At 36.0% G+C, this 72,089-nt stretch overlaps 1 pseudogene; it reads left to right on the forward strand.

Moving 5' to 3' along the window:
• The first annotated feature begins 27,599 nt into the window (after positions 1–27,599).
• Positions 27,600–28,699, forward strand: LOC122890265 (annotated as a pseudogene).
• Positions 28,700–72,089: the final 43,390 nt, after the last annotated feature.

Consider the following 72,089-nt stretch of genomic DNA (forward strand, 5'->3'; position numbering starts at 1 on the left):
GGTTAAATGTCTGTCTTTGGCTCAGGTCATGATATCAGGATCCTGGGATAGAGCCCCACATTGGGCTTCCATCTCAGTGGTGAGAATGCTTCTCCCTTTCCTTCTGCCCCTCCCCCCTTGCTCATGCTCACTCTCTCTCGAATGAAAATAAATAAATAAATAAATAAATAAATAAGACAGATAATCACTGTTTTTATTTCATGTACCACCAGTCAGGATGTGGTTAACTCACTTATCTGCATTTATAAAATATAAAATCTTGGGTTTTTAAACATTTTTTTAAAGATTTCATTTATTTGTTTGAGAGACAGAGAGAGCATGAGCAAGAGCATGAATGGCGAGGAGGGACAGAGGGAGGGGGAGAAATATGTTCTCCTCATAGCAGGGAGCCCACCACTGGGTTCTATCCAAGGACCCCAGGATTATGATCTGAGCCACTGCCACCTCAGGTCTTTGGATATTTTTAATAAATATAAATTTAAGTGAAGTCATTATATAGAAAAGATTAAACTGAAATGGCAAAAAATATCTTGTGTAAATTTTGCATTAGCATGAACATTTTTGCATATAATTACTATTTAACTCTATGCTTTTGTATTTCTAAAACATAACATAGAATTTTTAAAATAGTTAATGTTATAAATATAACAGATGTTGCTTATTTTATACAATCTCAAAGTAATAAATAATATTTATTAATGTTGTATATTGGTATTATTACTATAAATTTATTTTATTTTATTATTTTTAAAAAATTGAGTATAGTTGACACATGATGTTACATCAGTTTCAGCTATACAACAAAGTGATCTCACTGTTCTACATGTTATGCTATGCCCACCATAAGTATAGCTATAAAATCTGTAACCATACAGTACCAGTATGTTATCATTGACTGTATCCCCTGTATTGTGACTTTTATTCCAATGACAGATTCATTTCATAACCAGAAGTCTGGATCTCTCATTTCCCTTCACACATTTTTCCCATACCCCCAACCCTCTCCATTTTGGCAACCAACAGTTTGTTTTCTGTATTTATATGTCTGACTCTGCTTGTTGTTTGTTCATTTGTTTTGTTGCTTTCAATTCCAAATATGAGTGTAATCATGTGGTATGTATCTTTCTGTCTGACTTATTTCACTTAGCATTATACTTTCTAGGTCCATCCATCTAGGTCACAAATGGCAAAAACTCATTGTTTTTTCTGGATGAGCATTATTCAGCTGTATATACTACATCTTCTTCATCCATTCATCTATTGATGTTCACTTAGGTTGCCTCCATAACGTGGCTATTGTAAATAATGCTATAATAAACATAGTGCCGCATATATCTTTTCCAATTTGTGTTTCCATTTTCTTTGGGTAAAAACCCAGTAGTGGAATTATTAGACCATATTTTATTTCTATTTTTAATTTTTTGGGGAAACGCCATACTTCTTTCCACAATGGTTGTACCAATTTATATTCCCACCAACATGTAGGAGAGCTCTTTTTTCTTCACATCCTCTTTATCAACAAAACAAAAGACAACATACTTAATGAAAGAAGACATTTTAAAATGATATATATGATAAGGAGTTAATATCCAAAATATATAAAGAACTTATGGAACTCAACATCAAAAAATAATTAAAAAAAAACAATTAAAGAATTTATACAATTCAACATCAAAAAAACCAAATAATCTAATTCAAAAATAGAAGACTGAACAGACATTTCTCCAAAGAAGACAGAGATGGTTAACATACACATGAAAAGATTCTCAATATCACTAATCATCAGGGAAATACAAATCAAAACTACAATGAGATGTCACCTTATATGTGTCAGAATGGCTAAGATTATATACAATTATTTTAAAGTATTGTCTAATGGCATTGAAATTTCAATTGGATATTATCAAAATAAGTCTAACATAATTCTTTCATGTAGAAAATTATATATTTTTAAATTATTTTGACTTTTTTTACATTAAATTACATAGGCATAGATAAAGATTTGTAATACTAAAATTAAGTGAGATATAGAATTGGAATGAAACCTAGAAAACTTGACTATTTAAGTTGACATTGGTTTTTAACTTTTATTATTACTATTTTTATTTGACAGGACATCTATAATTCAAACTTTACTAACCTTGAAGATACTGTCTATTTTTCAAAGAAAAAACATCAGTTAGAAAAAAAAAAAAAGAATGAAGGCAGTGTCAGTGTACACATTAAAAGATTTTAGATTGACTCTGTTCTTACTGCTTTCTGAACTTTGCTCCTCTGTCTTCTAATCCTCAGGTGAAAATATGTCCGGTGCCAGTGCAAACACTTGAAATGTCAAATGCTCATATTCTAGCACAGTGGCCATGCCATATTTTTGTAATTATATAGACCCTTTCTAATTCAATGTTAGTGTGTTTGGTGGCTTCTAAGTTGAGCTTAAGATCTACCACAAAATTTTATACTTTGTCCAGAGATTTCTTAGCTCTGTTGGAATCATAATTTGTTAGTAACATTAATAAAATTGTAAATTTTAATGCTGCTTTCAAGTGACAAAAAGAAAATTAATTCTGAACACAAAAGAAAATAACACAATATAATGAAGACAAATTGTTAAGATAGTTCAATTCAGTATACTTAAGTATTCTTAGGATTTCTAGAATACAATTTTCTTTCAATTTTACTATTGAATGTCAATTATTTTTATAGTACTTATACTGTGCTTCATTTTAAAGGAAAAGTTTTTTAGTGTTTTCTCTTTGGACATAAAGATATATAACAAGAGGTACCTCACTCTGAGAAAGGAGACCCTATCCCTGATTCATTTTCTCCTGAGTAATATGAATTCTCAAGTATATTCTGAGCATGTAAGCTTAATTTTTTAAAAATTTAGGTGAGGCTTCTGGGTGGCTCAGTAGGTTGAGCATCTGCTTTCAGCTTGGGTCATGATCCCAGAGTCCTGAGATCAAGCCCTGTGTTGGCCTTCCTGCTCATCAGGCGAGTCTGCTTCTCCCTCTACCTCTGTCCATGCACCTGTACTCTCTCTCCTTCATTCTGTCTTTCAAATAAATAAAATCTTAAAAAAAATAGTTAATTAAAAATAAATAAATAGGCTTCCTGAAGATTGTGGGGAAGTAAGAGGAGGTACCCTTTCAACCTGTACCTTAAAGTGAGCTGATTACCTTCCAAAGAACTCCAATCACCCACAAAATCAGCCTGAAATCAGAATTATACATGTCTGGATCTCTACTGGAGCAGAAAACGCCAGTGGGCAGGTAAAGCGGAGTGGGAAAGTCAGACTGATATAGGAAGATAAACAAAAGGGGAGGGACCCACCAGAGGTGACCCATTGGAAAGTAATATCCCAATACAAGAGTGCCCTGCTTCTGGGGACCAGCATTAACTCAGGAGTCTGGAAGAAAGCTCTCAAAAAGAGCAAAGGATCACTGGGGGGGGGGGGGATCACTGGGGGGGGGATTGTGCAATCGGGGTGTTAGGGACAGGGGCTTAAGTCCCCAGACCCAGGACAGCCACCCCTGGTGCAGAGCCAGAAAGAGTGCAGCGGAGAAACTAGGTCTTGGTCCCCAGCCACCAGTGCACCTGAGAGCGTGTGGGGCCTGGCTCCCATGAGGGGCTGAGCCTTGCCAGCCAACAGAAGCACAATCTTTTTATAGTCCCCATGCGAGAGCCCTGCCGTGCTATCAGAGTCCAAGTCGTGCCCCGCGCCCTCCCCTGAGAGAGGTGTGCACAGGCGCCAGCCTGGTGCTCTGGACCCCGAAAGACCAGGCACTCTCAGCCCCCAGCTGGGGCCAGTGGGAGAATCTCAGTGTGTGATCACTGCTTGGAACGTCTCTGGCAGTCTGGAGCTGCCCAATAGCCACCTCTGCCGTGGTTTTGGGTACAAGCAAAAAATCCCGAGTCCCCAGGGACCGCGACTGGGAACCTGCTCTGCCAGCAGCCAAGGGGGGATTTATTTGGGCTCTACAGGCAGACTGAGGCTTTTCTCTGAGAAGGAGGTCAGGATACAGTTTGCTTTCCTCTAAACCTACAAAAACCATCAAATGCGGTCAAGGTGAGAGAGAAAAACAAAAGTGAACAAACATAAAAACCTCCAAAGAACAAAAGCCTGAAAAAACCAGTTTCATCAGAGCCCACCCCCTTGAGGGGGCGGGAAGACTTAACTCAGAGAACGTCATTGACTGAAAACCCAAGTGGCAGGCCCCTCACCCAGGAAACCAATCAGGAAAGGAAAAAAAAAAAAAAAAAAAAAAGACAAGAGAACAACCACCACTACTTCATAGGACAACTTTTACTTTTAATTTGTTCCTACTATTCTGGCTCATTTTTTTTAATATAGATAACTTTTTAACCTATTTGCCATCACAGTGAGATGTCCAGTACATCAAATTCCATAATACCTTCTAACCTAAACTTTTTGATACATACACCTGTGTTTTTGTTCTGCATTTCTATTTTGTAAATTTCTTTTTTTTTTAAATTTTAGTTTAGTTTAGTTTATTCCTTTTTTAATTTTTATTTTCTAATATTAATACAGAGTTAAACTTTAAGGTGATCCCCTTTCCCCAATCAATGCTACCCCTATAGGTAAACAAATTTTTAATCCCCTTTTATCTTAGGGTAGTTGAGTCCTTTAACAAAGATATCAAGATACATCCAGGAAGAATCAAAACAACCTTCCTCACCCACACTGAGAATTTATAACCACTCTCCCATCTTTTTCTTCCACCAGTGTTTCTGTGTTTTTGTGTTTGTCCTGATAGTATATAAATCTTACACTTGGGGTTCTTTTTGACGAGGTTCTTCCTTTATTTGCATATATATATATATATATATATATATATATAATTTTTTTCTCTTGTCATATACTTTTATCAGTCTTTTTGTTTATCTGTTTTTGTTTGTATACTCCATAAATATTACCTTGGGCCCCATTTGGGCTGAATCTTCTCTTTCATCTTCTCTTTCTTTCCTGTCTCTCTCTCTCTTTTTTTTCTTTTTCTTTTCTTTTTTCTCTCATTTGGGTGGGGAATCCTGATTGATCAGAAGCGTTCCAGGGTGCACCTTGACTGCACCACGGTCGATACATCTAGTTACATCCATTCAGTCATCTCTCACCAAAAGGACTAGGAGGAGGAATGCCCAACAGAAAAAAAAAAAAAAAAAAAAAAAAAACACAGAGGATGGGCCTTCTGCAACAGAGCTAATGGCTATCAACATAGACAATATGTTGGAAAGAGAATTCAGGCTAACAATTATCCAGGCAATAGCTAGGTTGGAGAAAGCCATGAGTGACCAAACGGAATTGATTAAAGCCGAACTGAAAGCGACCAGAGATCATGTTTTCAATGTTAGGGAAGAGCTGAAAGCTACCAGGGATGAGCTTCACAATACTCTCAATGAGTTCCAATCTCATCTAAATTCTCTCAAAGCTAAGGTAACTGAGACAGAAGATAGAATTAGTGATCTGGAGGACAAACAGATAGAGAGAAAGGATCAGGAGAAACTCTGGAACAAATAGCTTAGAAACCACGAAAACAGGATCAGGGAAACAAATGATGCCATGAAACATTCCAACATCAGAATTATTAGAATCCCTGAAGAGGAGGAGAAAGAAAGAAGTCTAGAAGATATAGTGGAACAAGTTCTTCATGAAAATTTTCCCAATCTCACAAATGGAACCAGCGTTCATATACTAGAGGCCGAATGGTCTCCACCCAAGATTATAGATTCCAGAAAAACATCAAGGCACCTGATAGTCAAATTGAGGAATCATAATTGTAGATATAATCTCTTGAAAGCTGCTAGGAAAAAGAGGCTCCTTACTTACAGAGGAAAGCCCATCAGAATAACGTCAGACCTGTCCACAAAGACCTGGAAAACCAGAAAACCGCACAGGGTTGCAGGTTGTATAAAATGACAGGAGCCATCTGTGTGTTGTCTGCAAGAGACCCATTTTGAACCTAAAGATACACCCAGCCTGAAAGTGAAAGGTTGGAGAAGCATCTTTCATGCCAATGAGCCTCAAAAAAAAGGCTGGGGTAGCGATTATCATATCAGACAAATTAGATTTTAAACTAAAGACTGTAGTCAGAGTTACAGAAGGACACTACATCATTCTTAAAGGGACTATCCACCAAGATGATCTAACAATTGTAAATATCTATGCCCCCAATATGGGAGCAGCCAATTACATAAGAAAACTGTTAATCAAGATAAAGAGTCATATTGATATGAATACACTAATAGTAAGAGATCTTAACATGCCTCTTTCAGAAATAGATAGATCATTGAAGCAGAAAATCAATAAAGAAGAGCATTGAATGACACATTGGACCAGATAGACCTCATAGATATATACAGAACATTCCACCCTAAAACAACAGAATACTCATTCTTCTCTAGTGCATATGGAACCTTCTGACCACATACTGGGTCACAAATCAGGACTCAACTGATACCAAAAGACTGAGATTATTCCCTGCACATTCTCAGATCACAATGCTTTGAAACTGGAGCTCAATCACAAGGAAAAGTTCAGAAGGAATTCAAACACCTGGAAGCTAAAGACCACCTTGCTTAAGAATGCTTGGATCAACCAGGAGATCAAAGAAGAACTCACAATTCATGGAAACCAATGAGAATGAAGACACTTTGGTCCAAAATCTATGGAATAGAGCAAAAGCGGTCCTAAGGGGGAAATACATAGCCATCCAAGCATCACTCAAAAAAATTGAAAAATCCAGGGCGCCTGGGTGGCTCAGTGGGTTAAGCCGCTGCCTTCGGCTCAGGTCATGATCTCAGGGTCCTGGGATCGAGTCCCACATTGGGCTCTCTGCTCAGCGGGGGGCCTGCTTCCCTTCCTCTCTCTCTGTCTGCCTCTCTGCCTACTTGTGATCTCTCTCTGTCAAATAAATAAATAAAATCTTTAAAAAAATTGAAAAATCTAGAACACACCAGCTGGCTGGAGAACTGGAGAATCAACACCTTAAAGAACTGGAGAATCAACAACAAATCAAACCAACTCCACATATAAGAAGGGAAATAATCAAGATTAGAGCTGAGATCAATGAGGTAGAAACCAGAGATACAGTAGAACGTATCAATGAAACTAGAAGCTGGTTTTTTGGAAAGAATCAATAAGATCGATAAACCATTGGCCACACTAATCCAAAAGAAAAGAGAGAAAGCCCAAATTCATAAAATTATGAATGAAAAGGGAGAGATCACAACTAACACCAAGGAAGTAGAAATAATATCAGAAGTTATTATCAACAGTTATATGCCAATAAGCTAAACAACCTAGATAAAATGGATGCATTCCTGGAAAACTATAAACTCCCAAAATTGAACCAGGAAGAAATTGACAACCTGAATAGACCAATATCTAGTAACGAGATTTAAGCAGTGATCAAAAATCTCCCAAAAAACAAGAGCCCAGGATCTGAAGGATACCCTGGGGAATTCTACCAAACTTTCAAAGAAGAAATAACACCTATTCTGAAGCTGTTTCAAAAAATTGAAGCAGAAGGAAAATTTCCAGACTCTTTCTATGAAGCCAGCATTACCTTGATCCCCAAACCAGGCAAAAACCCTACCAAAAAGGAGAATTTCAGACCAATATCACTGATGAATATGGATGCTAACATTCTCAACAAGATCCTAGCAAACAGGATCCAACAGCACATTAAAAAGATTATCCACCATGATCAGGTGGGATTCATCCCTGGGCCACAAGGATGGTTCTATATTCTCAAATCAATCAATGTGATACAACAAATTAATAAGAGAAGAGAGAAGAATCACATGGTCCTCTCAATTGATGCAGAAAAAGCATTTGACAAAATCCAGCATCCATTCCTGATTAAAACGCTTCAAAGTATAGGGATAGAGGGAACATTGCTGAACTTCATACAATTTATCTATGAAAGACTGACAGCAAATATCATCCTCAATGGGAAAAAGCTTACAGCCTTCCCACTGAGATCAGGAACACAACAAGGATGCCCACTCTTACCACTCTTGTTCAACATAGTATTAGAAGTCCTAGCAACAGCAATCAGAAACAAAGAGAAATAAAATGTATCCAAATTGACAATGAAGAAGTCAAACTCTCTCTCTTCGCAGATGACCTGATTCTTTATTTCATGTTTTGGGAAAACCCAAAAGACTCCATCCCCAAACTACTAGAACTCATACAACAATTCAGCAACGTGGCAGGATACAAAGTCAATGTACAGAAATCAGTGGCTTTCTTATACACTAACAATGAAAATACAGAAAGGGAAATTAGAGAATCAATTCCATTTACTATAGCACCGAGAACCATAAGATACCTGGGAATAAACCTAACCAAAGAGGTAAAGGATCTGTACTCGAGGAACTATAGAACACTCATGAAAGAAACTGAAGAAGACACAAAAAGATGGAAGACCATTCCATGCTCTTGGATCGGAAGAATAAACATTGTTAAAATGTCTATACTGCCTAGAGCAATCTATACTTTTAGTGCCATTCCAATCAAAGTTCCACCAGTATTTTTCAAAGAGCTGGAGCAAATAATTCAAAAATTTGTGTGGAATCAGAAGAGACCCCGAATCGCTAAGGAAATGTTGAAAAACAAAAATAAAACTGGGGGCATCACGTTACCTGATTTCAAGCTTTACTACAAAGCTGTGATCACCAAGACAGCATGGTACTGGCATAAAAACAGACACATAGACCAGTGGAACAGAGTGGGAGCCCAGATATGGACCCTCAACTCTATGGTCAAATAATCTTTGACAAAACAGGAAAAAATATACAGTGGAAAAAAGACAGTCTCTTCAATAAATCGTGCTGGGAAAACTAGATAGCTATATGTAGAAGAATGAAACTTGACCATTCTCTTACACCATACACAAAGATAAACTCGAAGTGGATAAAAGACCTCAATGTGAGACAGGAATCCATCAGAACCCTAGAGGAGAATATAGGCAATAACCTCTTCGATATTGGCCACAGCAACTTCTTTCAAGATATGTCTCCAAAGGCAAAGAAACCAAAAGCGAAGATGAACTTTGGGGACTTCATCAAAATCAAAAGCTTCTGCACAGCAAAGGAAACAGTCAAAAAAACAAAGAGGCAACCCACGGAATGGGAGAAGATATTTGCAAATGACAGTACAGAAAAAAGGTTGATATCCAGGATCTATAAAGAACTCCTCAAACTCAACACACACAAAACAGACAATCATATGAAAAATAGGTAGAAGATATGAACAGACACTTTTCCAATGAAGACATACAAATGGCTATCAGACACATGAAAAAAATGTTCATCATCACTAGCCATCAGGGAGATTCAAATTAAAACCACATTAAGATACCACCTTACACCAGTTAGAATGGCCAAAATTAACAAGACAGGAAACAACATGTGTTGGAGAGGATGTAGAGAAAGGGGAACCCTCCTACTCTGTTGGTGGGAATGCAAGTTGGTGCAGCCACTTTGGAAAACAGTATGGGGATTCCTCAAGAAATTAAAAATAGAGCTTCCTTATGACCCTGCAATTGCACTACTGGGTATTTACCCCAACGATACAGATGTAGTGAAAGAAGGGCTATCTGTACCCCAATGTTTATAGCAGCAATGACCACGGTCGCCAAACTGTGGAAAGAACCAAGATGCCCTTCAATGGACAAATGGATAAAGAAGATGTGGTCTATTACACTATGGAGTATTATGCCTCCACCAGAAAGGATGAATACCCAAATTTTGTATCAACATGGACGGGACTGGAAGAGATTATGCTGAGTGAAATAAGTCAAGCAGAGAGAGTCAATTATCATATGGTTTCACTTATTTGTGGAGCATAACAAATAGCATGGAGGAAAAGGGGAGATGGAGAAGAGAAGGGAGTTGAGGAAAATTGGAAGGGGAGGTGAACCATGAGAGACTCTGAAAAACAATCTGAGGGTTTTGAAGGGGTGGGGGGTGGGAGGTTGCGGGAACCAGGTGGCATGTATTAAAGAGGGCACGGATTGCATGGAGCACTGGGTGTGATGCAAAAACAATGAATACTGTTACAATGAAAAGAATAAATAAATTACAAAAAACCACACAGGAAAAAATAAAATAAAACAAAAATTTTGCATATATATTAAGAATGTCATTATGCTTATTAAGAACCATTTCGCTTAATTTCTACTTTGTCAGTTTTATGCTTGAAAGATCTAAATCTATGTAAAAAGTGATACAGCATACAATAATATTTGATATGGTATAGGATCTGAATGTCTACGAAAATGGAGAGCATAGTATGAAATGGTCTTACGTTTACTTTAATGGTTAATCAATTCAGAATTTTAATTGCTAGTTTTAATTAAGGTAGGGCAAGATGAGGCATAGGAGACATTCTACTACAATAAATAAGTAGATGATGATATAAGTAAATAGCAGAACAATATATTTGCAAAGAAGTCTCAAAAAGAAAGAATTATAGACATCTGTCAAAGGAAACATCAACCTTTTTAAAGATGTGTTTGATCAATCCTGATAAATAGTAATTTCAATCTAGAAAGCTATAAACATGGAGCCAAGATGGAGTAAAAATAGATTGCTGACATGTCAATAAATATGTTTTACTCTTTGCTTAATACTCTCACCTTATTCCTGGTCCCTCCTTTCCTAGACAGTTTTGGCTCTTAAACTCAGTGGATAATGACTAGAATATAGTTAGACCATCATTTTATTCCATTCCAGTAGAAAATAAGTGTTTGGCTAGTTGGGTTGGATTCTCTAGGAAGTTATTACACTGTACATGGGTCCCCACTAATACAGTGAAAATTCTGTATGCAGAAAACTAAAAGACACTAGTGAGATATTTAAGTGGACACAAATAAGTGCAAACATATCCATGTTCATGAATTAGAAGAATTAATATTATTAAAATATTTATACTACTCAAAGTGATCTATAGATTCAATGCAATCCCTATTAAAATTACAATAGCATTGTGTTCTCACAGAAATAGAAAAAACAACCCTAAAGTTCATATGGAACCACAGGACCTTGAGAGCCAAACTCATTAAGTTCTATACTTGAAATATGCACAGCTTTCTGCGTATCAGTCACACATCAATAAAGTGGTTAAAAAATGAGGTTGAAGTGTTCAACCACAATTTTAGATAAGTTTAGAAGAAAGTAGAGTTGGGAACCAGTCTATATATACTGATTGCAAACAATACAGTCTGTTGTCTCTATGAAGTTTAAGTTTACATATGGTGGAAATAAGGAAAAAATAACAAGAAAAAAATGGTTAACATACAGGCTAAATTTTAAAATTTCAAACATTAAGTGATTTAGATTTAAGACATAGATGGACAGGGGTGCCTGGGTGGTTCAGTCGGTTAAGCATCTGACTTTGGCTCAGTTCATGATCTCAGGGTCCTGGAATCGAGCTCCATGCTCAGTGGGAAGGCCGCTTCTCCCTCTCCCTCTACCCCTCCCTTTGCTCATGTTCTCTCTCTCTCAAATAAGTAAATAAAATCTAAAAAAAATAAAAATAAAAATAAAAAAAGACACAGGGGGCACCTGGATGGCTCACTAGATGTCTTGATTTCAGCTCAGGTCATGATCTGAGATTGTGGGATCAAGCCAAGCCTCTGGCTCCATGCTCAGCATGGAATCTGCTTGTTCCTCTCACTCTGCTCCTCCACTGGGGCGCTCGCTCTCTCTCTCTCAGATAAATAAATAAAATTCTTAAAAACAGAAGACACTGTAAAATAAGCTGAAGTAGAATTGAAGTGAGATCCTTTAAGTATCAAGGAATGTTTAATTTAGTGTTAGCAAAATTATCTAAAGTCTTAGAAAAGGCCTAAGAAATTATCAGACAATAAAGTTCTGAGCAGGATATTTTTTTAAAAATAGGCAATTTAAAACTCAGGCAGAAGTTAACTTACAAATTTTTGTCTGGTAGAGATTGGAATAATAATGGAACATATAGCAAACTATATTGTGGCTTATTGCCCTACTGAACATTAAGCAGGTTTGTACTCAACTCAGTAGATCTTTCTTAAAATTTATTTATTAAATTGCCTTTATATACTAAACTTTTTAAAAAGCTTTTAAAATTTTAACATTTACTGATGTCCTGTTGGAGAGATTATGTACTATGGAGAGTGCTGTGAACTGTGTAAGACTGATGAATCATAGACCTGTACCCCTGACACAAATAATACGGTGTATATTAATAAACAATAATGATAATGAAATAGCTTCATGCAAAGGCAAAAAAAATTGCTGGTGTCCTCATTATTCATGAGTTAAATAAAATCTCTGACACATGCTCATTTTATATTTGTTTGCGACAAAATTTCCATAACCACTTGGTCTCATTATAAAAATTTAACCTAGAAAACAGAGTAATCAGAGGAACATGATAATGATTGTCAATCTCTTTTGGAAGTGAGATTAGATATATCTGTGAGTATTTATGTGATACACAAATTCTAATGATTGGATTATATGGACATATATGTAAACTAAAATTAAGGGCACATTTTTCTTGCAGTCAGCTATTACAAAATTGAGCTTAGAGTTGTCTCTGATACTGTGATTTTATTTGACTGAGCAGGTATATGCAGTAATATCTTAGTAAAGAAGATGGCATTTTAACAAATAATAATTTTGATATATGAAAATAAATATTTTTTATGACTGGATTACTATGTAATTACTATGCCAGCTAATTTATTTTTAGAAATGTTTTATGTCTTAATAAAATAGCAAATGATTAATTTATTAATTACACAGTTATAATATTGTTGAAAAACAGATTGGAGCTTATTTCTTAATTCTGACACTTAAATTTTCTTAACCTGAACCAGTTACATATTTTTTTTTTAAAGATTTTTATTTACTTATTTATTTGACAGAGAGAAATCACAAGTAGATGGAAAGGCAGGCAGAGAGAGAGAGGGAAGCAGGCTCCCTGCCGAGCAGAGAGCCCGATGCGGGCCTCGATCCCAGGACCCTGAGATCATGACCTGAGCCGAAGGCAGCGGCTTAACCCACTGAGCCACCCAGGCGCCCGAACCAGTTACATATTTAATACTTTTTATTTTAAATTTTGGATTATATAACTGGGTTATTAATGGTTTTCCTCATGGAATTATTATAAATTTAATTTGGTTAATATGTGTAAAGACTTTAGGATGATACATAGCACAAAATAAAACCTCAAAATTTGTTCTAAACTATTATCACTTTAATTGTTATTTAATAGAATATATTTCAAGATGACATAACACTCTCATCAGGATTCAATATGCATTAGCTATTGGCATGAAATACTGGAAGCCTTAAGTATAAAATTTTCAGACATGCAGATGGTCAAACAACAGAGATAAAAATCAGGAAAACATTTTCTTATCAACTTTTTTTCATAATTAGACTCCTTTTTTCTAAAGATTTTATTTATTTATTTGACAGGCAGAGATCACAAATAGGCAGAGAGGCAGTCAGAGAGAGAGGAGGGACCAGGCTTCCTGCTGAGCAGAGAGCCTTATGCTGGGCTCCATCCCAGGACCCTGAGATCATGACCTGAGCCAAAGGCAGAGGCTTTAAGCCACTGAGCCACTCATGTGACCCATAACTAAACTCTTTTTTCCTTAAAAAAAAAAAAAAAAAAAAAAAAAAAAAAAAAAAAAAACTGGAGACGCCTGGGTGGCTCAGTCGATTAAGCCACTGTCTTCGACTCAGGTCATGATCCCCGGGTTCTGGGATCGAGTCCCATATCGGGCTCTTTGCTCGGCAGGAAGCCTGCTTCTCTCTCCGCCTCTGCCTGTTTGTGTGTGCTCTCTCTTGATCTCTTTCTCTCTCTCTCTCTGACAAATAAATAAATAAATAAAATCTTAAAAAAAAAAAAAAACCTTTCCAGAAATTCATTCTCTAAGTTTTAATACACATAGAAAGTTTAATGATAAGCATATTGTTTATAAATATTTTTTAAATCAAGTACACAAATAAGGTTTTATTATTTCTGTTGGTTCGGAGAAAAGAAAACATCAAGTATTAAAAACCTATGTCTTAAATTATATTGTCCTATAATTTAGAGATGCTACTTAATAAATTGTCTTCAGATATAGTCTAATATTTTGTTAACATACTTTTGCAGTAAGAAAATGGTCCCCTAAAAATTGTTCCTTTAAAATTGTACAGAACTAAGATTACCAGTGGTTAATTCTAGAAGAATCAATAATACTTTGTCCATTCTCCAGGTACTATGAAAAGAAATCCTTTTTTCAATGAATAATTATATCAGCCTTCCCAATTTGTTTTAGCTCATAGGTATATTCTTATCCAATGAATTCAAGTAGTGTCAGCACAAGATAACTGCAGTCTGAGCCTGACTGTCCTACTGTTTTTTCTTAACAATGCCTTTTCTTAAGTAAGGGGGAAAATAAAAGAAACAAAAAAAAAAGGAATGTAAATTTTATGAAAACCTACATCTAGCTTTTTTTTTGTTACCTTCATGAACTATGATTTTTAACTCACCGCTTTGTGGTGCATTAAGGCTTAAATTACTGGATCCATTTTAAACAGATTACTTCAAGAACCTCTGTTATTAGCCCAATTTTTGACGCTGACTAAATATTTATTCATAGATATTTATGCTATTATATACTATTATAATCTTTTTTTTTAAGATTTTATTTATTTATTTGACAGACAGAGATCACAAGCAGGCAGAGAGGTAGGCAGAGAGAGAGGAAGGGAAGCAGGCCCCCTGCTGAACAGAGACCCCGATATGGGACTCAATCCCAGGACCCTGAGACCATGACCCGAGCGGAAGGCAGTGGCTCAACCCACTGAGCCACCCAGGCGCCCCGCTATTATAATCTTTTATAAAGGCCACCAACATCAATGATCCTTATATTAATTTGCCTAATTTCAACCACTTTATAATATTACTTTAATTATATACTACTACTAATTTTGTGTTTACATTTGATGCTCATGTATGAATAAGATCATTTAAATTTAGTATATAAATTAAATGTGCATTTGGAAACATAATAATTTAACTGTAAATTTACTACCTGAATTAGCAGCATGTGGTCTAGCTTACCACTTCTGTTGAAAAGAAATAAGGTCTCATTTAGCTTTACTATCTCTTTTAAAGATGGAAGAATAAGGCAGTGATATATGCATATCTTTCATGTGGTCGAGTGAATTGATATTAGATACATCATGTGTGGATTTATGTCTAGTAAGTGGGGTCTGTGTGACTTGTTTGAGTACACAAAAGAATAGTAAGATGTAGATAGATAGCAAGATGACCATTGGGGGAAAAATGAGAGAAAATAAATAGACATTGAGAGCAGGGCATAGAGAAAGTTAGTAAGCTTGGCTGAAGAAGCCAGAAAATATGAGCAGTTAATATAAACATTGAAAGATAGTCATAGAAGTTTCAACTCGATATTGCATTGTTGGAAAACTCTAAGGTAGAGGAGTAATATACTGAAAATGACATTTTAGTGAAGAAATATCTTACCTTAAATTGGAGGAAATGAAAAGAGAACTTTACAGAATATAAATTGTGATGCATTAGATGCAAGTGAAAACAAATTAAAAGTAACTTAAAAAGCAAAGTAGCTATGCAACTGTTATTTTTTTGTATAATGGGATATACCAATATTTTTATGTTTTGCCTTCTCACCAAATAATTTAGGCAAACTTGAAAAGATTGGTTACATACAGTACAATGAAAATATGTGGTGGATTGTCTGAGACAGAACTCATTTCTAGAGTTTTTTCATAGGAAAGACAAATATTTCCCAATTTGAACTAAATAAATACCACCCTATCTATAGAGGATATTTGTGTAACATCATTAGCATATGGTTTAGATTCCACTAGCGAGATTAATTGACAGAGGTAGTCTAACCCAGTCTCAAAGCAAACTGTGGTACACTTGTGTATTAGGCTTTTCATTCCAGAACAAATACTAACGTACAATTGGACACTTGCAATATTCATGATTGGTTTCACTTCATATAATTTCCTTGACTTTTCTTATCATTAGCAAATTCAAGGAACTTAATAATATCTTTGTTTTTGTAACACAGTTGTAAAAACTATCAACTTCAACCTATTTCTAGCCTTCATGGGACAAAAATTGTAAGAAAAACATAATAATACAGAGTGAAAATATGTTTTCACTGTATCTTGTTCTAATGTGTTTTACCATATATATGATTTTAAGGTATCTAAATTAAAATGTTTTATTATATGCAGGACAGTATTTATTGAATCTATAAACAATTTTTATCTTTAAATATGCTGAATAATAGTCCAACTAGGTATTGTTCTCCTCTTTGCCTCCTGTACACTACTCTTTCCCTCTTACTAACTAATCTTTTTTTTTAAAATTACAGTTTGGTCTCCAACTTTAATAAGACAAAATCATATTGTATCCTATATATCATAATATATAGTATATGATGATATAATTATGAAATATAATACATATATGCACATATACAAGCATATTTATGTACATATACATATTTATATAACATCTCTCTCACAGTGTTAAATGTAAACACTTCTATCCACTTTGCTGTTTTCAATCACTAATACACTATGAAGATCATTACATAATGTTACCTAGCACTATTCTTATATTATTTTTGTTTGTAATAGTTTACAGTATTCTGTTTTCTTAATGCACACTTGTTTTAGTGTGTCAGTCTTCTATTAATGGTCATTTATTTTGATTTCAGTCTTTTCTTCTTAACAGGCATCTTATGCTTACTGAGATTTTATGTTTTTGCCTGTGGATCTTTGAGACAAGTTCATGGAATGGAATTGTTGGGTCAAAGAGTAAGAAGATGTTCATCTTTAGAAATTCTCCTTTATAGAGACTATATAAATTTTGATTATTTTTTAAAAGATTTTTATTTCTTTATTTGACAGAGAGAGAGAGAGAGCAAGAGAGACAGCACAAGCAGGGGAAGCTGCAGAGAGAGAGGGAGAAGCAGGCTCCCTGATGAGCAGGTAGCCCATCACAGAGATTGATCCCAGGACACTGGGATCATGACCTGAACAGAAGGCAGATGTGTAACTGACTGAGCCACTCAGATGCCCCATGATTTTCTTATCATGTGAGAGTTCCCCAGTTTGCTAAAGAAGAACATTTTCAGATTTCAAGTTTTTCCAATCTGATGGTTGAGGAGTTTTAGTTTTAATTTTCATATCTCTCATTTTTAGGCAGTCTTAAAATTTTTTTCATATGGTTAAAAATCCATGCATTCTGTTCACATGTTTAGTCCATTTTTATTTAGGATTCGGACATGTATTTTCAACTTTTAAATGTCTTTTATATACTAGAATTATTAATTTTTATATCTGATACACATCATTTCATCTAATTTGTTTTATTTATATTGTTATTTGCCATGTAATTTAAAACAATGCACATTTATTAAAATTCCCTATTATTCTAAATTTTAAAACAAATTGTCCAAAATCAATTGAAAAGAATGGAAGAAATCAGAATTTGAAATCACATGTATAAAAAAAATCACATATATGGCTCTCAAATACCCACTCATAACTTTCAATAATCTGTGTAGAAATAGTACTTCAAGCTTGGTAAATACTCTATTACCCAATTTTCCTCCTTCAAAATATAATTAAAAATATTTTTTCATGCAACCTTACCTTGCTTAGATGATTTTAGAGTCACTATATATCTTATTTTTTGAGAAGTCAGATTGTTAATTTAGGTTAGATACAGCATATACTATCACACGTGAAAAGATGCAATTCCTTTGCTTAAAATGTTAGTTCAACTAACAAAAGCAAAGCCTAAAAAAATCTGAATGAGGATACTTCCAAACTAATTTTGTTAGTTTGCTATTAATTAATTATGTTAGTATGCTATTAGTTTTCTGCATTAAAAGCTATTGTTATCTGAGTTTATTAACTTCTAAATAGTAACATTTTGTTTTTTTTTAAACAAATTTCCAAAACAAATAAACTAAAAGATTTCCAGGAAAATCAAGGTCTTCCCAATATAGAAAGGCGAGTTTTAACATGGTTTTAAAACACATTCTTCTACTTGACTTCTTTTAGCAGCAGCGATTGCTAAAGCTTCTATAAATACTGTGTGCATTTAAACAAGTCTCTTTGTTTTTTCCAAGATTGTAAATAATTGATTAGTAGCCCATAAATGTGTTCCTAAAAGCTAACACTGCCTTACTTAACACTACTCTGTCAGTGATAATGATGCTGAAATAGGACTCAAGATGAAAAGACTGTGGAGATTTACTGCCTGTGTGTTAAGTTTAGGCAAATAAGCCTGTATAAATTTGCATTTTGGTTTCACTTTTAGTAGTTATAAACCACTTGTATCTAAAAAAAAAAAAAAAAAAACCCACAATATTACATTTGTGATTTGCTACTTTTTTGATTTACTATGTATAGATGAGTTTTATGAGTTTAGTTTAAATGAGATCAGTGATAGTTTGTTCTTATTTAAAAAGCATCAAAGATGATTAGATAACGTAGGCTACCATGTTTTGTTAGAATATTTGTTCCTAATAAAATGTATTCTTACATTTGATAAATGAAACACTCAATTTTTCTGATTTGTGAGAAGTTTTGGAATCTCTCTAAATATTCTAAAAGGATCTAGACAGCAACTAATGATCAACAATAACAGACAAGTAAGTGAAAACTTTTCCTATTTTTACCTACCCCTGCAACTGAGATGCAGACATTAAGTCTTGTGACTGATTAGAAATATTGGCTGACCCATTAAAAAGTTACATGGCACCATATTCCAACTAAAGCACAATTCAACTGCCTTACAAACATAGTGGGCTCTCAAGACATAATTCATGTCATCCCATAGTTGTTTATACTCTATCTAAGTCACACAGTCACTCAATTGCACACTGGAGATTCAATTTCATGTATTTTGGTTCTAGAGTCCATATTCATAAACATTTTATAAATCTAATCAAACTTAAGAAGCAATCAGTTTCAATCCCCTTTTTTTGTATCTTTTTTAATTTTAAAAATTTAATTTAATTTTTTCAGTGTTCCAAAATTCATTGTTTATGCACCACACCCATGCTACATGCAATATGTGCCCTCCACAATACCCACCACCAAGCTCACCCAATCCCTTACCCCCCTTTCCTCTAAAACCCTCAGACTCTGGTAACTCTTTTATGAGTCCACAGTCTCTCATGGTTTTACTCCCCCTCTGATTTCCTCACTTCTCTCCATCTCCCAAAGTCCTCCATGCTATTCCTTATGCTCCAGAAGTAAGTGAAACCATATATTAATTGACCCTCTCTGCTTGACTTATTTCACTCACCATAATCTCTTCCAGTCCCATCCATATTACAAAAGTTGGGTATTCATCTTTTCCGATGGAGGCATAATACTCCATTGTATATATGGACCTCATCTTCTTTATCCATTTGTTCTTTGAAGGGCATCTTGGTTCTTTCCACAGTTTGGTGACTGTGGCCATTGCTGCTATGAACGCTGGGGTACAGATGACCCTTTCTATTCACTATGTCTGTATCTTTGGGGTAAATACCCAGTAGTGCAATTGCAGGGTTATAGGGAAGCTCTATTTTTGATTTCTTGGGGAATCTCCATGTAGTTTTCTAAAATGGCTGCACCAACTTGCATTCCCACCATCAGTGTAAGAGTGTTCCCCTTTCTCCATATCCTCTCCAACACACATTGTTTACGGTCTTGTTAATTGTTAATTGTTAACACCATTCTAACTGGTGTAAGGTGGTGTTTTGATTTGAATCTCCCTGATGGCTAGTGATGATGAACATTTTTCATATGTCTGTTAGACATTTGTATATCTTCTTTGGAGAAGTGTCTGTTCATATTTTCTGCCCCAATTTTGGTGTGATTATCTGTTTTGTGTGTGTTGAGTTTTAAGAGTTCTTTATAGATCTTGGATATCAGCACTTTGTCTCTAGTGTCATTTGTGAATATCTTCTCCCATTCCATGGGTTTCCTCTTTGTTTTGTTGACTGTTTCTTTTGCTGTGCAGAAGCTTTTGATCTTGATGAAGCCCCAAAAGTTCATATTCACTTTTGTTTCTTTGCCTATGGAGAATGTCTTGATAGAAGTTGCTGTGGTCAATGTCAAAGAGGTTATTGCTTATGTTCTCCTCTAGGATTTTGATGGATTCCTGCCTCACATTGAGGTCTTTTATCCATTTTGAGTTTATCTTTGTGTATGGTGTAAGAGAGTGGTCGAGTTTCATTCTTCTACATATAGCTCTCCAATTTTCCCAGCACGATTTATTGAAGAGACTGTCTTTTTTCCACTGTATATTTTTTCCTGCTTTGTCAAAGATTATTTGACCATAAAGTAGAGGGTCCATATCTGGACTCTCTACTCTGTTCCACTGCTCTATGTCTCTGTTTTTGTGCCAGCACTATGCTGTCTTGTAGAACAAAGCTTTGTAATAAAGCTTGAAATCAGACAACATGATGCCCCCAATTTTTACTTTCTTTTTCAACATTTCCTTAGCAATTCGGGATCTCTTCTAGTTCCATACAAATTTTAGGATTGTTTGTTCCAGCTCTTTGAAAATGTTGGTGCAATTTTGGGATGACATTGAAAGTATAGATGGCTCCAGGTAGTATAGACATTTTAACAATGTTTATTTTTCTGATCCATGAACATGGAATGGTCTTCCAATTTTTTATGTCTTCTTCAATTTCTTTTATGAGTGTTCTGTAGTTCCTTGAGTACAGATCCTTTACCTCTTTGGTTAGGTTTATTCCCAGGTACCTTATGGTTCTTGGTGCTATAGTAAATGGAATCAATTCTCTAATTTCCCTTTCTATATTTTCATTGTTAGTGTATAAGAAAGTAACTGATTTCTGTACATTGATTTCGTATCCTGCCACATAACTGAATTGCTGTATGAGTTCTAGTAGTTTGAGGGTGGAGTCTTTTGGGTTTTCCATGTAAAGTATCATGTCATCTGCAAAGAGAGAGAGTTTGACTTTTCCATTGCCAATTTGAATACCTCCTATTTCTTTTTGTTGTCTGATTGCTGTTTCTATGACTTCTAGTACTATGTTGAATAACAGTGGCAAGAGTGGACTTCCTTATCATGTTCCTGATCTCAAAAGGAAGGCTGTTAGTTTTTCCCCATTGAGGATGATATTTGCTGTGGGTTTTTTATAGATAGAATTTATGAAGTTGACGAATGCTCTCTCTATCCCTATACTTTGGAGCATTTTAGTCAGGAATGGATGCTGTATCTTGTCAAATGCTTTTTCTGTATCAATTGAGAAGAACTTGGTTCTACTCTCCTTTATTGATTTGTTTGATCACATTGATTCATTAGCCAATGTTGAACCATTCTTGTATCCCATGGATAAATCCTACCTGGTCATGGTGGATAATCTTTTTAATGTACTGTTGGATCTTATTTAGCTTCATAAAAAGAGTCTGGAAGTTTTCCTTCTATTACTATTTTCTGAAACAGTTTCAGGAGAATAGATATTATTTCTTCTTTGAATGTTTAGTAGAATTCTCCAGGGAATCCACCAGGTCCTGGGCTTTTGTTTTTTGGGACTTTTGATCACTGCTTCAATTTCATTACTTAATATTAGTCTATTTCAGGTTGTCAATTTACTTCTGATTCAATTTTGGAAGTTTATAGGTTTCCAGGAATGCATCCATTTTATCTAGGTTGCTTAACTTATTGGCATATAACTGTCGATAATAATTTCTGATGATTGTTTCTATTTCCTTGGTGTTAGTTGTGATCTCTCCATTTTCATTCATAATTTTATTAATTTGGGTCCTCTCTTTTTTTCTTTTGGATTAGTTTGGCCAATGAGTTATTGATCGCATTGATTCTTTCCAAAAAACCAGCTCTCTAGTTTCGTTTATGTGTATATCTCTAGTTTGTATCTCATTGATCTCTGCTCTAATCTTGATTATTTCCCTTCTTGTGTGTGGAGTGGCTTAATTTGTTGTTGATTCTCCAGTTCTTTTTTTTTTTATAAGATTTTATTTATTTATTTGACAGACAGAGATCACCAGTAGACAGAGAGGCAGGCAGAGAGAGAGAGAAGAGGAAGCAGTCTCCCTGTGGAGCAGAGCCCGATGTGGGGCTCGATCCCAGAACCCTGAGATCATGACCGGAGCTGAAGGCAGAGGCTTTAACCCACTGAGCCACCCAGGTGCCCCGATTCTCCAGTTCTTTAAGGTGTGAAGACAGCTGGTGTATTCTGAATTTTTCAGTTTTTTTTTTTTTTTTTTTAAGATTTTTATTTATTTGTTTGACGGAGAGGGATCACAAGTAGACAGAGAGGCAGGCAGAGAGAGAGAGGGAAGCAGGCTCCCTGCTGAGCAGAAAGCCTGATGCGGGACTCGATCCCAGGACCCTGAGATCATGACCTGAGCCGAAGGCAGCAGCGGCTTAACCCACTGAGCCACCCAGGTGCCTGAACCTCCTCTACTCTTAAACAAGTTTTAATAATATTGGTTCTAAGATTTTTTTCAGAGTTTATGGTAATGTATATGAATCTTTTAGTTTTGTGTTTAGAGCTTTAAGATGAATAATTAAGTATTAAAAAAGAAAAAGAAATTCATGATTCATCACTAAAGTTTTAACAGTATAACTCTGAGAGGAAACTTTGTTAATTCATTCCCTGGCTATCCAGGGTTATAAGGCCCTGGCCAAATGGAAACATAAATAAATAAATAAATAAAAGTACTTTATTAACCAAATAAAAATATAATGAAATAACTAAAAGTTGATCAACCCCCAATATATACATTGGGTATAAAATGTAATCAGACAACATCTGCATGAAAATATTAAATAGCTAAACAAAATAGAAACACTGTTCTGTTCTTATTCATATTACTATTACTTAAATATAATGCTTTTGGGCATTCAAACTGAGAACATAAGTATAATTGTAAAAGTTAAATGCTAAACTTCCCCGTATTCAAATTTCAGTTTACTCTAACCATGTAAGAAAGGTTTTCCATGAATATTCAATTAAATCAGTCCACCAGACACTATTTTTTATATTACTTAATTGTGTTGTTTTTCTGTGATTTTGTTATTTATTTGTGCTTTTCTCTGTAGCCCTTTTCACTGCCAGATTTTATTCAATTATTTTGTTTGCTTATGTAACACCAATTTTCTCTATGAGTATGTGGAATCTTTCTCTTATTCTCAAGAGTTTTCTAGCTTCTAGTAGAGAAAGCAGTATAGTAAATGCTCAGCAAATATCTGCTGAAAAATAATAATTAAATACAATCTCAAAAACTCTCTGTATGATTATTTCTTTTTCTTAAAGCTTACATTCCACTTATTGCATTCTATTATTCTACCTATTACTAGTCTGATAAATTGTTTTCCTATCCGAAAACTCATGCAAACATGTCATGTGCTTATCCCATATGCAGTGATTCTGTATGAACAACTTATTTAATTGCAATGTCAATGTTTTTCTTTGTAAGGAGACAGGAAAAAAAATCTGTAAGTAAACGAAATTAGCAACATCCTACAACCAAATGAGTACCATTATTAACATTTGATTTACTTCCTTCCATTTTTATATACATTTATCTCTCAAATAAATTAAATAGGATTGTCAGATGATTTTTTTTCTTCCCTTTCCCTTTGATCTTTTATAATAATTAAATAATCATATCGATCTGAGTTTTTAATTAAAAATATATAACAGAATTTATCAGGAACTTTTAAAAAATACTTGGGTTGTTTTTGTTTTCTGCTATTAGAATACTGATATGAACAGACATGTACCTAAATATTTGTCTTTATCTCTCTATATTTTCAAGGCTGTATTCCCTATAGGCCTGCCCCTTCCTTACCTGATGAAGTAACTCACTGTGCCTTTTCAAACCTCACTCACAGTTTCACCACACTCTACATTACTAATTATGTGGCCATTTTTATCTTATCCTTTCCCCCCAATTACTTCAATAATAATAAGAGTCCCAAGAAACCTAGGTAAACCCTCACCCTTAGAAATACATCACATGCAAAACTAAAAGAAGATCACTTCTTGAATATTTCTTAATCTGATCTCATCTCCCACCCCTCCCAAACCCCACCATGGTATCTCTGAGAGCTGAGAGCTGAGATCTGCCATCAGTAAATGTTCTACCTTGGAATAGATTCAGAATAAAACTACATTTTTACAAAGTCCACTGGCTTTCACTTTGGTCCACAACACAATTATTTTTCCCTGAATTATTGCAATTGCTTTTAACAGTTCTTACAATGTTTTGCTTGTAACCAGATCTCACACTCTACTTTCTACCAGTTGCCAGTGTGATCATTCTGAAAGCTAAACCCAATTATATTATGTCTTTTTTTAAAATTTCTATGAAAATCAAACCTAAACTGACAAGCCCACTACCCCAAGGACTTCATCACCTATTTTTCTGTCCTGACCTCCCCCTCCTACCTGGTGTTGGCCTAATCAATGCTCTTTGTTAAGACATTCAGGTCCTTTCTCAGCACACTTGAATTTGCTGCTCCTACTGCTTAGAATGTTCTTTCCTCAAATCCATGTGATTGGTTGGTTTTCTTATTTCATTCACATCCTGACTTCAGTGCAATGAGAACTTCCCGGACCACCATAGATACAATAGCATAGTACCTCTTTCCCAAAACTCCTAATGTCCTTTATCCCCCTTATTTTTCTCAAAATCACTTGTTATCACTTAGAACATTAAATAATTTCTTGTATTTTTTAATGCATTTGTTTTTCTTCCCCCAGCTAGAATATAAATCCATGAAAACAAAACAAAAGAACTATTTTGTTCTATTGCTGTATCTCTACCACCTAGAATATAGTAATTATTTAAGAAATATTTGATAGAAGTGAATGAATTCCTACATAATGAATGTATAGATTAAGAGACATGATCACATGCAAAAGTTTTAGCAATACTAGTCATATTTTATTTACACACATATATACACATACACATGTACATGGATAGACAGATTAGATAGAGATTCATAGGGAGACATAGAGCAAGTCTCTCATGTTCATAGCTAAACTATGTTGTTCTCTGGTTGGAAATAAACAAATTTACAGAACATCAGCATTACACAAAAGTGAGACAAAAACAAGATCACTGTGAAAATCACAAAATACCAAACATCTCTCTTTCTCTACTAAGAGAGTAGAGAAATGAGTGGCTACTGCTTCTTGACTAACTATAGTTATAGTCAGGCTTTCTTTTGCCCTCTATATAGATAAGATTTATTAAGAAACCAATCACAGAATCTTCCACACTTTCTGAAAGCACTTGAGGTAGATTAAAATCTCCCTTAACCCCCCCACCAATTACCACCCAAAGTCTCAAGCCTGCATTGGGTTTCTTCTAGCTGTCTCTTACACTGAGCCCATCATCTTCTATGGTGAGGGTTCTTTCTCATTGCAATGAGCCATGCATCCCTTTTGATCAATTGCACATATATTCCTGGCAATTTTTAGCTGAAGAGCTTTGACAAGGCATATTTTTTGGAAACATTAAAAAAATGATGATGCTTCAGTCAAATTGTGCACTGCATTGTGTGCTTATGATTTGTAAGGTCTAGTTCTAGAAAGCTTATGTTTATAAGTGATGTCAAAATATCAGTTTCATTCACTGCTTCAAATAATGATAGCATCAGTCAATTCAGAGGTAAAGCCATTTTAATCAAGTTTTTTGAAGGGAAAATAACGATTGTAGGAAAAACAATTAATTATTTCTACCATTATAAATCTACATTCAATTCTATTATACTATGAGACTGCAAAGAGTGAACAGTAAATAACATAATTATCATTAGAGAAAAATTAAAATTGCTTAAAATCTAAAATGCATTGGATCATTGACTGTGTAATGAATTTTTGAAAATATTAAGTAATGTAAAAATGCCAGATAACACATACTGTATCTTCTAATTTAAAACTAAAAAAAAAAGAAAAAAAAATCTACTTTTTTTTTTTTTTTTAAATTTCTCAGAGAGAGAAAGTGTGCACAAACAGGCAGAGGCAGAGAGAAGCAGGATCCCTGCCAAGCAAGAAACCTGATGCCGAACTGTAGCCCAAGAGTCTAGGATCATGACCTGAACTGGAGGCAGCAGCCCAACCCACTGAGCCACTCAGGCTTCCAAAATCTGCTGATATTTTTAAATTAAAGCATTGTTTAAGTTTAAGATATTAATATTTTTTATATGCAACAAATTTGTTCAAGAAACTATTTTACTACAATTTTTATTTTTTATAGATTTCTTATTTTTACTGATATTTTTCTTAATATATATTTTTTAACATATCTTGATATCTAATAAAGTTGTTTTATTTTTTGAATGCAAGAACTAACATTCCTTCTTTTTTCAAAACTAATTGTTCTGTTGTTGACATTTGGTTGGGGTTTCTATCTGTTTTTAGTTTCTTTCGTTTTTGCAAAATACTGTGATCAACCCAGACAAAACTAACTGTGAAACTCTCGGGCAATTTGTAGAAAATACAATACATTTCATTATTTTGTAAGTGAAACACATTAATTAGTTTTTGAATTATTCACATTTCACAGAAGAGGCTGATTGTTATAACACAAGCATGCTGATGCCAAACATGATTTATAGAATAATAATGCTAATTAAGAATAGGCAATTTCTATATCACTCTGTAATATTTGTTTGCTTTACTCAGATTCAGTATGAGATAATATAAACTAAATAAGAAAATTATTCAAGCATATTAATAATATTTAAATGCATTAACTAACCAAAATATTTTTTTAATACAGAGATAAATGTATTAATGTTAATAACAGTAAGAGCAAAGTATTCTATTTGTGGCGATTATCATAGTGGAAATGCATTGTCATTAATAAGTTGTGCATTGTGAATACCTGTTAGATGCCACTTAAACATCACCTTCAAGATTTTTTTTTAGAAAATTACTATATTAAATATATGTATTAAATATATGTTTTAATATATGTATTTAATATATGTTAATGCATAGAATTACATATTATTAATATGTTATTAATATATGTTATTACATAGAATTATGTATTAAGAGTAGTAGGACAGTGTGAAAAGAGTTATTACTTACTTTGTTTCGATTTTTCAATATTTGATTGTAAACTTAAACTAGTATACTTTATGTAAATTCCCATGGTTTCTTTATTTTTCTTCTTAATGAGGCCCACACTGATGGTTTTGCTTTCACAGTGATTTGTGAGAACTTGGAAATAGCCACTTAGTAAGCAGGCTTGTTTTTTGAGGTTGCTCCAAGATCTCGGCTTCCAAGCATAATTAAAGTTAATGAAGAAAAGAATTAATTGCTCTACTTAAAATTGTTATTTAGGGCCTTATAAAACTTGAACAAGTTGATATATGAGATACTCAATCTCCTAACAGCCTCAAATGATTTATTTAATAGCAATTGCTCTAAATCCACATTTCCTATTGCTCAGTGTGCCTTACACATTTTGAAAACCAGTGTTGAAAGTTTACCTGTGCTACCTGTCAAGGGCGGATGCTCCAGGGGCCCGGAGATCCGTCAACCGCAGAGCTTTGCAAAAAGGCGCCTAGCGATTTGCCAGAAGGTGTGTCTAGAGTGACTGATTGTAAACAGGAAGTACTATCTATTGGCTGTTGAACTATTGCTATGTTGTGGGTACTTGGTAATAAGCTTAAGATTGGTGGATACATATTGCTGTCTATGCTGATTGGCTTAGCTCCCCTATATAAGCGATGGCCATAGGAAATAAAGGGCTCTTTTTTGAAACCCAACCGGAGGGAGGGTCATTATTATCCCTGCTGGACGGTGATAAATGGTGGCCCATAAGGGGAATTCGTCTCGGTGACGCTGAGCGCCGGCGGGACCTACCACAGCAGCAAAAGCTGGCGGCCTTGCTCCTGCTGGAGGAAGTGGAAGCAGCTGTCGAGGTTGCAGCGGAACCTGATCCTCTTCCTGCTCACGTTCTTGATGCTCTGCGGGCTCCTGTCCTACGCCAGTGTGGCTGACCAGTGGTGAGCGGGGAACGGCAGGTCCGCAGAAAAGAGTAAGAGGACACCAGCGGACCCGCCCGTCTTGCCAGCTCCTCGGAAAGCAGAGGACCTCCCGGGCCTCTTACCGCAGAAGCCTCAAAGGCATTTTCGACGGGGAGCCAGCTGGGGAGAAGTGAGCGGCGGAAAGCCCACGCACCGCCTGCGCGCCCCGCAGCCCCCAACCGCTTGGGTTCCTCCCCGACGCCCCGCGTCCTTCCGCCGTCAGGTCCCAGCTGGCGGGTCTCCGCCTAGGGCGCTCCGCCTGCAGCGACGCCGCCCCCGGGGTGCACCCCCAACGCTGTGGAGGCGCCGCAGCCTCCAAGAAGCAGACGAAGAAGAAAAGTTGGAATGGGGCGTCGGAGGAAAACGGAGGCGGGCAGGTCTCTGAGGAGTCGGTCTCCGAGGAGGCGCTGGTCAGCGCGGAGGCTCAGGCGGAACAGCTGGCCCAGGAGCTGGTGTGGTGCATGGACCAGCTGGAGTTGGGCCTCAAGATGCAGAGACCGAGCCCGAGAGGAGCAGGCCACTGGGGCAATTCGGACCCTGCGCAGCGAAAGACCCTCTGTTTCTAACAGTGCACTGATGTAATTGACGAATTTATTTAGAAGAAAATTCTGGCCAGAGAAGTTTTAGGAAAGTTCACTGATTATAGTGACGATTGCAACGTAAGTTCACTGGTGTTAGTGACGATCTTGAGAAAGCTCACTGTTTTAGTGACGATAGCAGACTAGTCTTTTCTTTGCTTCTTGACTATTTCTGATACACTGTGGGTTCAGAGGTCTCAAGAATACGTATGGAAGGGCCTCTGCGGGAGTTGCTAAAAGCAAATGGAACTCCTTTGAAAATGAGAACTGCTTGGCCGTTCTTGCGCACCGTAGAAGGAGTCAGCCCTTGGTTCCTAGATGAAGGATTATTAAACATTCCACAATGGGAACATTTAGGGGAGGATCTTAGGAAGGTTGATAAAGAGAAACCCCTTCCATCTGCCCTTCCAGTCTTTCAAGATCAGCAAGGGAATCGCATGCATCAGCCATTAGATATTAAACAAGTAAAACAGCTAAAAGAGGCAGTCATGTCTTATGGCCCTCAAGCTGCTTATACTATTACCTTACTCGAGACTCTCGCAGAACAAAACCTAACACCTTTAGACTGGAGTAATCTAGCCCGAGCTTGCTTGTCTGGAGGGCAATATCTTATGTGGAAAATAGCAAATCAGGATAACTGTACGGAAACTGCTCTCCGTAATGCGGGAGCTGGGAATGGAGCTTGGAATTTAGAAATGCTGACTGGTACAGGACAGTTTTCGGGAAATCAAAATCAGATCAATTTTCTACCTGCAGTGTATTTGCAAATTGCTACTGCTGCTGCTAGGGCATGGAAAACCATACAAAGCACAGGTGATTTACAGGGTCAAGTGTCAAAACTTATCCAGGGAAATAATGAACCATATGCAGATTTTGTAGATAGACTTATCCAAACGGCATCTAGAATTTTGGGGGATGTTGATCAGGCTATGCCTCTGGTCAAGCAATTAGCCTACTAAGGTTTTGAGTAGCTACCCAGAGGCCATAGCTGAACTAATTCTGAAAGCCATCAAAATAGCCACCATTTCCTTTGGGACGTCACCTGCGTTGATCATCACATCCTACATCCCTGCCCAACTTCAATTCTTGAGTAACTCCTCCTCTAATTGGGCCTTTATCATGGCTAGTACTACTGCTAAATTTAACAATCATTATCCCTCCCACCCTTTATTGCAATTATGGAAAGAACATCCCATAATTTTCCCAAGGATAACCAGCCAAAAACCTATTGATAACGCCCCTGTGGTGTTTTCTGATGGTTCCAATAATGGAACTGGTGCCTTTATGGCAAATGGGAAAATTAATACATTTTTGTTTCTCACTACCTCTGCTCAACATGTGGAATTATTAGCAGTCACTGAGGTCTTCAAGGCACTCTCTTTTGCCCCTTCAATTTATTTTCTGATAGTAAATATGTAGCATATGCACTATCTCTGTTAGAAACAGCAGGAACTATATCTACTAGCTCTTCTGTACATACCTACTTAAGAGCACTACAAGTTCTTATTTGGAACAGAAAGCATCCTTTTTTATAGGACATTTAAGAGCATATTCTAACTTACCTGGGCCCCTCTCATTGGGAAATGCCCTGGTCGATTCTGCTACTAAAGATCCACATATATTTAACTCTATTGAAGCAGCAAAAACCTTTCATGAGAAATTCCATGTGAACGCTTCTACCTTAAAATTAAAATTCAAACTTACTAAAGCTGTAGCTCGCGATGTAGTTAAATCCTGTGAACGCTGTGTCTCCTTACTCCCTCAACCTTCTTTGGGAGTCAATCCAAAGGGGTTACTCCCTAATCACATATGGCAAATGGATGTAACACATATGCCTGAATTCGGACTCTTAAAATACGTTCATGTTTCCATTGACACTTTCTCTGGATTTATTACGGCCTCCTTGCATTCTGGAGAAAAAAACAAAGATGTTATCGCACATCTTTGCATTCGTTCTCTGTTCTAGGGATACCAAAACAATTAAAAACAGACAATGGCCCTGGATATACCTCTACTACATTTAAACAATTTTGTGCTGCATTTGGAATCACTCATGTCACTGGTATCCCCTACAATCCCCAGGGTCAAAGCATAGTGGAACGTGCCCACCTATTAAAAATACCTTATTTAAACAAAAAGGGGGAATAGGAGATACATTCCGATCCCCAAGAGACAAACTATACACTATCCTCTACATTTTAAATTTCTTGAATGTGGATAAAAACCAGCATACTGCTGCCGAAAGACATTGGTGCACACTAGGCAATTCTCAACCTAAGGTTCTTTGGAGGGACCTTCTGTCGGGTCAATGGAAAGGCCCAGACCAAGTGTTAATCTGGAGCCGAGGCTATGTTTGTGTCTTTCCAGAGAGCGCTCCATCCCCTATTTGGGTCCCTGAACGGCTAGTCAAGCCAGTCTTACACTCAGCACCAAAAGAGGCAGAAGCCCAAAAGGACGACAGCCATGGTGATGATAATCCGGATGATGATGATCCACGCACTCCTGACCATGACATCAGGACAGACCCTTTGGGCCATTGTTAAAGCCTGGCCCTATCCACTCCCTTTAACGTCTTCCTCTGCTACTTACCCCGTACTCTTAACTACTAATTTATTATGTAACTCCTCTTAAAAGCACAACTTTTCCCAAACGTTTAAAACGAGTGTTGAAGTGCAAACTTGTTCTAAAAATATCACGTTTTTGCCTACGCCTGTTTGTATTCGCCCCCCTTTTATGTTTCTTGTCAGTAACAGTACAACCATTTCTAATAAGTTGAACTGTATGTTGAACACTTGCTTCCTTACACAATGTTGGAATGCTACAGGCTTTTCATTTACTATGATAATGCGTATTCCAGTGTTTTTGCCTATGCCCATCGCTGTCCCAGAGGGAGACCTTCCAGTTTTGCTGAGACATAAAAGAGACTTTGGTATCACCGCTGCCGTGGTGACAGCTGTTGCCGCCTCTGCTGCTGCCGCCGCTGCCGCTGCTACTGCACTTGCCGTTGCTATTCCTACAGCCAAGGAGATTAATCAACTGTCTACGAATACCGCAGAAGCTCTACAAACCCAGAGTGAAATTAATGATCATCTCGCTGCGGGTATTCTTTTTGCTAATCAGTGGATTGACTTGCTACAAGAACAAATGGACATTGTAATACAACTACTGACTGTAGGATGGGGGAAGCATGGTTTGGGTTCATATCCATGGGTGGATTGCTGATATTTTCTGTGGTATGTTGCCTATGGTGCATTTGCCCCATGATGAGGATTCATAAAAGAGACACCATTGCCATCAAACAAGCTCTGTTATCCATCAAGTCCGGACAGTCACCCCAGGTATGGCTCAGTATGCTGGATCAGTAGTCAAAGACGGGTAAGATCGTAGGCGGAATATACCAACCTAAGACAGGACATGATCCTATAAGCATCATGATCCAATGACGGGTAAGGATATTCTTGGCCTTGCGACAACCTAAGACAGGCACGACCCCTGCTGAGTCTTTCCTTCTACCATAAAACAAAAAGGGGGAACTGTCGAGGGCAGATGCTCCATGGGCCTGGAGATCCGTCAACTGCAGAGCTTTGCAAAAAGGCACCTGGTGATTTGCCATAAGATGTGTCTAGAGTGACTGATTGTAAACAGGAAGTACTATCTATTGGCTGTTGAACTATTGCTATGCTGTGGGTACTTGGTAACAAGCTTAAGGTTGGTGGATGCATATTGCTGTCTATGCTGATTGGCTTAGCTCCCCTATATAAGCGATGGCCATAGGAAATAAAGGGCTCTTTTTTGAAACCCAACTGGACGGAGGGTCGTTATTATCACTGCTGGACGGCGATAGCTACCCACACTTTTTAGCCCTCTAATTTTCAGAGATGCTTTCTGTTGATATGTTGGGATGTTCTCTGTCTACTACTGAGTGTACCTCTGCCTTCTGAGGGAACATATTCAGTTTTTTGCAAATACACCAGGAAATTCTGTACACTGTTCCATTAAGAAAATAAATGCTAAAATGATATCAAGGCAAATGAGTTATCCTAACAAGTAAGTTGCAAAACAAAAGGAACTTATGTTTAAAAAAATAAAGAATACAAGTGGAAATGATGTCTATACATATATTTTTAAATGCAAAAAAAATTGGTAAGAAAGAGTATATAGTAAACTGTTAACTGTGGTTTTGAAGAGCATAGTGATATTGCATGTGTAGGAAGAATGAGTAACAAACAAGTTAAAGGACATTTTTACATTTATGTTTTTCACATGATACAATATATTTGAATAAGTTATAATTTTGTTAAATTGACATTTGTTATGTGGATCACAGGGAGCCTGATGGTGAGCCACTATTCAACAAAAGATCACAAGAGAAATAGAAATAGAAAAGTATTACTTTCAGGCCCTGGTGGAAGTACATGAAACAAATCTAGAAGGGTTGGTTTAAATCAAAGAAAGCAGAGTTTTAGTAAGCTCTATGAGGGTCTTATCTAAGGGACACACATGGGGAAAGCCCTGGGAGGCACAGGAGACTTTTGATCACAAGGACTGTTGGGGAGGTCATATCAGGCACTTAAATTTGTTTGTGATCTGCAAGCTATTATCTGGGGCATGCACTTGAATGAGGGGCTAGTGTTAGTCTAAGGTCCCCGTTGGCCACGTGTCCAAACAAATGATGCCAAGGCAGCAATACCATGGAGTAGTTTAGCTAAACTCTTGACAAGAAGTAATATGTATATACACATGTATGAACAAAAGTATATTTTAGTTGATATTGATTTATATATATGTAAACCAGGAGAATATTATAGCCACACAAGAAAAAATGGTATCAAAAAAGGAGGAAAATAAAGAACAGAAAGCAATTCTTCCTCTACTTACATTCATTTGTTCTCCTTTGGTATTTTCCTTTCTAGTTTTTCACTGCCTACAGCCTATAATTTAATCAGATAAAAATATATTTGCCAACTTTAACCCATGTTTAACAAAAATAGTTATGTTGCAACTTACCCTATACAAAATGTTTGGTTATGAAGACAACATACCATGAAAATTACAAACATTCTTTCTATATTGTCCATTTTCAAACTTTCCAATAGGATGAAAATACTGCTTAATAGCATCTTAAATTGATTCAATACATGTGTAGTTTTTGAACAACATGATTAGACCCAGACATAAAGACCCTGAAACATTTTACATCTATTCTTTCCAGCATAGATTAATTACTTGTTTCTAATTGGTTCTTATTGAAAAGCTATTCTTTTTATTAACATTTCCCAAGCACTATAGTTTCAGAAATGGTGGAAGACTATTAACTTCAAGAGTTAGATGAGATTCAAGTTAGTTAATTAACTTACTTCATTATCAAATGATGACTTTGAAGCATAAATGAAGTTGTATGACTCTATCACAACATTTCCTTTACAAGTTTAAATATCATAGTAATAGTAATAGGCAACATTTATTGAGTATGTCATTCACTGCTTTAAGCATTTTTAATATATCGTCTGCCTTAATGCTCAAAATACTGTTTTAAGGAAAATATAATTACTACCCTCATTTTACAGACAAAGAGCTTCAAGTCCCTTGTCACTAAGTAGATTATCTTTTTATATATTTATCTGGTTCCTGAACTTCCAGTTGTACTACTGTACATTGATCTGGTTTTATATGATTTGGGTTTTAAAGAGGCAAGATATGAAAAACTGCTTTAGACAGTTTTTTAAAGATTTTTATTTATTTATCTGACAGAGAGAGTGAAAAAGAACAAGCAGGGAGCAGCAGAAGGAGAGGGAGAAACAGGCTCTCCACCGAGCAGGAGGCCCGATGCGGGGATCCATTGCAGGTCCCCAGGATCATGACCCAAGCTGAAGGAAGATACTTAACCATCTGAGCCACCCAGGCATCTTGGACATTTTTAAAAATTAAAAGAACATGATTTTCCTTCCAGAGTGAATTTTCATAAAGAATTGTCCATAGTATGGACTTTCTGGAATCACAAATTTATTAATGGAGTACCATATTTGATCCTTTAAAAATAATTTTCATTTATGTATGCATATTCTAATTATTCTAATATAATGTTTACTTTTATTATCTTCATGAACAAATTCCCAAATTACTTTATGCCAGAATTCTGGTCTACAGAGAGTTCAATATTTGACATTTACCTATAGTGCAGGTGTTCTCGGCTTTTTTTTTTTTTTTTTTTTTAACAAATGATAAATCTGCTCTACCCCCCATCCACTCCCCAAAACATACACATCCAGGAAGTAATCTCCTGGGAATGATTTTCAAATAGGATGCATTCATTATGTATCATTTTAAAAAAATGGGTTTTGGATGAAACCAGTTTTCAAGTTCAGAACTAAAAGCAACACCTCTCACTGTGTAAACTGGGGTTTGCCAATATCACACCACCACTAACAACTACACCATTACTCATGCTAGTGATATTTTGTTGATTCTTAAGAGTAAATTAATCAATTTGATATCTCATTTGAAAAATGGCATATTCTATCTTCAGGAACTGTGTGTATTATATAGGAAAGGGCAGTAGATAAAATATCAGACTGACTAGATTTTTTCCCTAGCTTCACTAGTCATTAGTTGTGTGAATTTAAGCATAAATTTGGCCCATATTGATTAAGATGTGTTCACAGTTTACAAAATGATTTAACACACGTGAATTTATTTGATTTTCATACCATGAGTTGTTTGTCACTATTATTTGTGTAACTACATATTCAATACCTGAAGTTTAGAGAGATTCTATGATTTATTCCAAAAATTTATCCAAAGTAAGAAATGAACCCAGGCAAACTCCTGGGTTTGTGACTTTGGATATAGTGCTTATACCACACTTTTCTTGATTATATGGGGTTGGAGTTGATAAGCAAATAAAATCCTGTATCTAAAAGTAGTACATAAACTCTGAAATAATATACAGAATAAACCATTTTTATCCTACTGTCAATTTCTATAAAACTATTGTATTTATTTTGTACATTATATGTACACTAATTTTAAAAAAATATAAAATTAATATTTATTTCTTATAAAAATCAAACCCAGTACAGGTTTTTTTAAAAAATAAAAAAGTTTTCTAACACTTCTCACTGTTTAATCCCTAGAAAATTAATCTACAATCTCTCTTTCTATCACACACACACACTCACACACACGTAGATGTCAGTGGTTAGTTATCGAAATATTAATAGCTGAAAATTAAGTAAGAACTACATGCTAATATTTGTGTTAAGATAGCTATCCTGGTAACTGTATATTGCTCAGTAGTCTGAGAATTTGAATGTGGTTAATTTTATATGCCAATATAGAACTTGTTTCCTAATGTGGTTAACATTTAAATTGGTGAAATTCAGTAAGCAGATTGATTTCCTCATTGTGGGTTGGTCTTCTCTAATCAGTTGAGGTACCATATAGAAGAAAGGACTGGCCTCCCTGAGCAAGAAAGAAGTCTGAAACAGATTACTTTTGATCTTCAGCTACACCATCAGCTCTTTGGGGTCTCTACCTGCAAGCTTTTGGTTTAGAACTACATTGGCTTTCCTGGATCTCTAGCCTTTTGGCCCATACTGCAAATTTTGGGCTTACCAGACTCCATAATCACATGAGTCAATTCATTACAATAAATCTCCTTATATATAGATACAGATATAGGTATATAAATAAATATAAATATAAACAATATAAACATATCCCATTAGATCTGTTTCTTGGGAGAACTTTGGCTAATACAGAGAATCATATTTTGTAATAACATCCAGTACTGCACAGGCAGTAAACATTTATTTCTGAAATAATTTTTAAAAACTGTTATTTATGTAATTTGAATATCATTTAAGATAAAAATTTTGAAAGTTGTTTACATGTGTTTATGCTGCTTCAAAACCCAAGTTTTAATTGACTATTTACCACATCACAAAGGCATTTCATTTTTAAAGATGTTTTCTTTTTTAAAAGTAAGTATAAAAATGAACTAGAGTGATTTATGGAGCATGTCACATGAATTTTAGAGATTGTTGTTTTCTTAAGATTGCTTTTTTATGAAAGCATTTTTCTTCCACTGCCTCAAAAAAGTACACCTCTTTTTTCTGCAAGTAAAGGTTTCTGCGCGCGCTCTCTCTATATCCATATATATATATATATATATATATATATATATATTAACCTTTAGTTGTTGATAAAGAATGTCATTGGAGCACTATATAAATTAAAAAAGAAAAAAGACACAAGCATAAATGTCACCTAGTCTTACAAGCCTATCAGAAATTTTAACACAATCTTTTTGGAGATAGGCATAATGGAAAGGAAAACAAAAAGTCAGAAACCTTTAGAGCCAATGACCTTAAGAGTAGTTTTTTAAACTATTGAAGTTGATTTTGTTTCTTGAATGTAATTACATTATTTGAGCTAGATTTTTTGAAAACTTATATATTTTGCAAAACCAGTTTTAATATAACTCAGATTATGTTTCTATCAAATGTAATATAACTATTATTATAAAAGAAAGAATGGTATAATAATTTGACATGATAGTAGAAGCAAAATGTATCTCCTTACCATTTTTTAAAATTTGGGTGACCAAAAAGCTAGACCCATTCATTGCCATACTGAAAGCAAGCCTGGATCTGCTCTGTAACAATTACAATAAAGAATTTTGTTGACTGTCATGCTTTGGGAAGGAAACAATAAACCTTGTTATTTACTGAGTGGTACAGTTGTCTGTTACTTAAAGTGAGATCATAAGATCATGCTGAGTCTATCTAATACAGTGACTCATGGTTTGTACCTAGATAGTTTATGCAAACAAAATGATTCAGGATAGGGGGGCTGGTCCTTCCAGAAAGAACGACCATATAATTAGAAGTTTATATACAGGTGATATTAACCTGATTTCCTGAGAGGGGATAGGGGCTAGAGAGTAAGCTCAAATTGTGTGACCAATGATCACGTTTTCCTATTTTTGTGATTAAACAAAAGTCAGCTTCCATGGTTAACAATATTCTATGCATACTATTATGCATCAGCTTATTGGGTGGAAGGTAGCGGGGTGGAGGTGGAAGTATGTGTGATAAGTCTTGATTCCAAAGAAAGAGAACCTGGAGGCTTCAAAGTTTGGGCTGTCCTAGACCTCACGATATGCATGACCCTGATTTTGTGTCCTTTTTTGGTTTCACAAAATTGTAATCATGAGTCTAGCATGTTCCTGAGTTCTGTGAGTCCTTCTAGTGAATTGTCATACTTGAATGATTAGTAGGAAACCCCAGATTTATAGTCAGTTTGTCAGAAATGTCCTAGGAATACTTGAGCTAGTGCCTGCTCTTTGATGCGAGGGCAGTCTTGTTGAAGATTGTGGCCTTATAAGCAGAAAGAGTTATGGGTCCCCAGAAAAAGAAAGAAAAGACATAGCTTTTGTGATACATGAAAAGTCATTCTAGAAATCCAGCTGTTTTCAATAATCTATGCCTTACTGGCTCTACTGGTCCTGGCACAATTCTTGAGGAACTTTCTATAAGTTATTATAATTACAAAGAAATACAAAACCTCAATAGTTAAGGATTTTAAAGGAATAAAGGGTATGCAAAAACTAACAGTCTCTATCAGACCAGGAAATAGTCTAACCATATCAGAGACGGTAAATCAGTGGTAAATCTCCCAGTGCTGTTTTAAAAGTAAGCAAGACCCTGCATTTCCTTACCTGAGGTAAGGAACCTAAGACCCCATCCAACTCAGAGCATTCCCATAGTCCCTTCTGCTTGTCTTACTCTTGACTCTGCTTCATTATAATGTTAAAGTCTTCACTCAGAGAGAAGAACAAGTTTCATTAAAATAACACAGGATAGCTGTATAAGCGTGCTTTCTAAGTAGCCCCGTACAATTTTATGCCCACCTTTACATGTGATGATAAAACTCCCTTTCTGAATATTCATCCTAACCCTAAATTGAAGAAACTCACTCACCTCCACTCAAGAAGTCATGGCTTTGGAAATTATATCCTGTGATCCCTTATCTGAACAAAATAAAATTTCCTTTGTGTGACAGCTCTACCTGTACAGTTTCTATCAGTAACTCACCAGGGAGCAAACTAACATTAATTCAGTTACATCCTTAACCTGCGGTCCTGCTATGTAGTGTCAGAAGTCATTGCAGCTGTCATGAGTTTCTATTTTCCCAGCTTATATACTAACAAACTTTTGGGCTTACTACTTATTATTATTATCCCCATTGTCAAACCAGAGGCATTTAGTTCAATAGTGTATAACTTTGTATTTGATTACTTTGGATGCTAGTTTGGATAACATGTCCTTAACAGGTAATAATATCAGTCAAGGCAAGTTACATTTTTGCACAGCATTAAGTAGTCTTGTCTTTTCCAGTTTAATAAACAGCCTGATATCTTGCAGTTAGACTCTAGTTGACTCAAAAGGTAGAGTCAGAATCAAAGTTGAATTTATATTGCTGTGATAGGAAGGTACGGTTCTCTTAATCAGGTTCTACTAGAAACCTGAAAGACAAAGTAAAACAGAATTTAAAATACATTTGTAGTGCTATTATTTTTTAATTTATTTATTTGACAGAGAAAGACACAGAGAGAGAGAGGGAACACAAACATGGGGAGAGGGAGAAGCAGACTCCTGCTAAGCAGGGAGCTCGATGTGGGACTTGATCCCAGGACCCTGGGATCATGACGACTTGAGCAGAAGGCAGACCCATAATGACTGAGCCACCCAAGCACCCCTGTAGTATTATTTTTTAATTAAAATTTTTCAGTAAAATGGAGCAATCCATTAAGTGCTGGATAATATGAAGTTTAACAAATAGAATTAACCTTAATTTGTGAGCAAAGGAAAAATTGATTATGTGTTACATTATCCCTTGAATTTAGACAAAGTATTTGTTAATGTATTTGATGATACAGTTAATAATAATTGTTATTGTAAGTATAACCTTTAGAAAGTTTCCCTTGACATTTCTTTTTTTTGTCTTCTGATCTTCATTCTGTTTGTAATTGCAAGCCATATACCATGTTTTTACTCTAATATGTTTACCTTATCAATTGTTGAAACTCCATTCTTTTCATGTTTCCTAAGTACCCATTCAGGGACAAGATACCCTGAAGGAAGAGAGTGGAAAAGTCACTGACTTTGATTTTTGCTCCAGTTTGACTGAGAGGAGTAGAGTGTATAAGTAGTGGTGTGACTGTGATCTTTGGGAAATAAATAAGACTACATATATAAGAAGTTATACATAAGATATTAATAACCTTGAAAAATAGTGTTTGGACCCTCTTCTGAGGTAGTAAATAATCAATCTGTCACATAGACACAAAATAAACACATAGGGATGATAGTTCACCATGTATTTATATGAGCAAATTCAGTTTAAGTTAATACATTATATTAACCATAGAAATTTAATGTAATTTAATTATTCAGCAAACTAGGACCTAATGATGAAGAGAGTTATCTCTAGGTAAAACAGGTGCATTTCATTCAAGATTAAGAATAGCCACACGTTTAGACAAAACACTCTACAATTTCACAATAACAAATAAAAGTGATGGGAATGATCAGACTAATTGATTTTTATTTTCATTCTTTAACAGAGAAGACTCTTTCAGCTTTAGGTATAGTCCATTGAAATAACTGTGAAAATGCATATTTTCATTCAGACTGATAAAACTATCTAAATGGAAAAACATTAATTTACTGGAAGCTTATGATTCTTCTACATTGCCTAATGCAAGACATGAGACACTTCTGTAGAATATGGAATTAGATGAATGAAACATAGGTAAATGTAATCCCTTAGGAAAATCTTATGTTCCACATATGTTCCATTAATTTTTGTTATCATTAAAATGGAGAAAATGAGCTAGTATTCACATTTTTGCACAGTGCTAATAACATCAAAAAGCAAATTTACAAAATCATGAGTGCATAATAAGTGTGCTACTTCCTTGGTTCTGGAAAATGAAAAAATATATATGTATATACATATGTATGTGTACATACATACATATAGTAGTTATGTTTGTAATGAAAGATAATATCCGTTATCTTTTAAATTGCACTTAAAATTGATAAACACTTTTGTAGAATCTGTGTGTTTTAAGAAAAGGAAACAAAACCAAAACAATCACAAGAGAATGTTATTACCAAAGGCTATACCATGCCAGTTCTAGTGGTATAAAATAATAATTCTCATGTGTTGTTTTACTTTTCTTCTAAATGTTGCATATGTAAGGTCACTCTAGCTTCATTCTTTCATGATTTTTTTTGTTACTTTATTTTTTTAAAAAGTCTATATGGTTACAAATGAGTCACTTTGAAGACTGAGTACTTATCAATAAAATATTAAAAGATGAACTTATACATAAGCTGTTAAAGGAAAGCAGCCTTAGTTGTAAAGAATAAATTGATCTTAGTAGTTTAGCTTATATAATGTTATGCATTTTTCATTGCTTCTGGGTGTTTACAATATGAATGTTTTGTATCACATATATTTAGGGAATTCAAATATCTTCTGAACACATGCCAGTAGATTACATACAGTTTGATAAGCAGTGCTACTGATAGAAGAAACATTTATAATGTGATTTTAAAAATTCATTTCCACATACGTTTTAAACTCTTACTTTATAATTCTTCACAAATAGAAATAGAGCTGTCATATGTCTCTGCAGTGCCATGCAGAATTACATCGAAATTATTCTTCTGAAAGACATTATGGATCACATATATCACCATTATCCACATTACTGCTATGACAATAAAGTGAAAACTTTCATTTTAACATGCTCTATAAAATAACAATAATTAAAAGATGATCAAGAACAATCACTCTCATTTTAAGGAATGCATTTTATAATTCAGGAAGAAATGTATCTGAGATTTTGCTCATCCTTCTGTCCCTTTGAGGATAACACATCCTTCTAATTGATATTAAAGTACCAGGAAAATAAAAATTCCATTCTTATGGGAAGCAGTCAGTTATACATGTGAATACATGTGAATTCCTAAAGCACATGTAATGACAAACTGATGGAAGTACAGCATCACTGGGAAAATATGAAGACTGGTGGATGAGTGTGGGCATGGGGGTGGGTAGAAAGAATTAAGGATATGATACCAAGTCATTTGACTCTTTTCCAAAAAAAACACAAAATTTTATGCACAATGGATAACAAGAATGATTAAAACCCACCCACGTGAAAATGTTGAAATGGGAGCCATTAGGTTCCATAAAGTCTTTCAAAAACTAATATGCATAGAGTTCATTTTCATCATCTAAACTTCCTTTTTTGGATAAATGATATAATGTCATATACATGATGCCATTTTTAATGGAAAATATATTATTACAGAAGTTTTAAATTAATGGACATACTCATTTTAATGTGAATAGCCAGTAACTTGACATCTGTTTTGTTGTTCATTTTATGTTTAAGATCTCTTTGTTAAAAAAAAAATAAAAGATTCTGTAGCTGTTTTATGAACATGTGCAAAGGGAAAAGCCTGAGTTCAGACTGTTTGAGTTTTACTACTTTGGTTTACTTTTTTAATTACATTACAAAATTACAAAACATTAAGTTTTCATAGTTAGAGCACAAGAAAATTTAAAAATCTGTACTACAATAAAAAGGTCTCTGTAAAACCCCTTTTTAAAATCTATCCTGTATACATTTGTATTCAAGGTCACATCCACTTCAGGAACAAAAGATAATCTATGCTTTCATTCTTGCTTATAAATTTTATTTTTAAATAATATTTAATTTCCTGAGATTTTGCTATTATATACCGAACCCTTTGCCACTTTAAAATCACCAAATTGCTTATTGAAAACACTGTGGGGAAAAATGAGGTTTAAAGGATATAAAGCAAATCCAAGACCACAGTTATATTCTTTCTAAACTGTGAGGCATATGTGTCTTCAGGCTGAGAAGAGCTATCTTTGAGTACTTAGAGCAATGTAAATTAAGGGAATTATTCAGGAGATTACTGGAAAAAAAAGGATTAGTGGTAAAATTGGGCAGAACTGTGTGCCTCTGTACCTACTTGATTACTCTGCACTCTCAGCTGCCTGAATGACAAAGATAACCCTGTTTTTGTGCTGTGCTTTTTAAAGTCATTGAGTAATTCAGAGTTCTATTTTTCTAAAAGATTAGGAACGTTAAAAAGAATATGATGTCTTTAAGGGTTTTCTTCACTGGGATGAGAAAAATCATTACCAATAAATATCATTATGTATAGCATTGGTATATTGTTGCCAGCATTTATTACACATCTAGTTATCAGTTTGATAAACTCATTTCCAAAATCAAATAAATATTAATGACATATTATAGGATTTCCCTTAATTCCAATATCTGGAACTACTTTTTTTTTTTTTTTTCCTAAGTAGATTCCACACCTAACACAGACCCCAATACAGGGCTTAAACTCGCAAACCTGAGATCAAGACCTGATCTCTGATCAAGAGACACTTAATTCACTAGTCACCAGGTTCCCCCAGAAATACTTTCTAATGTTCTACTTTTAGCCTTGGCAAAATTCTGTAAAAGGGTGCCTCTTGTCTTATGAGATAGTAGAATACTGAAGTGGTTGGAAAAGAAAAGCTTGGGTTAGTATAACTACAGAAAATGTATAGAGCACTAGGGTCTTACTGTCACAATGATTAATTCGGATCAACATAGACTTTCTTTAGTGGTAATTGGTATCAATCATGAAGATACTTGAAATGCAAGAATCAGTTGTGCCAGAGGCAAAATGGCCACTCACTATAAAAAAAGACCCACCAGGGAAGTTGAATCAAGAAATTTATCAAAGGGGTGCCTGAGTGGCTCAGTGGGTTAAAGCCTCTGCCTTTGGGTCAGGTCATGATCCCAGGGTCCTGGGATCCAGCCCCACATCGCATTGCACTTTCTTCTCAGCAGGGAGCCTGCTTCCTCCTCTCTCTCTGCCTGCCTCTCTGCCTACTTGTGATCTCTGAGTGTCAAATAAATAAATAAAATCTTTAAGAAAAAAAGAAATTTATCAAAATACTACTTGTATTTTTGATAAATTGGAAGGGGAGGTGAACCATGAGAGACTATGGATTCTGAAAAACAATCTGAGGGGTTTGAAGTGGCGGGGGGGGGGGGGTTGGGTTACCAGGTGGTGGGTATTATAGAGGGCACAGCTTGCATGGAGCACTGGGTGTGGTGAAAAAATAATGAATAATGTTTTTCTGAAAATAAATAAATTGGGAAAAAAAATACTACTTGTTAGCATCCTTGCTATTAACCCACTACTCTGTATACAGTATAAACTATATATATATATGTGTGTGTGTGTACATATGTATACAGACTATGTATACAGAATAGACAATAAAGATTTAATAACTGGCGGATTAAAAATCATATAAACTAAACATTACATTAAACAAAACAAAAGGAAACAAAAAATGAGTTATAGCCTATAGGTCTGGATATAAAAACAAAATACTACTATAAATCATTAGAATTATCGATATTAATGTTACTTGGGTTTCAATTGTGTTGCCATTATTTAACTATATAACAATTATAAATACAATTATTTGCAATTATTTTTTATTAACTTGTTTTGCCATCTTTACTGTTTGGAAAATGTGGCATCATACAGTTTTGTTTGTACAAATCACTCCTATCATTTTATCCAGCCAGGTGACTAAAAGAGAGCCCTTGGATTCATTAAGTTCACCTGTGTCAACATTTTCAAAACAAATTAAGGACAGAACTTTAGAGTGCCGTGACTCTTCCAAATTCCTTACTTATCATATCTGATTATCACTGGTTCAGTTGCACATTAGAGACCAAATTTGGGATGGTTTAAACTCCCTTCAGAACACAAAAACAAGCCATCTTGTAGGTGGGCCTCCCAGGGTTTGCTCAAGTAAACTCCATGATGGCATCCATGTTCAGATTCTTTGTGTTTTCTCTATTGTTCTTAAGGCTTGACCCTTGTCCTTATGGTCCTAAGAATCATTCCTGATATCACAGTAGTATTCCAAGTGGGAAGGATGGAGAAGACAGTGCCTGCCAGATGAGTCTACTACCCTCCCTGCAATTGCCTTTTTGGGCAGTTTATCCAGTGGTTTCTGTTTATATTATTAGTTAGATCTGTGTCATTTGGTCACCATTCTTCTTGAAAGAGCCTGGAATTTTTTTTTTTTTTTAAGCTGGGTACATTACTGTTTCTATCCTAATTGCAGTTCTTTTCTAAGAAAGAAGAAGAGAAAAATGGATTGTATGATATATAGTGGTCCTTTGGCAATATCTGCAATAAAGAGGTTGATTCATTTTGTCCTCAGATAAACCCTATAAAGGTTATTCTACATACAAGGACTATTATAATACCCATTTTAATATGTTTATATATTATATCTAATATACTCATTTTACATTGATATTCATATAGGTGTTATTATAAGTTTCATTTCACAAACAATATAATTGAGGCAGAGAGAGATGAAGTAACATAAAGTCACATATTAGCAAGAAGCATAGGTAAGATCCCATCAAGGGTAGTTTGATTCAGAGCCATGGCAAAACCCTACATTCAGGGAATTCTTGTCAAAGTCTTTCTGGATAGTGCTTTAATAGATTTTGAGTGTTCTTGTGAATAAAGATCTAACATGGATAATTTTTATGTCCTAAAAAATAAATCCTTCCTCTCTCCATTACATTTCTCCAAAAAAGATCTACAAATGGCCAATGGGCATATGAAAAGATGCTCAGCATCACTCATCACTAGGGAAATGCAAATCAAAACTAGAATGTGATATCACATCACACCTGACAAGATGATTATTATCATAAAAAATAGTTGTTGGCAAGGATGTGAGAAACGGACACTCTTGAATACTGCTGGTGGGAATGCGGAATGGAACAGCTGCTATGGAAACTAGCATAGCAGTTCCTCAACAAGTCAGGACTAGAATTACCACATGATCATACCACGTCTGGGTATTTATCCAAAATAATTAAAATCAGGATTTTTGAGAGATATTAGCACTCAAATATTCCTTGCAAAACTCTTCACGCCATGTGGAAACAACCTAAACGTTCATCAACAACTGAACAATATATAAGAAAATGTGGAATACCATTACACTAGTATTTTAAAAAAGAAGGAAATTCTGTGTTATATGACAATATAGTTGAAACAGTGAAATAAGCCACAGATAAATATTGCATGTTTCCACTTGTGCAAGATATTTGAAGTAGTCAAATTCCTAGAATGGAGAAGCGGAGTGGTGGTTGGCAGAGGGAGGGGGAGATGGGCAGTTGCTAATCAGTGGGCATAAAATTTCAGTCACACAAGATGAATGAATTCTACAAAACTATTTTCTGTAAAACACTGTCTCTGGAGTTACCCATACTATACTATACATTGAAAAATTAAGAGAGTTCATTGCAAGTGTTCTGGCCACAAATTTTAAAAAATTAAAAATAGCATGGCCATTGCTTAAGCACGAGGAAGATAAAAAAAGAAAAAGAAGAAGAAGTTTGCCTAGTCTATAATTGTTATTCTCTGTCTCTGTCTCTGTGTCTGTCTCTCCTGACTCACTCTGTCCTATTATTTTATTCAGATTACATTTACTGTACCTATTATATTTATAGATTATCATAGCTATTTTTAGGAGACATATTTTCTCTAGCATCAGCTATTTGAAAGCAGGGCATTGTTGAATTTTTTTTTTATAGCAAAGCAAGGTTTCTATAGTGATAGTAACATTTGATAAATATTTGTTGAGTGAATGAATTTTGAAAATGATTTATTTGTATCATAAAATGTTTGACTAGAATGACACGGACTAACTACATTATCTAGGTATCGGTTAGAATATATAGGAATATATATTTTACATCTAGGTAATAACATAACATAATCTCATACAGAAGTTTTCATTTTGAAATTATCATTTTTCCTTCTCTGCTATTAGAAAAATTGCGAAACAAAGGGTTTTCTTAGCTCAAGTTGCTGATTTAAACAAATTGATACAGGGGCGCCTGGGTGGCTCAGTGGGTTAAGCTGCTGCCTTCGGCTCAGGTCCTGATCTCAGGGTCCTGAGATTGAGCCCCGCATCGGGCTCTCTGCTCAGCAGGGAGCCTGCTTCTCTCTCTCTCTCTGCCTGCCTCTCCATCTACTTGTGATTTCTCTCTGTCAAATAAATAAATAAAATCTTAAAAAAAAATTGATGCAAACAAATACAAATTGAATTTGTATTCAAGAAACTAATTTTTTCCAGGGAAAATTATATTTCAATTAAAATCTGAGGGTACCTGGGTGGCTCAGTTGGTCAAGCATTTGACTCTTGATTTTGGTTCAGTTCATGATCTCAAGGTTGTGAGATCAAGCTCTCGTTGCGTTCTGTACTGGGCATGGAGCCTGCTGAAGAAGGTTCTCTCCCTCTGCTCTCTGGCCCTCCCCCACCTACCCTCTCTAGAAAAAACAAATAAAAAAGTAAATTAAAATCTGCACTGCACACTGCACAACCCTTGGCTAATCTCTGTTTACAATGACTTGATCTCTATATTGTTTATATACTTTTCTAATGTTGAAATTCAGAATTTGCCTTTTAAAATAAAAGTATATTAATAAGTACCATCTAGCCTGGAAAACAATTTCATTCTTGAAAGCCCAAACTATCAGAAATGTTTCCAGTGAATAACAGAGGTAAACGTTTACATCTACTAGATCATTTCTCAGACAGAAATAGTGGTCTTATTTAGTTCATTTACATCTAACATTATTAGTAAGTCTCTGTCCTAAGAAGAGAGCATATTTTGAAAAACACTTGGCATGATCCTGAAATACACAAAGAGTATTTGGTAAAACTCAACAATTTTTATTTTAAAATAAATATTTATAATAAACTGTGTTTGTTTTAATTTAATACAGTGTACCCATTTTAAACGAAGAGCCAACAATATACCTAATGTTAAATTTAACTTGAAACATTGGCTTAACATTGTCAGGTTTTTGGTTTTTTTTTTTTAAAGATTTTATTTATTTATTTGACAGAGAGAGATCACAGTAGAGAGGCAGGCAGAGAGAGAGAGAGAGAGGAGGAAGCAGGCTCCCTGCTGAGCAGAGAGCCCATGCGGGACTCGATCCCAGGACCCTGAGATCATGACCCGAGCCGAAGGCAGCGGCCCAACCAACTGAGCCACCCAGGTGCCCCTGTCAGTTTTTTTAACTATAATAAAATTACGAAATTAAATAATTATTTTTTAATTTAAAAAAACAGTAAAGTATGATCTAAATTAAAAAGTAAAAGCTCTACAGTATCATGCCATCACAATCTGCCTATACCCACACATACAAATACATGTTAAACCCTGTCTACCAGGCATCATTACTAACTGCAGTTAGGACTGGATTATATCTCTTCAGACATTCCCTCCTGACCTTCTTTTTTTCTTTCCTTCCTTTTCTTCTTTTTCTCATTCTTTATTTCTTTTCAAATTAACTTATATAAGGGTGTGTCTTTGTATTTAGGTTTATGCACACTTATGTAATACAGACATAACAAAATTTACAGTATATATTTACACACTGATATGATTTTGTATAATTTTACACAAATTGTGTCATGTTGTGCTTCTTTTTCTGTAGTTTTCTTATCCAACAATATGGTAAGGATAATGCCTCATATCAATATATAGTTTTTTCTCATTCTTTTTTATATTCATTCCTTTATTTATTAAGAACATTCACTGAACATCTATGTGTTCTATTCAATTTTTCAAGTGCTGGGAATATGGCAGTAAGCAAAACTCAGAAATGAACACAGGCACTGGGAGATTTCTATTTTATAAACAGAAATAGAAAAAGCCTATTAGCACTTCTGGAGGAAAGAAAAGTAAGGGTGTAAACATGTAGATATGGGTTGGGGTGGGGGCAAGAACTCCAGGTGGAGAAACACAGAGCCAAATCCCTGAGAGAGCACTTCTGTTGTGTGAGATGAAAACCTGCTGACCAGAGTGGCTGAGGCTCAGCAGGTTAGGGGAGAATAGTGCTGGCCAAGATCAGAGAGATAGAGGAGAGGGATCATTTAAGGCTTCTGAGTCATGATAAAGGTTTTGGATGTTGGAAAGTCTGAAAAATCACTGGAAGATTTGAACAGAGTGGTGAATCTGATCTGGTTGCAGTTTGGAAAACAGACTCCAGGAATAAGAAAAATAAGATATGTCTCTTGGAAAAGGGCTTAGGTGAATTATTCTGAAATCATTATGAGTTACTTTAAAATAATTGTTTTCAGTATTATTAGTTTAACATATGCAACTTAAAATGCAGTGTACAAATTACCCAAAATTACCCAAAACAACTGGACTGAGGCGAGCATACTTTTCCATGATTTCTTTGCCCTAGAATATTTAAAAAATGTTTACCCTCTTTTATCAATCTTGAATAAAAAGGTTTTTAGAAGCATGAATTTAGAATATCTGGAAGAATAATGAAACAGTCCATGAACACATATAAATATTCACTTTTTCTGACCGATTTGAAAAAGAAAAGCTTTCATAATCTAAAGGTCAATTGTACTATATTGGATAACGATAATCTAGGACAGAAATCAGCCAATTTCTTTTGCAAAGGGCTATTTAGAAATATATGGTGTTTTCCTGGTCATACTGTTTCAGTGGCAACTACTTAACTGCCATTATAGCGAGAAGGCAACTGCAGATGACACATAAACACATGGGTGTTGCTATTATTTACAAAAGCATCAGTCAGTAGAATTTGGTCTTCAGGCCACAGTCTGCCAGTCCCTGACCTACCAGATGAATATGATGTGAACCAAGGATTTTTTTCTGTAAAGCCGCATGACCATATTTAACACATGTGTGGTGTATAATTGCAGGGGCTCTAGAGCCTAATACCTACTACATAGAGTTGCTATAAATATTAAATACTGAATGAATTTAAAGCATTTGAGGGGCATCTTGGTGGTTAAATCAGTTGGGTGTCAGACTCTTGATTTCAGATCAGGTCATGATCTCGGGGTCATGAGATTGAGCCCTGAGTCTGGCTCCAAACTTGGGGAGTCTGCTTGAAGATTCTCTCCCTCTGCCTCTCCCTACCTCTAAAATAAATAAAAAAAATAAAAAAAAATTAAGCATTTGAAAAGTGTCTGGCACACCGTGCATGCTCAATAAACATTGACTCTTATTGGTATTCTCTTTTATATACATAGGCTTATGATAAAAACATGCAATAAAATTCATTGCTAATACCATGCAAACATATTCAGCATACATTTCAGAATCAACTGGATCAAGAAGATGTGGTATATATACACAATGGAATACTATGCAGCCATCAAAAGAAACGAAATCTTGCCATTTGCGACAACATGGATGGAACTAGAGTGTATCATGCTTAGCAAAATAAGTCAAGCGGAGAAAGACAAATATCATATGATCTCCCTGATATGAGGAAGTGGTGATGCAACATGGGGGCTTAAGTGGGTAGGAGAAGAATCCATGAAACAAGATGGGATAGGGAGGGAGACAAACCATAAGTGACTCTTAATCTCACGAAACAAACTGTGGGTTGCTGGGGGGAGGGGGGTTGGGAGAAGGGGGGTAGGGTTATGGACATTGGGGAGGGTATGTGCTTTTGGGTAAATTGGAAGGGGAGATGAACCATGAGAGACTATGGACTCTGAAAAACAATCTGAGGGGTTTGCAGTGGCGGGGGGGTGGGAGGTTGGGGTACCAGGTGGTGGGTATTAGGGCACAGCTTGCATGGAGCACTGGGTGTGGTGAAAAAATAATGAATACTGTTTTTCTGAAAATAAATAAATTGGAAAAAAAAAAAAAAGAATCAACCATATAAGTAAATCTGTGCATCAAGTACGAACTAGAGAAAGATCTTCAGCTACAGAAATAGAAATTTTGAATAGAAGTCTAAAGGTGATTTTAAAAACATTTATTTATTATGTTATTATTTATTATATTTTATATATTATATATTATATTATATATTATTTATTTATTAAGAAAAAAATCATCAAAACAGCATTTGGTTACGTGCAACCTATATTACTGGTTTCCTGTTTCACGTATAGATGAGACAAATGCACCAAGGACCCTATATTTACATATGTCCAAATCAATTCCCTAGAGACAGGAGGGATCACAGTCCAGCTGACACCTCGATTTCAGGCTTATGGTCTCCAGACTGTGAGAAAATAAATACCTGTGGTCATTTGTTATGGCAAACAAATAAGGATCCAAAGTACCTTAAAAGCAGAGTATATTAATCCATAATTATCATTTAGTTCATATTTTAATATTTTTTTGCTTTTATTTTAGGTTTACTCTAACCTATAATATAGTTATTGCACTCTTAGGAAGAACAAATTGGGATTTCAGAAAAAAATATTTAAATATGATCAGCGAAAAACAGGAATTTCAGGAAGCTCAGATCCTGTAAGATAAAGGTTTTAAAATACATAGTAAAATACGGTGAATTACACATAAACAATTTTAGAAAAAGAGCCAAAGTTCATATAAAACTAGAAAAAGTTAATTTAAGAGAATGAATACAGGTAAATCTTTTTGTTTCCTAAAATATAAAGCAAACCTCTCTATAAATCAGAATTTTAAGAGACACATTCTGGTAGTTTATATGTATATAGATTTTTAACATAAAGACGATTTAGTCATTTAGTCTATGTTATTTGCAAATTTGCAACAAGTTATTTAGTACTCTATTTACTTTTAGTGGTATTAAACTAATTCAATGACAGCACACTTGTTAAATACTATTTATTTTATGCCATTCATATTTTTAAGGTTAATATATTTTTATTTTTTAAGTTTTTATTTATTTAATTTAATTTAATTTAATTTTTTAGAGAGAAAGAGCATGCAAGCGTGGAGGGGAGGGGCAGAGGGAGAAAGAAAATCTTAAGCGGATTCCACACCAAGCACATGGGGCTCGATCTCATGACCCTGGAATCATGACCTTAGCTGAAATCAAGAGTGGGAGGCTTAAAGGACAGAGCTAAGCCACCCAAGTGCCCTCAACTAGTATATTTTAAAATGCACCACTGAGTTTCATTTAGTATAAAAGAGGATGTTTTTCTGTCAGAGTAAGTTTTTCTTTTCTTTTCTTTTTTTTTTTTTAGGCTCTCAAATTTTTCACAGCAGAGTATTAATGTTAGCATCTGTGTTCTAAAGAATAAGAATTTATCTTCAGTCCATAACACAAAATATCTATCAGGATATAAGACATTCATATAGTGTGACAATAAATTAATTTATTTTCTGTACCTGCCAAAATTGTAATTTAGATCATTATTATTTGAAACAGTCTGGATGGGTTGCTAATTATCTATTCCTTCAGATCTCTGGTTCTCAAGTGCTAATGTGTTTAAAAATCATCTGTGGGACTTTTAATATTCAAATTCTTTACTCTCTGATTTAATAAATGTTGAGGAGGAGGATAACATTGATGGTCTCTCTCATTTTTTAATTTCCCGCTTACCCCACAGGAGGGGAAATTTGTTCCTTCTCTCATGTTTGTCCTCATGCTCTTGCTTCTCTCTTCATCTGTGGGCAGCGATCCGCCACAAGCTGCTCTAGCTTCCCTAGCTGAAATGTGTCTGAGACACTCATTGTAAGAGGTTTAATCTACTGACGGGTGGCATCATCACCTCATAGTTAAGAGCCAGGTTCTGTTACCTGACAGAGAGTCAGTTCTGTACTGAGATTCTGCTGGTCCTGGCTTCAAAATCAATTCTCAAGAGACAAGTGATGGTAGGAAAGGAAAGGCTGTTTCAGTCAGGAAGCTGGAAACCTGGAAGATAATGGTCTAATGTCCCAAAGACCATTTTCCCCATCCAGGTGAAGCAACAGATTTTAAAAGGGGAGGACGCTCATAATCTCATAATCAGCCTCATAAAGGGGGAAGACATGGGAAATGGTTGGGGAGGAGAGAAATGGGGGCTACATTTAGGAGAAGCTGGTGCCCAGGCTCTTAGTCAGATGTTGACTGACTGTAAACAGGCATGCTGTCATCTGGGGCAGCTGTTTTTTTTTGTTTTTTTTTTTTTGTTGTTTTGTTTTGTTTTTTTTTGGGGGGGGCAGCTGTTTTTGAATATAGTAGGGGCCTTACCTTCTGGGAAGTCTGGTCCCTCATGCCTAAAGGCCAGCGGTCTGCAAATCTCAAGGAAAGTAGGTTAGTTCTACCACAGATCAAAGGATTTAGGTTAGCAAGCAAGGAGTGCATAAGTTTGAGGCAAGTTAAACCTTAAGACCGGTTTTTGTGCTATTACTGTTTTACTCTTACTTTTTTATCTATTGGGATCATGTTTCAGAGGATCTTCTTTCTTTTTTTTTTGGTCTTCAGAATGTAATATCACTGTGGATACCATTTTTCAGAAATATACCCAAGCACATGGGTTAGGTTTATGCACTAAATTCAGCTATGCAAGGCTGGGAGTAAGGTGGTTTCTGTGAGAGGCTTGTTTCATTGTTCATTTGTCTATATTAGAGATTTACTTTCCGTATGGATTCCTTCTCAAGACTGGCAGAAATGAAATGTAGAATTTGGGACTTAAAACTCAACAATTTAACTTGAACATTCTTAAACGCTATACATTATTACTGAAAGAAATATCCGATTGAAGAGCATCTCTTGATGGTCCAACATTAAGAAGACACCACTATTTTAGTTAATATCCTGTTGTGTGTATATGTTTAAGAGTCTTATAAACCATAATAAAAATTACTCATGAATTTTTAGGAAAGTTTATATACCCAGGAGACCCATATACTGATGTTGATTAAAACTTCTATTTTATAGGCCAGATGAGCTGAAATTTCTGCTTTGTTTTCTAGAAAACAAAGTTAAATATTTTGTATTTGCATAACAAACATCTGCCAGTCACAACATTTCTCCACTCTTTCTAAATGTTTCTTGAAATTTCTTTCACAGTGTTACTATCAGCAAGCAACTCTGTGCTGCAAAGACTACCACAAAACATCGAATAGCCTCATTATTTGATGCCACTGTAAATTCTAGGATTTCAATCTCAGCAGGATCCTGAACTCACCTTGTAATCTTTCTGGTAGCACTCTCATTTATTTATCAATTGTTTTGAATTTTTTTTTCCATTTTTAGCAAATTACCCAGGTTCTTAGCAGACAAGCTCAATTTCTATATCTCAGGTAATTATACAGGATCTCCTAAATTCCATACACACACACATTTATATATATCTTTTTTTTTAAAGATTGTATTTATTTATTTGACAGACAAAGATCACAAGTAGGCAGAGAAGCAGGCAGAGAGAGAGAGAGAGGAGGAAGCCGGCTCCCTGCTGAGCAGAGAGTCCGATGCGGGGCTCGATCCCAGGACCCTGGGATCATGTCCTGAGCTGAAGACAGAGGTTTAACCCACTGAGCCACCCAGGCGCCCCCATTTATATATATCTTTACATATATAATATATATTTATATATAATCTATGTAAGCTTTATATATATACATATGTATCATTATATATTAAATAAATATATTATATTTATATATTATTTTAAATGTGTGTGTGTATATATATCTGTATCTAAGACAGTTCTTACTCTCTCATTTTTTTGCAACAAAAGAAAAGGGTTTTTCTTGTGTTTGAACTTAGTCTCTGCACCTTCTTTGTCAAGATCATATGCCCTCCACACAGATGTTGCTCCATCTGTTATGTCTTTACCCTTGATCTTCATTCTCTCTAGCTCCAGCAGCAATTCAGTTTAACTTTTTAAAAGTTTTGCTATTCATTAACCACAATATACTCTTTACTATAAAATAACAGTAGATGTTCACATAGAAAAATCATCACATAGATGTTCACAACCCAGAGAAAACAACCCAGAAAATAATTAACTCTGTTTCCCAAACTAAAATGCTAGAAAACAATTACTAGCATTTTAGTTTGGGAATCAGAGTTAATTCAATTCAAAGAGCCAGAGAGCTAAAATCTAGAGATCCAAAAAACAACAAGGGTGACTACTAGTGGCATTTACAGAAGTAGCATTTAAATAATAACTAAGTCAAGAAGGAAAAAAAAAAGGGAAAGGAATTCTGGAAGAATTTCATGTGTCAACTTGTAGGGCAAGACAAAATATAAGCATATGAAAACAACACATGGAAACCCTATCACTCTAAGGTCAGGAATAAGTAATTGGAAATGGTAGGACAAAAACTAGGTCAGAATTTTGTCTGAGTTTTTCTTTTTCTCATCAATATAAACTCACAGCCTGGATCAGAAGCTGACATATAATATGTTTAGTATATGTTGCTTAATTGAGCTACCCCTGAAGATAAGCAATTACCAAATTGCTGGTCAAGAGTGAGGGAAATCTGGAATGAGTGGTAGGGAAAGGATGTGATTACAACTGGGGATAACTGTATCCTGCCTGTATCCTGTCTCACTAACTCTCTCCCTGAAGCTAGAAATCTTAGGGCTTGAGTAAATTTATGTAACAGTTACCTTTTTTTTTTTTCTTTTTTAAGATTTACTTATTTGAGAGAGAGAGAGAGAGCAAGCATACAGGGGCAGGAGGAGCAGAGGCAGAGGGAGAGAGAATATCAAGAAGACTCCCCACTGAAAATGGAGCCTGATGCAGGGCTGGATCCCAGGACCCTGAGATCATGACCTGAGCTAAAACCAAGAGTTGGATGTTCAACTGACTGAGCCACTCCAATGCCCCATCATTATCTACTTTTTTTTTTTTTTTAATCTGAAAGAGTAAGAAAGTATCCATGATTCTAAGAATTCAGCACACACACACACACCCACCCCACACCACACACACACACACACACACACACACAGCACAAATGAATGTAACATACCCAATTAAAATGGAGAGGGTTACCTGGGTGGCTCAGTGGGTTAAAGCCTCTGCCCTCAGCTCAGGTCGTGAACCCAGAGTCCTGGGATCAAACCCCACATCAGGCTCTCTGCTCAGCGGGGAGCCTGCTTCCTCTTCTCTCTTTCTCTGACTTCCTCTCTGCCTGCTTGTGATCTGTCAGTCAAATAAATAAATAAAATCTTTAAAAAAATAAAAAAGTTAAAAAGGAGAAAGTCTACATCTTTAAAAAAGTTGTTTTTTTTGTTTTTTTTTTTGTTTTTATTTCATTTCTTTGAATGAGTAGGCTAAAGAACAAATTTTTAAAATTTCAATTCTATTTTACCCTCTTACACTATGGGTGGGAATGCAAAGTGGCACAGTTACTTTGGAAAACAGTATGGATGTTCCTCAAAAAGTTATAAATAGAGTTAGTCTATGACCCAACAATTGCACTATTGGTATTTATCCAAAGAATATAAAAATACTGATTTGAGGAACACAGTCATACCAATGTTTATAGCAGCATTATCTACAATAGCCAAATTTGGAAACAGTCCAAAAGTCCTTTGACTGGTGAATGGATAAAGAAGATGTGGGGCGTGTGTGTGTGTACTACCCACCCATCAAAAAGAATGGAATCTTGCCATTTAAAACAACATGAATGAAGCTAGAGTGTGTTATGCTGAGCAGACTAAGTGAGTCAAAGACAAATGCCATATGATTTCACTCATATGTGAAATTTAAGAAACAAAACATGAGCATAGCAGAAGGGAAAGAAAAATAAAATAAGACAAAAACAGAGAGAGGGGTAAACCATAAGAGAACAAACTGAGGGTTGCAGGAGGGGAGGTAGATTGGAGGAGAGGGTAATTGGGTCATGGGCATTAGGAGAGCACTTGTGATGAGCACTGGGTATTTTATGTAAGTGATGAATCACTAAATTCTACTCCTGAAACCAATAATACACTATATGTTAGCTAACTAGAATTTAAATAGAATCTTAGAAGAAAAAAAAAAAAAAACCTAAAAATAAAATGCAGGATTGCTCAGTTTCTTAAGCATCTGACTCTTGATTTCAGCTTAGGTCATGATCTCAATATCCTGGGATTGAGCCCCATGTTGTGTTCCATGCTCAGTGGGGAGTCATCTTAAGCATCTCCTTTCCTTTTTTTCAAGTCCTCCTCCTTGTTTCTAAAATAAATAATAAATGAATCTTTAAGAAGTAAGAATATTAATTCCATTATTAAGCATGCAGTTGTCATATTTTTCACTGGTCAAAACAATAATATATAGATAATCAGGATATTTTAAAATTCATAGATGATCAGGATATTATTCTAAATTTTGAATATTCCAAGAACTTGGAAAGACAGATTTAGAGAGAATTTTTTTTCAGAACTTTTATAGAACTTAAAAAATAATTGCTACTGACATAAATGGTAACGGCACAAAAGTAGACACAGAGATCAATAGAATAGAATACATAGCCCAGAAATAAACACACAGTTATAAGGTCAAATAATCTATGACAAAAGAGTCAAAATATATACAATACGCATAAAACAGTCTCTCCAACAAATAGTGTTGGGAAAACTAGACAACTATATGCAAAAGAATGAAACTCAACCACTTTCTTACACCATACACAGAAATAAACTGAAAATAAATTAAGACTTAAATGCAAGGCATGAAACTGTAAAAGTCTGAGAAGAAAATATAGTCAGTAATTTCTTTAATATCAGCTATCGAAACATTTTTATAGATATGTCTACTCAGTCAAGGAAAACAAAAGTAAGATTAAGCTATTGAACTACACCAAAATAAAAAGCTTTTGCATAATGAAGGTAACCATCAATGAAACAAAAAAGCAAACTATTAAATGGGAGGAGACATTTGCAAATGATATCTCTGATAAGACATTAATATCCAAAATATATGAAGAACTTCTACAACTCAACACCAAAACACTACATATAATCCAATTTAAAATGTTCAGAGGAAAAAAAAAATGCTCAGAGGACTTGAATAGACATTTTTACAAAGAAGACATACAGATGGCTAGAAAGAAGCTCAACATTACTAATCATTAGTTAAATGTACATTAAAGTCACAATGAGATAACACTTTATATCTGTCCGAATGGTTAAAATAAAAAACACAAAAAATAACAAGAGTCGTTGAAGACATGGAGAAAAAGGAAACCTCGTGCACTTTTGGTGGGAAGACAAATTGTGCAGCCACCATGGGAAACAGTATGGAGTTTCCTCAAAAAAATTGAAAATAGAATTACCATATGATCCAGTAATTCTGCTAGAGGGCATTTACCCAAAGAAGATGAAAGCAGCAATTCATAAAAATGTATGAATATTAGTCAGCCATAAAAAATGAAAAGTTGCCACTTGCAACAGTATGGATAGAATTAAAGCGTATAGTGCTAAGCAAAATAAAACAGAAAAAGATAAATACCATATGATTTCATGTATATGTGGAATTTAAGAAACAAACTAGCAAATTAAAGAAAAAATAAACAACAACAACAACAACAAAAAACAGATGCAAATACAGAGAACAAAGTAGTGGTTGCCAGAAGAGAGGTGGGTGGGAAGATGAGTGAAATAGATTTAAAGAAAATTGTTACTAATTAATTACTGTTTTGCCATTGCAGATATTTTCTCAAATAGATAAAATGAGATAAAGTTAAAAAGTCCTACTTCTTTATAATTATTATATATGGAGAGATCAAGATTTATCAAATATGTCAATGAGTGTAATCTAACCGGTTACTTACCTTACTACAATAATGTGTTAGATAATTCTTGGTTTCCTCTAAGTTTCCATTTATTGCTTCCTTGCTTTTTATTTGAAATATAAACAGCAAGAAAGAAAATGAAAGGAAGAGCTTTGGTTTAGTCATCATAGCTGAAGAAATGAGGGTACAGAATAACACAAATAGAAGTAAGAAGCAATAAGGGAAACTGGCTCAAGTAGACATTTTTTTCATATTAACATTCTTTTCCCACCTCTGTGTATTACATTTACTAACTAAGAGAATAAGAGAAATGGTGATTTCTTATCATCCATGATTTTAAAACTCTAGAAGCATTTTGTATGAGACCGCATACTTCAAGGGAGAAAGAAGGCAGCAATAAAGCTGTATTGTTATTCTGTTCTATTTTACATAGACAAATTTGTAAGAAACATGCCCTGGTGAGGATCACATTTAATTTTGTCTATACATACTATGGAACAGAAAAAAATTGGTTGCATATTTCAAACTTTAAGTGACTTTTTCTAAAAGTATCTAAATGAATAAACAAGAAACTGTAAAGTGCTTCACTTTTTTTGAGAAGTATCCAAATTTTCATGTAAAGAATTAATACATAAAGAACTAATACATAGCCAGAAAGCTATTAGATATTTATAGAACTACATAGATCGATATATTTTTGTTAAAATGTTGAATGGTCGTCAATATGATGGTAAATGCACTAGTTTCCTTGAGTTATTCAAATAGCTTGGTGTAATCATTTAGGAAAACAAACGCCACAGCAATCTCAAAAAAAATTAAATCACTAATAAATTTAAAATTTGGTAAATGGAGTTAGTAAATATAGGTGTTAAAAGATTCTAAAAAAAAAAAGATTCTGAGCTACAATGCATGACAGTCATCTACTTTGGTATCCCTTTTTTTTTTTTTTCATATGTAACATTCTTACTGTTTTCCAAAGTATATTCTTCATTTATTTCTCTATAATTCAAAATCACAATTTTCTATAATTCAGAATTATATAGTTATAATTCTATAATACTTCCAAGAATTGACCAACCAGAAGAAGAGGGTATGTTATGAAAGTGATGACCAGTGATGACTAGGAGATTAATGTGTCAGACAGAGACCTTTCTAAGCAATCCTTGGGAAACGATGGCCTATCTCTGTTAGGTAAATGGTGGAGATAGGTGAGACACAGACCGTATACCTATTTCACAACAGAAAGTGATCCAAATGTGGATTTGGTATTGATTAGTATGAGAAATCCTGCTCCTTACACTGCCATAAATATGTATCTGCTTTCTTATGCATTGGCAAATATAAAACTGTCAACTTTGGTAAGCTGAAGTTTATTAAACCTAGAAACAAATCTTCAATAAATTTGTTACATATATAAAATACACACACATACATTATCCATAGTGTGTGTGTGTGTGTGTGTGTGTGTGTGTGTGTATGTATATATATCACTATGTATATATATCACACATAGAGAATTAATGGTCAAAGAACAAGATTTGAAAGATGACTTAAACCCCACTTTGTCAGAAATACATTCTCCTGAAAATTCTTTTACTTTCTCAAATAAAACTGATGGGAAGATTGACAGAAACAAAATGGAAGATTTACCCAGATCTGATCTGAAACGTGTATTATTTTGCATTCTAAATTTTGCTAAGCTGTGCTTTGTGATTATCGTCCTGAGTGAAATTCTTTTCTGTTGTTTTGACTACAAGGCAATACAGCTGCCTCATTGTCCAATAAAATTGCACATATATTAACTGCTTTTCAGTTAACAATGTGTGAATACTGGCTGAACAGTATGGGCTGCATTCTGTATATAAAATACATGGTTCCGATTAAAGAACGCTTCCTGTATTATATGAAAAACTATTTGAGATTATGTAGGTACTATTTCTCTCAGATATTTATAAAAATTGAACTAAGAGTAAGTTTTCTTGATGTATTTATAGTGTTCCTGTTTTAGACTGAACTTATTTAAAAAATCAAAATTTAGTGCAATGGAAATACAAATTCCCCTCCAGGCTTACATCCTACAGACAATAGGTGCTGTCATTCACTATTCAAACTATGAGCCCAATGATTCACATGTTAATCGGGTTAGATGTATCATTCATTAATCAATTCATCTGAGCTTGACCATTATAAGAATTTAGAAAAATCGATTTTAAAAAATTAGTCCAAACACTTGAGAAACAATAAATGATTTTCTCCAGAGACAGATGTTCTGAGCAGCCCCTTAGTGATTGTTCACCTCAGACATGTTAACATCTTTAAGCTTTCTCCTCATTAGCAAAATAGAGTTTAGACGAATAAAAGAGCCCACATAAATGTCTTAGTATATTTTCTGGTGTATAATGAAGCATGTTGTATTTAATGGTAATATTTTTTTAAATGATTACTTATTGTCTTTCAAACAATATCCATTGTTTTTTTCTACTAGATAGATCCTGAAAGGTTTGCTTATTTTATTTTTATTTCTCACTATGCCTCTATTAGATAGAATCATCATAGTTATTTTTACCTCTCATTATATACATCATTTCTTCCTGAACTTATTAATTGAACAGGTATTTAAGTGAACTCCTACTATGTACAAGATTACACCAGGCACTGGGTAAGATGACTGTTACATAATCTTCATTGTCAGTCTATTGACAAACATAGGCCCAAATAACAGTTAAAAGATACATTTATTTAACAATGGAGGCCTGCATAAATGCTTCCCTTCTCGGCTGTCCATTCATATTTTCTTATTTACTCATCCTTTAAGTTGAATTTGAGTATCGTTCTGTGTTTAATATTGTAAAATGTAGCTTATAGATATAACTAAGATGTACACCTCAAGAATTTAAATAAAAGATTTAAAGACTGTTCTGGGTGAAAAAAAAAAAAAGGCTACAGGAAAAAAGTAGAATGAGATCAGAAATTTATTGAGTGATCTTATAACATTAATCTAACTTAAGAACAATATCCATTCTAATGAAATAATATTTACTGAGAAATAAATGCTTTTTTTTGGTAATCAACCTCACAACTGTCCTTCATATAGCAGCAGCAAAGACAAAATAAATGTAAGATATAACAGGCTGAAAATTATAAATTATCTGAAAAATAAATCTAAGTTTTGTAGGACATCTTTGTAGACCAGATGTCGTATTACTGAGAGATATTTAAAAAGATAGAATCAAGTGGAGGGATATGCAGTGGTTGTGATAACCAAGGGGTCAGTGCAGGTAGCAAAGGGAAGTCTACTGATAAAGTACTGAAGTATGCCAAGGTTTAGAGACCATGGAAGAAAAGACAAAACATCAAATGAGACCAAGAAAAAGTCAAAGAAGTAGGAACAGCAGTTTTAAAGCAACCGGCTTTTAAAGTCTTTTGTTATACATCATCAAACAGACATTAATGGTATTTGCACCAATTTATACTCTTGTAAGCAAAGCAAAAGAGCTGTTTGAGCAGCTTCACTGATATCATGTCGGAGGTACTACTTAATTTTTACATCTTTTACATGTGTGATAATTATTGTTTGAACTTACATTTTTGGTGAATTGGAATTTCTCCTATACCAAGTGGGAAATCCTCTAGTTTTCACAAATGAGCAATAATAGAATAACAAGTTATTTCATAATTTTTTAAAAAACTGAGGATATTAAATTTTAAGCAATAATCACTAAGCATAAAGCAGTCATATACATTTTTCTTATTCATTGATGTAATAAAGCATTTTAATTAACTGCTAATATGAACCAATATTAATATTTCTGGAAGCCACTATATTGATGTGGTAATAATTTATTGACTATAATAATTATCACCTGTTAATATTATATTTACTATATATGCAAATATATTGACAACTGAAACTATTGAGTAATATGAATTTGTGACATAATTGTCAGGTGTTAGTATAAGGGTTTTACCATAGTTGTTAATAAAATTAAAGAACTTCCCTTTTGTTTCAAACTTTTGAGTTGTTAAAATCTATGGAAGATAATGGAACACCTCAAAGTTTTTCTTTGATCAATAAAACATTTTAGACCTTATGCCTTTTATAAAAATCCTTACAATATTTTTCTTGGTTCTTAGTTGCCTTATTCTTTTTGTAATTACAAATAAATCTCATATAATACCTTTCTTCCTATCTTTAAACCTATTTTATTATTCTGATGTTTATATTCTTGTTTTGAAATTTTATCTTTAGTTTATTTTATATTTTCATTTCTTCCTATATATTGTTTCTATGAAAAGAATGCTTAGACCAAATTCATGTACTTAATACATCCCCATCTCAATTTAAAAATCATTTTTAAAAAGTCTATAATTGACATGGAGATTTCTTTTTTCTCCAAGAGTTATTTAATATATTTTCTCAAAAGGCTAATTCTTTAGGTATATATTTGTTATTAATTTCTAGTTTTACTGAAATTTTGGGCAGTATATTATGAATTTATTTTGTTAATCTTTCTAATTTCATTCTACTTTGTATTATTATATTTATTTTTGAACATTAATCAACTGAACTTTGAAGGGGATATGGTAAAAAGCATGATGCCAATTTTGTAATTTCTATTTTTCCTGGTATTTTAAAAGCTTTTGCATTATTTCTTCTAATGCAATGTTATCTGGAGCATAGATATTGTTGATAATTTTATTTTAATTGAGAGATCCTTTGGTTCATTATTTTTAACCTTAATGTGTTTCTCTGCTGTATGTACACTGGCTCAATTTTGTTATTATTGTTTGCATTTGTTTAGACAGACTTGGCTATGCTGTAATAAAAATAAATAAATAGTTTAAACTGTCCCATGTTCTCAGTTCTCTCAGTAAAGGTTTGCTTTTTCTTTATACTTCCTGTCCAACATGCTTAACTGTGTCTTTGTTTCAATTTGCTGCCACAATCTAAGCCCCAGAATTATGCTAATGGAGTGGCCTCTTTCTGGAACATCACTAGTTATCAAGTCAGAAAGTTTTCATAACTAATATTAGAAATGTTTTAATTGTTTGCACTTGGGTGGTTCAGTAGTTTAAGTGTCCAACTCAGTTTCAGCTCAGGTTACGATCTCAGGGTTATGGAATTAAGCCTAGTGTGGGGCTCCGTGCTCAGCGGGAATGTGTTTAAAGATTCTTTCCCACTGCCCCTTACCCTGTGTGTATGCACATGTGTGTGCTCTCTTTCCCCCTCTTTCCAATAAATAAATAAATCTTTTATAAAAGAGAAATGCTTTAATGGTTAAGGTTTTGAAATGCAATGTAGTCACAAAAGAAAATAAACAATTAACTACCAAAATGATTAGCTAAATAAACATTTATGTTTTATGTTTGTCTCAGGGTAATATGACATATTTGAATTAAAAGTTTGAAAGTGGGCACCTGGCTGGCTCAGTTGTTAGCATCTGCCTTTGGCTTAGGTCATGATCCCAGGGTCTGGGATCTAGCCCCACATTGGGCTCACTGCTCAGCGGGAAGCTGGCTTCTCCCTCTCCCACTCCCTATACTTTTGTTCCCTCTCTAGTTGTGTTTCTCCCTGTCAAATAAATAAATAAAATATTTTTTTTAAAGTTTGAAAGTGATGATTAAATTAACTAACATATGAAAGGCATGATTTTCAGTAAAATTCTTTGGAATGCTTATCACCTCTCAAAGTATCATTATTTCAGAAGCTGATGCTTTAGTAACTTTTTTCTGATCATCTATTAAATTTTAATATTGGTTGCCCTTGACATTTTATATTTTATGATTGTAGAGGGGATAACAGAGGGGTTGAACTTTGGAGCTTTGAATTGCAGAACATTCAGTAATGTCTTTTATTGACATAATTAGAAGACATCTGTGCATTTTTCAATGGAAGGTCCTCATTTTCTGTCATTTCTATACCCTGATGAAAGTGTGTGTTAAGGGGGAGATTCCACATGAAATCATTAAAGACGTAGTATTTTCAGAGAACAGCGAAAGTGAGAGTATTTCACCTAGATCAAATCTCAGATTTCTTCTATGTAAATAATCAATAGTATTCTAATTAGGAAAACACTATCCTTATCTACAACATCAGTAACAATAACATTTTATGTTAATTAGTACTGTGTTAAGATCACAGTGGACTAAAGGAAGACATCTGTCAGCAAAGTCACAAATGTAGTTTGATAATACAGGATTCAACCTTAACAGGGTCTAAAATACATATTCAAAACAAACGTAATTTGTTAGTATTCCCCCCTTTTTATAATAGCTTCATAAATATTAAGCTTTTAAAAACATTTTATGAAAAGGAATATTTTTGTGCTCCACAAATATGATCTTGCCTGGATATAAAACAATGAAATATAACTGCTACAGGGACACATAACATTGCAATGAAATCTAATATGTCCTGCTGTGTTAGTATTCCCAAATCTGTAACAAAAGTAGCTTGTATCTCAGTGAGGGATGGATGTATGCCAGTAAATGGGAAGCTTCTGCTAGGCATCCAACTAAACCCTGTGACACAATTTCTCAGTGAATGCATCATCAATCAGCTAGAAAATTCACAGGAAATATTGTTTTCTGTTCTCATTCACCCTACCCTGAGTCTGAATTGTTCTTTCTATGCTGGTTACTCACTAAAGGTCAGAGCATTGATTCAGGAAGCACTTGACAGCAGTGGACGTGATATGGTATAGTCAGTTATAGCAGGAGAATGAAAAAATGATCGTAGTTTCTAGTTACAAGTGCATGGCTTGCAAGTTGGATACTGGGAAGTTATGTTTTGTCTTACCAACACATTGTTTAATGTATTTGAATGGCAATGCCTTCTGGTTAGCCTTGATTGAGTATCAAATTATTCTGCATTTGACAGCAAGATACTCTATCTAGCTCCATTGTGTTTGGCCCCTGAAAGGCATCACATTCACATTCACATCTCAGCAGAAAGGAAATGTTTCCTTTCATTAAAATTTGTACTTTATATAGATTTGACCACTGTCAAGTAAATAAGAAAATTAAATATGCTATTTCATAGTGAAATTTAAGTGGAAATTTGTTTTATACTCACATATATGGACTGTTTTATTTAATATTTAATACTATTCAGATCCTTCAAATCTTTATCTTTGCTTGGAGTTTCAGTGATGAGACTATAAAGACAGTGTGTGACTTTTGACAAAAAGAATAGAGCTAATTCTTATAATTGATATAAAATATTTGAGTAGCTCATTAAACAATGAATTTCCAAGCATGTACTAAAGACATACACTACTTGACTGGGCACATTGAATATGGACATTAAAAGAGACTAAAATTTTAAATTGTGCTTAAGGATTTCAAAGTGCAGGGGCACCTGGGGTTAAAGCCTCTGCCTTTGGCTCAGGTCATGATCCCAGGGTCCTGGGATGGAGCCCCATATCAGGCTCTCTGCTCAGCAGGGAGCCTGCTTCCTCCTCTCTCTCTGCCTGCCTCTCTGCCTACTTGTGATCTCTTTCTGTCAAATAAATAAATAAAATCTTTTTAAAAAAAAAGATTCTTTCTCCCTGCTTCTCTAAAATCAATCAATCAATCTTTTTTTTAAGAACTGTTTTAAATTATTAGTAATACTTTAGTTTAGCCTTAATTTCATTTAACTGACTAAGACAACATAGAGTTGGAGAGAAGTGTTTTCAGGTAAAAGAAAAAGGAAAGGAATGGAAGCTATTGAAACTTTTAGAGACATGAAAATGTACAAAACAAGTTGATTCAGAAGAAGAAAAGGGTGAATATTGGCTTCATGGGAGATGAGATTAGAGGTTGGGTGGAAAAAGGATATTAAATCTAATTTATTAAAAAGCAACAGACAGTATGGAAGCAATCTAAGCCAGTGAGGAACATGATTAACTCTTCATTTTCAAAGAAATTATGCTGACAGTGTTGGGACAAATAAAGTAGGACCATCTTCACTCTCAGGGTAGTTTGATATTAAAATTTTAATTAGTTTTCATTGGCAGAAGATACCATAGACATTTGTATAGTGCAGTTAATGAAATGTTTTGGCCCTATGGAAAAGGCTAGAAAAAAGATCAGAAGCCTCTATCTATCTCTATTTTCCTTGCTCAATTATTTCCTCTAATTTGAGAATAGGCATTAAGTACCAAACTCTAATTGTCTTTGTCCTTGTAAGCCTAACAAATTAGCACTGGTTGATCTGACTTCCCTCTAAAGGCCAATGACATTACAACCCAGGAAGCATTCTACTGTGGTTATAATGGCTGGAAAGAAAGCCAAGCATCCATCATGTGCTGTTTATTCCCCTCCTAAAAATTAATTTCATTGCCATTTTGCTATTATGTATATTGATTATGTGATTTGGGTCATTTAGTAGTTTAACTTTTGTGAAGACCACAGTTTACTTTTACCACCATGTGCTTTCATTTGTTCTTCTCAACTTAGCACTTTAAGTTTTAATGGGTAGGAACATTTAGAAACAGGCGACTGTGGGCCATAGAAATGGATGGGAAGAATAAACACACATAGCCTAGTTGTAATTCATAATATTTATCCAAGCAAATATTAGGTTTGAAAATATTTTCTTCAAGAAAAATGAGAATGTTCAGCCAGACAGCATGAAAGTCTACTCTAGTTCTAAGATTTGATTTAATTTGATTATTTCTTGTAAATTGATTTTTGTCATACTTAGTATAAAGCAAATAAGACTTTCTCCTCAATAAATAAGATAATGTATTGAAATATTTAGATAACACATAATGTTTTCAATTTTGAATATAAATTGAAGAGGAGCCAAAAATGCAATCCATTTTAACTTAAAGAATGTAGTAGATACTCAAGAATGGTAAACACTAAAGGAAACCCATTTTAAATTAACAAATAATTTTTTTCAGCAATAACATTGATATAAATTTATAACAAAATTATTTGTTTATAATGAATTTTTGATATAAAATTGCTTTATTTATTCTTTAACCTAGCATTAGGGTTAGGGCCTAAGGGCATGACGGGCCTGATTTGTGGGCACTGAGATGGGATTCGGGTTGGGGGGCTGAGTTGAGGATGGGGGTCTGGCAAGGAATCACACTCCAGGTTAGTGGCTACGGTATGGGTGCTCCTGAAGGTGGGGGTGGCCTCAGGGGGGCATACAGGTTTCTCCCACTCTGATGGTTCTGAGAAGCTCCAAACAGCAGGGTTACCTCCTGGTTGGCTGGTGGACTCCTGGGGTGTGGCTCTGGATTCTCCAGTGTATAGGGCTTGGGGGCTAAGCCTCTAGGGACAGAAGCTTGAATACCCAAAGTAGGGTTAGGGTTAGGGCCTAGGGTCATGGCAGACCCTATCTGAAAGCACTGAGGCAGCTGCCCAGAGGGCTGAGTAGAGGGGGGGTTGGTCTTGCATGTGCCTGGGGTTGAAAGCACTTACTCGCAGGGTTTGGGAGAGACCATTTGGGACCACAGACCAGGTACAGGCATCTCACATGAAGGCCCAGGTGGCCAGGAAGCCATTTCACAAGGGGTCTCCAGCGTTGTGCAGCAATTTGGGCCATGAACACCTGGTGTTTGGAGCTCTTTCTTGCTAAGGGCATGTTGTGACCATCAGGGTCCATGGGCTGAGGTCTGGCAGCTCTCCTAAAGACCCCTGTGGAAGTGAACTCCCCAAGGGCAGAGTTGAAAAAAGGGGTCAGTTCCCGGGTTTGTGGCCCTTGGGGTACAGAAGGTGGGGGTGACCTCAGGGAGTATGCAGGTTTCTCCCATTCTGAGGGTTTTGCGCAGCTCCAAACAGCATGGTTTCCTTCTGGTTGGAAGGTGGATTTCTGGTGTGTGTTTCTGGTGTCCCCAGTGTGGAAGGCTTGGGGGCCAGGCCTCTGAGGATAGAAGCCTGAAAACCCAACATCGGGTTAGGGTTAGGGCCTAGGAGCATGACACTCCCATTGTGCCAGCACTAAGGTGGGGTCCCCAGGTCACTGAGTAGAGGGAGAGTTTGGCCACACATGTCCTGGCATTGAGAGCACTTTCTTACAGGGTTTTGGGGCATGAAAATTTGGGACCACGGGCTAGGCCCAGGCTTCTCCACTGAAGTCCCACACTGCTGAAAGTGAGTTCTCTGTGGGTCTCCAACAATTCTCAGGAGCTTTCTGCCCAAATCAATATCAATTTGCACAGAAATCTCCTGAGAATTGGCCAGCATTGTGCGGTTATTCATGCCACATGCACGGCAGGTGTTTGGAGGGCTTTCTCGCTAGGTGCATGTTGCGACTATTAGGGATCATGGGCTGAGGCCAAGTGGCTCCCCTGAGGGCCCCCTGAAACATGCTCCCCAGGGTCAGAGTTCAGGGAGGGGTCAGGCTGAGCTTCAGTCCTCAGGTTTATGGCCCTTGGGAGGTGCAGAAGGTGTGGGTGGCCTCAGGAAGGCATGTAGCTTTCTCCAGCTCTGAGGGTTTTGCGCAACTCCAAATGGCACAGATTCCTCCCGGTTGGCAGGCAGAGTCCTGGGGTGTGGCTCTGGCATCCCCAGTGTGGAGGGCTTGAGGGCCGGGCCTCTGGGGACAGAAGCCTGAAAACCCAACCTAAGGTAAGGGGTAAGGGGTAAGGCCTATGAGCATTGCAGGCCTGATCTGCCAGTGCTAAGGCAGGCTCCCCAGGGGGCTGAGTAGTAGAGGGAGGGCTTGGCCTCGTTTGCATCTGGCATCGAGAGAGCTTTTTTGCAGGGTTCGGGCCACGACCATGGGCCAGCAGGCCCAAGATTCTCCCCTGAAGGCCTGAGCCATGGGAAGCCAGTTTTCCAGAGTGTCCGGCCAATTCTCATGAGGTTTCAGCCCAAATCAATATCAATTTGGGCAGAATTCTTGTGAGAATTGGCCAGCATAGTGCGGCAGTTCAGACCTTGCGTGCGCCAGGTATTTGGAGAGATTTTTTGCTAGGTGTATGTTGCGACTCTCAGGGACATGGACCGAGGCCACGCGGCTCCCCTGAGGGTTTCTGCTAAGGTGAGATCCCTGGGAGCAGAGTTGACGTGGCATCAGGCTGAGAGTCAGTCTGTGGGTTTCTGGCCCTTGGGGGCTGCTGAGGGTTCGGGGTGGCCTCAGGGTGGCATACAGGTTTTCCAGCTCTGAGAGTTTTGCACAGCTCCAAATTGCATAGTTTCCTTCTAAGTAGCAAGCAGAGTCCAGCAGTATGGGAGTCCCCGTCTTTGAGGGCTTGGTGTCCAGGTCTCTGGGGATGGAAGGCTAAAAACCCAACCTAGGGTTAGGGTTAGGGCCTAGGGGCATGACAGGCCTAATCTGCCAGCTCTGGGGCGGGATGCCCAGGGGCTGAGTTGAGGAGGGTCCAGGCTTCAGGTTGGTGACTCAGAGAGGGGTGCCCCGAAGGTGGGGGTGGCCTCAGGGTGACATGCAAGTTTCTCCCCCTCTGAGTGTTCTGTGAAGCTCCAATCCACATGGTTTCCACCTGGTTGGAGGCAAACTCCGGGGGTGTGGCTCTGACGTCCCTAAACTTGAGGACTTCAGGGCCAGGCCTCTGGGGACAGAAGCCTAAAAACCTAATGTAGGGGTAAGGGTAAGGCCTAAGGGCATGGCAGGATCGATCTACTGGAGCTGCGGCAGGCTCCCCAGGGTACCCAGTCAAAGGAGGGGTAGGCCTCACATATTCCTGTCCTTGAGAGGGCTTTCTGGAGGGCCATGACCACTCAGGACCACTGGCAGGCCATAATTCTCACTTGAAGGCTGGAGTCGCCATAAGCGAATTCGCTGGGGGTCTCCAGCCAGTTCTCATGAGCTTTCTGCCCAAACTGATATCAATTTGGGCAGAAATTTCGAGAATTGGCTGGCATTCTGTGGTGATTCATGCCACTGGTATGCCTCGTATTTGGAGCACTTTCATGCTAAGTGCATGTTGTGACGTCAGTGACCATGGGCTGAACCCATGCAGCTCTCCTATGGGCCCCCACTGAGGGGAGCTCTGAGGAGACAGAGCTGAGGGAGGGGGTCAGGCTGAGCATCAGGGCCCAGGTTGGTGGCCCTAGGGGCTACTGAAAGTAGGGAGTGGCCTTAGGGGCCTCTGTAGGTTTCCCCAGATCTGAGGGTTTTGTGCAGCTCCAAATGACAGGGTTTCCTCCTGGACGGGAGGCAGAGTTCTGGGGTTTGGCTATGGAGTCCCCAATCTCAATGGCTTGGGGGCCAGGCCTCCAGATACGGAAGGCTGAAAACCCAACAGTAGGGTTAAGGTTAGGGCCTAGGGACATGGCGGGCCCAATCTGAGCCCAGCGCTGAGTCAGTATGCCCAGGGAGCTGAGTTGAGAATGGCGGTCTGACAGTAGATTAGTCTCCAGGTTGGTGGCCACTGTATGGGTGCCCCTGAAGGTGGGGGTGGTCTCAGGGAGGCAGACAGGTTTCTCCTGCTCTGAGGGTTCTGTGTGGCTCCAAATGGCATGGTTTCCTCCTGGTTGGCAGGCGACTTCTGAGGTTTGGCTCCGGGATCCCCAGTGTGGAGGGCTTGGGGGTCATGCCTCTGGAAATGGGAGCCTGAAAACCCAATGTAGGGTTAGGGTTAGGGCCTAGGGGCATGGTAGGCCTGATCTGCCAGCACTGAGGTGGGCTCCCCAGGGGGCTGAGTAGAGGCAAGAGTTGGACTCAAGTGCACATGGCACTGAGACAGTTTTCTTAAAGGGTTTGGGTCGCCACCATTCAGGACCACGGACCAGGCACAACTGTCTCCCCTGAAGGCCTGTGCTGCCAGAAACAAGTTTGCCAGGACCTTCAGCCAATTCTCACAAGCCTTCTGCCCAAATTAGTATCAGTTTGGGCAGAAAGCTTGTGAGAATTGGCCAGCATTGTGCAGTGATTTGGGCCACATGCATGCTGGGTGTTTGGAGTGTTTTCTCACTAGGTGCACGTTGTCACCATCAAGGACAAAGCACTGAGGCCACATGGCTCCCCTGAGAACCCCCACTGAGGCTAGCTCCCCAGGGACAGAGTTGAGGAAGCAGGTCAGACTGAGCTTCAGGCCCTGGGTTTGTGACTGGGGTGGGGGGGTGGCATCAAAGGTGGGGGGTTTTTTAGGGGAATATGCAGGTTTCTCCAGCTCAGAGGGTTTTGAGCAGCTCCAAATGGCAGGGTTCCCTCCTGGGTGGCAGGCAGAGTCCTGGGGTGGGGGTCAGGAGTCCCCAAGCCTGAGGGCTTGGGGACTCTCCAATTATGAACATCCTACACCACAGTGGTACACTTATTGCAATTGACCAACCTGAATTGACACAGCATAATCATCTGAAACCCATAGTTGATCTTAGGGTTCACTCTTGATGTGTACATTCTATAGGTTTGGATAGATGCATAATGAAATGTTTCCACTATTATAGTATCATAGAAAGTAGTTTCCTGCCTTTAATATTTCTGTACTTACTTCTCCTGTTCATTTCTTCCTTTCCCCACACCCTGGAAACCCATATTTTTTTATCTTGAGATTTTTACCTTTTTTAAAATGTCATATCATTGGAATCAAACAGTATGTAGCCTTTCAGATTTCCTTCTTTTCTTAATAATAGGCATTTAGGTTTCCATGTTTTTCATGTCACGATGATTTTTCTTTTTGTTCTGGATACTATTCAATTCTGAGTATGTACAACAATCTTTCCGTTTACCAACTGGAAGATATCTTGTTTGCTTCCAAGTTTTGGGAACTAGGAATAAAGTTTCTATAAACATTTTTGTGTGGTTTGTAGTGTGGACATAGGTTTT

Source organism: Neovison vison, chromosome 11, assembly GCF_020171115.1.
Source record: "Neovison vison isolate M4711 chromosome 11, ASM_NN_V1, whole genome shotgun sequence".
NCBI classification, from domain to species: domain Eukaryota; kingdom Metazoa; phylum Chordata; class Mammalia; order Carnivora; family Mustelidae; genus Neogale; species Neogale vison.